Consider the following 70,337-nt stretch of genomic DNA (forward strand, 5'->3'; position numbering starts at 1 on the left):
TTTTATAAAAAAATCCTTTTTTTTTAATATGAAAATATTTGGTTAGTTATGATTAATAATAATAATTGAAAATTTTCATTCATCACTAATCATTTGAATTTTTATTTGTGTTCATTGTAAATAAAAAGTAGCAAAAAGAAGTTACGATAATATTATGCATGTTACTACATTTTTTAAATTATAAAAATAGAAAATTTAAAAATTGATAATTTTATTATTACTATATGATATAATTGGTTTTGTCATATTTGTAATAAGAAAAAATATAGATATAATGAATTGTTATTAATAGATATCATAAATTGTTTTTAAAATATTTTTGTCATTCAATCCAATTTTTTTTAAAAAAAAAGTTAAGTGTGCAAACAATCACTTTTACTTACAAAATAATTACTTCTTATCAAGTTTCTACTAGTATTTTGAAAAACAAGTCAAAATTTGAATATTTAAAAGAGTTTTTAAATAATAATATATATATATATATATATATATATATATAACAAATTATATTTACAATTCAGAAAAAACCATCAAAAGAACCTAATATTTTTTTTATTTTTAACAATTTATCTATTTAAAAATATAATTTAAAAAATGGTTCTTTTAGAGTTTAGTTTATAATTTGATTCTATGAATAAAAAATTGTTAAAGAGATTATATTAAAGAAAATTTTCAAATATAGTAAATTTTACAAAATATTTACATAAATTTTTAAATTTTATAATTGATAGTAACTCATAAACTACAGCATTAGCAGTTAGTTTATACTATTTTTTATAGAATCCAAAATTTTGATATAGTTTGTAAAAAATTTAAATTTTTTTAAAATATTCCTTATATTTATTATCTTCTAAAAGAAAAAAGATAAAATAGTTTATCTAAAAAGAGTTATCTTTTTCAAGAGTAACCGAAGTCCACATTCTTTCAAAGTATATATATATATTTTTTAAAAAAATAATTTTCTTAAAACAGAGGTAAGGAAAACAATCAAACATAAATAGCCTATTTAAGATAATGTTTTTAAGAATTTGAAGGTCAAAATAAAAAGTTAAAAAAAAAATCCAATTTAAATTCATCTAAGATAATTGAAAATATAGCAATTACATCCAAAAAAATTTGATGACATTTTCAAATTTCGTTGATAGACTCTCGTGATGTATCAATAATAGACAATCTCACTCAGATGACAAAATATTAATAGAAAAATAAAAAGATAAATGTAATGGATGACCATTTGAGAAATAATAATTAAGGATACAACAACATTTAAAAAAAATTACAAATATAACAAAACTATCGCTAGCAACATTTAAAAAAAATTACAAATATAACAAAACTATTGCTGATAGACTCGTATGATATATCGATGATAGATCAATTTTTACAACATGGTCTATTAGTGATAGACTCTATAATTAATAAAATTTTAAAAATTTTACTATATTTACAATTTTCTTAAAATGTTAATATATACTTAATTATTTTGAATTTAATTACTAAATTTGTAATTATCCCCAACTAAAATTGCCATGAGAGGAAGTTCGAGCATGCAATGAGGAATCTGGGCTTTGGCATCGGCCCATTGGATTTACGGATCCCAACAGCCCATTATAATATCTTTATTACGTACAAATCCTACCATCTCAAGAGATCAAAAGACCCTAGACAATTTAAACATTTTATTTTATTTTTGGTAAGAGGGCCAATTTTTGTTCTAATTGATTAAACAATGGTACAATTTGAACATTTGAACTCTTAGTTGAGAATTCATATACTGATAATCTATCTTTGTAGGTTGACAAGGGTTGGAATTCCTCTTCCACAACTTGTTAAAACCACACACACACATATATATAACTACACATTGCAGAAAACTAAGCATGAATCATTATACTTTCGATATTGATTTCACTATTTTGCTTTTTTCTATTATTACATTCTTCACTTATGTGCGAAAATTAAATGAGAGAAAAACTTTTATCTATACTCATCAAGTATATATTATTCGTCAGTTGCATCTAATTATTACAACTATACTTCTCTTCTTTTTTTTTCTCCAAATTTTGTTTCGATGTGTATTGGGTTTGTAATATTCTATATATATTTTAGTACCCTTGAAATTTTCATTTTTTTACCAATGGAAAGTTTTAACTAACACGTGGGATTCAAAGTTCAAAGACTTTGTCATTTGAGAAGTAGGGTAAAAGCAATAATACATAATTTTACCCTATATGATAAAAAAGAAGTGACTGTCTTGAGAGAGTTAATTAATATATATATTATATATAGAAATATTTTGTCGTTTCAGACAGAAGGACAGTGTACAAAAAATAATATATAATAAATAAGAGTCAAAGAAGAGGAAAAAACAATATATAAAAAGAAAATGAGGAAATTTGGAAAATAATTTATTTGAGATTGTTGGTAAAGTGTTTTGTTTCAGAAAAGAATTGGTATGGGAGTTTGAGAGAGACACAAGCACATGCAAAACCCACTCCCAACGTGTGGGGAAGTTTCTTGAATTTTAACTTTGAGATCATCAATTTTTCAAATCCCAAACCCTCCAATTTCTTACATTTCATTCTTTTTCTGAAGCAGAAACCTAATTTTTCTCATTTATCATCAACATTATTACTGTATTCGTATTAGTATTAGTTCAAATTCGATAGGAAGAGTAGTTTTATAACATTGATCAAAAGTAGAAAAAATTTAAACCTACCAAAATGAATATAATATTATCGTCATATCAAATTGAAAAAAAGTTTAATTGAGCATAGTTTATATTGCAAATATGAATAACATAGTCTTGCATATATTATGTCTAAAGTGTTACATGATAAGCGGAAAACTTTGTATATGTATGACACCTCTAACTCTATGTCTAAGATCATAAGAAGCATATAATGAGTTTACAATTAAGGTTTCAAGATCATGTGTTTGGTCACTGAAGGCATTCCAACAAATTAAATTGTTGATCTTGAAAAGTTAATATTCATAACTTTATAGAAAATGTTTTTCTAATGCATGCATATACTTTTAATATTCAACGTGATGATCATATTATTTGTTTCTTTTCATTGTCTCTTTTTCTCTGTCTCCCATATGTGGGTTGGAGTTAAAAATCAAATTTGGAATAAAGATTATATAATATAGTTTGGACATAACATAGATAGAAAGAGAAAAGAAAGGAATACTTTATAGGGTTATAAAAAAGAAAAAGGAAAAGAGAGGGTGTTATGATAAAAAAATTGAAGGGATTGTGTGCTTGTTTGAGAGTGGAGTAATGGTGTGTGGGGTTTGTACCCACAACCATGTAAAATGGTTGTCCCCCTGCGCCCTATACCTCTTCCTTTTTTCTCCCTCTTCAAACCCCACACACACTCTTCCCATTTACCAACATCGATACACACATCCACACTACTAAATGTTTGATTACACACATCGTTTGTTGTGTCAAAGTTTAATATTTGGTTTAAAAAGAAAAAAGGGTTCTGTCATGAGTATACCAGAGTGAAAGATGATATCTTCACTGATTAGAATGCTTATACTCAAAATTGATGTAGCAGAAGATTGATTAGAGTTTATTGTCCATGAAAGAGTCATAATGTTGTTGTATGCACAAAGACAAATATTTTATTAGTACGATACGTATTAAATTGATATTTTTCTATGACGTTGAATTCTTATACATCGATGTCGGGTTTATGTTCATTTGGTTGGAGATCAGAGTTAATTTATGGTTCATGAAGATGATTCCAAGATAAATTCCATTATCGTCTCTGAGAATATATTACCATCCTACTACTATTTTATGGTGCAAAAAACCGAAGCTATTCTGTGATTGTGATGGATCTTCCCAGTCACTTTAAATCCAAAGACTTTCCTCTAGCTTCTTTTTTGTGATTCTTTTAGCACCATTTGTTTTCTATTAAAAACAATGTGTCTCTAAGATAAACGTTAGGTTGAATTGTAGACATGGTACTTGAAAATTAGGAGAAGCTCTAAGTATTTAATTAATTGATTATCTAGTTGAACCTGAACTTGAACTTTATTGATTTGTAATGTGGGTATAATACAATTCAATCTCTAATACATATAATTATATATATATATATATATCTCATACATATACTTGGCTCGAGTGCTAGAGGACTTATTCCCAAAGTAAACTTAGTTTATTGATCTTTTATGTTGGATTGGCCTTTTATTTGTTAATTAATATCCGGTTGAATCGAATTTAACAATTGTTATATTTTGATAATTTTTCTTGAGAATAATTTACACCTCATAGAATGAATTCTTAGAAGAAAAAATTCATTATATTTCACATGTAATTTTTTTTTTATCAAATATTATATGTAGACAGTTTTCCTTGAAAAAATATTATTCTTCATGTATTTTGATTTTTTATCCATCAACTTTTTTCCTATTCCTATCATTTTATCATTTTTTATTATTTTCAAATTTAAAATTAAAGGTCAAATATATTTATAAATTCAACTAATGAAAGATATTCACCATAAAATTATGTTTTCCAAAAATTTTCACCTATGTTCAATTTTCTTTGTTGCAAGTTTATATATATATATATATATATATATATTCAATATTCAAATTCTACCATAAAAAGTTAAATTTTAACCACTATGAAGAAATGAAAAAACTAACTACTTTGAAAAGGAAGACGAGAATTAAGTTTAAGGGTTTTGATTTGAAAGAAATCTACTGTACGTATATGATATGATAGTATGGGATTCCACTATCTGATTTCTTCAACATAGAATATTCTCATATTTTCATATTATTGTACCGAACTATATATATTTAAACTTTGTAAACTTTAACAAACAGTATAGTGTTCCATACAAAGACTAAAACTAATTGAGAATGAAAAGAATAGTCCAAAAGTAAGTCATCAAGAGAGAAGTTGGAGTGTCAAAGATAGGTAATTGTGGTGTGTTGGGAATCTTATCATAGGACACGTGAGAGCAGGGTTTGGTTGATGATGATGTGCAGTTGTTGCCTTAAAAACATAAAACTTTTGGGAAGGTGTGTGTTTCCAATATTATTAATAATGTGGCACGTAGAGGTACACACCTTATTATTATTATTTATTAAACTTAGTGTAATGAAACTTCAGACTTGCCTTTTTCAGTGTTAATTGAAAGGGAGGGGGTGTCTTATTGCCTTTTCAAAAGTAATTACGAATTAAACAGAATTTAGGTAGATGTGGCTATCCTTTTTTGTCCTTATCTCAGTACTCTCTGTTTAACATACCCATTCTAATCTTTTTTCTTTATTCAACTTTTATTTTCTTTCTCTACTGCGGTTACGATATTCTGCATTGAATTATATTAATTGAAGGGGAATTGTTAGGAATAAACTCATCAAAGTTTGCAATGTATTACACAAACTTACATAAATTTTGCTCTAATTTATAATAGTAAATATTTTTTATGTTATTTCATTTTCTATATTTTATAAATAATAAAATTAAATTAAAATATTTATGCCGCAACAAAATTTTGAATTATATCAACTATATTCATTTTCTATCCATTTGCTCAAGTTGTTCGAGGTGGTAAACATTTTATCAAATTTGTTATTTTTTATTAAAAGTTTGCTGAATTACTTTTAATAATTTTGTGTTTTAGTTTTTATCATTGCTATAAATTAGTTTTTTATTTATTTGTTTCTCTCTCTCTTCTTTTGGCATTTTTTAATATAATTTTTTAAAAAACTATTTACAAATATAATAAAATTTTATCCATTTTTCTTTACTTTATTTTAGTTTTTTTTTTGTTATATTTGGTAAGAATTTCAAATTATTTTCTATCATATGATTTTTTTATTCTCTACCATTTCTTATTTTTAAGGAAATTGTAAAATTTATATATATATATTTCAAAATATTTAGACTATATAAAATAATTAAGTGTAGTGTATTTTATGTTTTAGTGGTTTTGTTTTAAGTAGGGTAAATAGTTTGTCAATTTTTTTTATATATTTTAACACTTATTTTTTATTCTAATTTTGTTTTTAACTCATTGTTGAGAACATTTTCAAAAATAGAAAAATATTTGAATTATTGACAAAATTCATTAACTCTCTGTAGTATTAAGATTTTTTTCTTCTATATTTTAGACATAGTTTTAATTTTTTTTTGGTTATATATCTAATTTCCCAAATTTCAGTTTGACCTTTTACTTTTAAATATAGAATTAATATTTTTTAAAATAGTTTTAAACTTGGTTTTTTTAGACAGTCATTTATTCAATCCTTAACTTTTTTAAAAAAATTCAATTTTGAATTAGTTACTTTGTTTCTTCAATTCAGTCACTTCTTTTTTGTTTGATTACTTTTTTTACTTTTAAGCGTTAGAATATGCTTTTATTTTAAGATAAGATAGGTTACTTTTGATTTTTGAAGTTTATAATCGATATCTATTATTTAATTCTAGGATTCCAAAAGTGACATTTTAATATACAAAGTTTAAAAAATAGTTCAGAAACGGTTTCAATTATTAAATTGTAGAATAATCATTTTTTTTCGTTATTAGTCGATTACCAATCCAAAATTTAAAGATAAAAAAAAAAGTTTGATATAAATTAATCAAAACCATTTTTAATACGATTACGTGGAGTGTAATAATTTCAACTACAAATTTCATTGTTATTATTATCCTCAAGTGCCAATTGAGTTATGGTTCTTTTGGCAACGTTAATTCAAAACTTCACCGTCCAAAAGTGGTCAAAGTCACTCTTATCATTTTAGAGATCAATTAACATCAATTTTAATCTTAAACTTACCTTCTAAACAAGCATATATTCAAAGTCTAAATATTAAAAACAATAGACTAACTATTAAAAAGATAAGAAAATGATAATTAAATTAATAAATAAAGTATTACCCTAATTCCAGATTGAATCTGGGAAAAAAAGAATATGGATTGGGGAAAATACTAGGTTAAGAAAAATCAAATCTAAAACTCTTTTTAGAATTAAAAAATTAATTCTAACTTTAATTTTAAAATTTGAAATAGAAATGAACTTAGTTATAAAATAAAAAATAAAAAGTGTATATATAATAATTAAGAAAAGGAAGAAGATAAAAAAATAACAAAGGAAAACAGAAAGAAAAACAAAGAGTTAAAAAAACAAATTAGTATACATTTGAAATTAAACATAAAAACAGAATAAAAAATTACTAAATTTTGGTTAAACCAATGTACAATATCCAAACTGTGACAGAGAAAGCAAATAAACAAAAAAAATTAGAAAACAGAACCATTTTCAGAAATAATGTTAGAAAATCGTGTACACTAAAAAATAAAATTTCTGATTTCAATCATGAGATTAAAAAAAACATTATACTAATTAATTCAAAATATTACAAAAAACAAAAATTCAAAAGCATAAAATCAAATTAATCACTAACACTAAACACAATGCAAAGAAAAAAAAGTAACATGATTGACGCAATTCAATATTCAACAAACCAATCACCACAAACCATAGTTTTCTTTAACAGTCTATACAGTACAACAGGATTAATTACATTAAAACATAAAATTGAAATATCATTTTTAGAATTTGGATGATTTTGATCATATATAATTCAAATACAGTTTCTAAAAACAAAATTCAAGTTTTCTGCTGTGTATATATATATTGATTTTAATTTAGTAAATTTAAAAACATAAATCAAAATTTGTAGAACAATAGTGTTATCCAAACGTTGTTTGTTTTGAAAGCCGTTGCCATATAAAATACAAATAAATGTTTTGAATATTGCGAGAACGTTTCAATAATTTCTCTCCCCTTATTTATATTGTTACATTAGTCATTCTAAATTACTCTAATCAATGTGAAACATAAAATCATGCACTAAGTTGGTAAGTTATCATAACTAAGATATAGAAAAGTTCTCCTCGAACTAATAAATTGTTCAATATATATATATATATATATTTCATACCGATAGAATGGATCTCATCATCTAATTTTAACCAAATATCACACAAAAAAACTAGTCTTATAGTAAGTTTAGATCGAACACAGAAAGGTCAAGATAACCAAGATGGATGGGTGGAGGGCCGGTTTTGTAAACAATCTCATGTATAACAAATGATAGCCACCACGGCACCACCAATGATAATCAATATATGACCATTACAATATATAAAATGTTCCATCAATGGCAGTAGCTTTCAGACCCTAAAATTCCAAAATATCAAACTGTGAATTTATAGATATTCTCTTGAGGTCAGAAAACGTTTTCTTAACTATTGATCAAACCTCAAAATAACAACAAAAAGAGAGAACAGCTTTGAAGAAACGTTCATAAACCCCACATTTCCAGTACACAAGGAAAACTCCGATCCTGTGGAGAAATCGAAAACAAATATGAAATCCAGAAGGAACGCACAAATGCAAAAGAGAAAAGAAAAAAACAACAAGGAAAACGGTCATGTCAGATGGAGGAATAAAAGGGAAAAAAGGAAAGAAATTAGAAAGAAGAAAGGAAAAACAGGGACAGAGAAATGAAAGTTAGGGATGGAGAAGAATGGGTAATTGTCGGGGAGGAGAGAAGAAAAGCCATCGAGGACAGAAGTTGAATTTTTAAAAATTTAGCAATTCAACGGTCAAATATTTTTGTAAATATTGCTTTCTTATGCTACCGTTTTGTAATTAGGAGTAGGATTGAATCTTTATTGCCATAACACCAAAATGACCCAATCTCTCATTTAAAGGAGAAAGCCCCGTCATTAAATTATCACGATGACATGGACATGCATGTGTCCACCATCATATATATGTACATGCATGGGATTTCCCACGTGGAAAATATAATACTTATATAATATGATATGATATAATATATATAATATGTGGGTAATGCATGGTGGTGATGATGAATATGACAAACAAACACATGATGTGATTAATTAACGTTGTAATGTAAATAGTTTCCCTTTGAATAATAAATAATACAAATATTTTATAGCCATCAATGGATTCTCAAATCTCGATAACGTCGAATCATTCTTTAAAAAGTGAAAAATGTCCAAATCTTCCTTTTCGAGATTTTTCAAACACACATCAATTCTTTTTTTTTATTTTTATATTATTATTACATTTTCTTTTAGTTCCATCCATTTGGATAAAGTTGAAATCTTGGAATTTTAATTTTTCAAAAAAGGCAAAATTTAATATTTCTAGATTGACTAGTTGAAATTTAATTAGATTAAAGTAAACTTGGAAAGAAACCAGTATATATCAATCAATATTGAATTGTGTTGGTTTGATAAATTAAGATAATTATAAAACAAGTACAGTGCATTTGTGTATGTAGGGGTATATATATACACTACTTTTAGGTTAAATATATTATATATCACACGATTTTAACAAATATTTTTTGATATATAGTTCTTATTTATACTTAGATTTCTGTTACAATTCTAAATCTATTACTCCTTCCCTTATCATAAAATATGATAAATCATATTGCAAAAATTATTCGTAAACTAGGGTAGTAGCCATAATTATACCTTTAGTTTGAATCATCAAACTTATACAAGATTCAAAATTAAAAAAATGAAGTTACGTAATCATAAAAATTGTTACAAATACATATAAGTTCGAAAGTTCAACTTTTGATATTTGAGGTTTAATTTCTACCTGATAAGTTTAACTGTAAATAATATTATATTTTTCAAAATAATATCTATGAGTCAGGTACATGTTGACTAAACATTATATCTATGAGTCAGGTACATGTTGACTAAACAACCAATGTGATTGTGATTGAGTTTTGAGAAAACACAACAAAACTGGGTCTCAGTGGGAACAAACTAATTGAAATTTCTAGTTATAGTTAAGGTTGAAAAGTTCATTTATTAAGAGAATTGAAGAGGAGGATATGTACTGAGATGATCAATTCATTTTTTCTTTTTGATGTGTGGTTTAAAGATAGTGGTGGTTGAATATTCCAAGCTAGGGAAAGCAACAAAACGTTGGGTTCAAAATTCTCACATCCTTCTTCAAAAACATTTATGTATATGCTCAGTGGGCACATGACTTGCCCTACATATCAAAGGCCAAATGTCCCTTTTGGGTATACAAAAGCATTTAAGCGTTATTTGAAAATGGAAAAAGGGAACTATTTCAAGGACCCCTCCTCCAATTTCACCCTCCCTATAATTTTAGTTATATTTTTATTTTTTATTTTGTATTTTCTAATGTTTCTATTATCAAATATGCAACACTATGTGAGAATAATTTAAGTTATTAACAACATTATTCATCCAATTTTTCATGAGTTATTTGTTTTATGCTTAAAAAATAGTAGAAAATTTCAATTTTTATGAGTTACTTTTCTTTTCCATCAAAATAAACTCTAAATTTATACGGAAACAAACATTAACACTTTCAAAAATATCAATAAAACATACAAATTTTAATGAAAAAAGTGTATAGGAACAAACCATTAGAATAAAGTCAAATTTAAGGGCTAAATTATATATACATATATAGCAAAACACCAAGATGAGACACATCTTTTATAACTTTTTAAAAATAGCAATAGAGAAAACAAATTGACATAAAGGGTTTCAAAAGCATGCATGAGATTTAAAATGAAAGTTCTAATCTAATAGTGAAGTGTGTGTAAAAGTTGTTGCTTTTAATTTTTAAATGAATCAATGACCATGCAAGTGACATTATATATTATTTAACTTGTCTACTTGTTGGGATAATGATGTCATGCCATTTAAAAGTTTTTGTTTAATAATGCAATTGATATGAATTAAAACAGTAATTATGATTATTACAAAAAAGAAAAAGAAAACTATATAGCCCATAAGGTGACGACTTTAATTAAACAATTTAATTAAACTCTAACATTGATGGTGTTTTAGACTAAAGTCAATTAAGATTGAATAACAAGACATCATAGAGAAAGAAATATGATGAAAAATTATGCATTATTACTAACTCTGTAATTTAGAAAATTAAAAAGAGTGGAAATGGTAAATGAAAATAATTTAAAACATTTCTTTTTCTTCTTCTTCTTCTTTCCCTAAAATGAGAGGGGAGGGGAAGTGGGTAAGATGTCATAATCATGATGGTTTTGTGTCATTGTTGTTATTCTTTAGGCTACCAAAAATTACAATATAAGAAATAATAGAATTTACTGTTGTGTATGGCCAAAACCACACTATGTGAAAGCTCATTCTTAGCTTACCCAATTAAAAATACATAAATTAATTAAATAACTTAGCCCTTTTCATATACATGGGACCATCTCCTTCCATTTCCATCCCATCTTCTCTTCTTACATCATAATTACATCAAACCCCATTTTAAGGGTTTTGAGTTTTTACTTGGGGTTATGGCAGTGAAAAAAAAACATTAATTTACATGCAAATAATTGGAGCAAAAGGGGTTGGTTATATATGGTTATAGGTAAGTGTCTCAGGGTAGAGTTTAAGTAATATACACATAAATTTCAGTAATCACAATGTTTTTCCAGAAAAACTTTTATAGACTTCATGGAGATCAAGTGGTTATTATATATCTTATTGCATGCAACAATCTAAATAAGTTGATTTGATACACACAAAGTGCAATCAAGTTAACCTAAAAGCAATAGTATGCATTATTCTATGTTATGATCTTCATTTATGCCAATGGTATATCAACCAGGAATATTACTCAGCAATTTTAATATCATATATAACCCCATATATTTTGAAGTTCAAGTTTTTTTATGAAAGCATAGAATAATGTATTCCTTGTAGATTTTAAAGATCATTAACTTAAATATATAAAACTATTTAAGATTTAACTAATTAATTATATTCAATTTAAAATGAGATATCAAACCAATCATTTTAAAGTATATTTAATATTTTTTTTTAATATTTTGAAAATTGGAATTCTATAGTATAATTACGTAAAAGAGGAGGTCACAGATTTTAATTACTCCTAATTAAACTTAACACATAGTGGTAATATTAGTTGTTATTAGTTATATTGAACTTTTCACTTCATCAAATTTTGAGCAATCAATTAGCACAATTCGCTTTAGTTTAAAAATGAAAATTGATATAATGAGAGTTTTGACTTTTAGGGTAAAAATTTGATTTCATTCTAAAAGAAATCAAATTATACTTTCATCCCTAATCAAACTTTGATGGTTGTTCTATTTTGGTTTTTAATTTATAAATTTGTAAAAACTGGTTTTAATTCTTGAATTTTCAAAAGATATTCATTTTAGTTTCTATGGTCGGTTAAAGTTTTGTTAATTTTTAAACATAATCGTGAGGTTAATTTTATTTTTAGATGGATAGGCTACCAAATGCGTTATTCACCCTACCAAAATCTAGGGTTTCAATTTCTAATCAACACATGTGGAAAGCAATTTCGTCCATATGCACACTTTGAGTTTTTCTCTTCTGCCTAATTCTTTTTATAAATCCAATTTTGCGTAACGTTTTTTTTTTAGTTTATTTTCTATATAGGTTGTAATCATTTAATTCTACTCTAATAGACATTTTGGTTGAGCCAGCCACTATTGTGGTAAAAAAATAATGAAAATGTTAATGGTAAGATTTGCGGCCAAGGGATGGCCGGAGAAGGTGGCGCGTGAAGTGGGGAAGATAAAAAGGTAGGCGCGTGATGTGGATAGGTAGAGATATATAGCATCATCTTTGTTCCAAAAAGGGAAGTAGGGATATGGATAATGAAGAAGAATAACTTTTTGGGTGGGAGAATAATCCTTTGAGCTTAGTGATTACATTATTAATATTATTATACTTTCCTTCGTTACTTCTTTCTTTCATAAATTATATCAATTCAATAATTTTTCTTCTCTCCCCTTTTGCATTTATATTTATATTTTTATATATATTTCTCTTATTAGAAAAATATGATAAAAATATATACCTGAAGCATGTCAATTTAAAATATTAAACATTCACAAATAATATTAAAATTCATTTTAAATAATCAAAACTAGTTTAATTATTATTGGTGCAGTGTTTGAGATTGATAGTTAGAGAGGGATGCTAAAAAAAGATTTAATTTGTGCTGTGAACTCAACCTTGAATATTTGAAATTGTTTTTGCAAAAATTAATTTAGAGTTACCCATTAACGATGAAGAAATTTTATGGATAACAAAAGAAAGTTAATAAAATAATGCGAAAAACTTAAATGAGCGGTAAAAAGTCGAATGGATTTTATTATATTTTGTAAATAGTTTCAATATTATTTTTTATTTTATTGTTAAATTCTTATGTGCATGGTTGACATATGTTTACATATAAATATTGGAGAAAAATTTAGAACATATACAATTGTTTGTTTTATCTAACAATTTGATGTGTTCTGATATTTAGAATTAAAAAAATTCACAAATGGTTTATGAACAATAATATTTTACATAATAACCAAATGGATTATTGTGATCACCATTTAATAAAAATCACTTATCACTGAAATTTCTTTCAAATCTTTTTGAAATGATGACAATACATCCTTATTTGAAGAAGGTGATTTTAACTATCTCAAAATCATTATTAAATACAGTTGGAAAATGCTCAAATATTTTGAAGTGTGAGAATATACCATTTTAATTTTATTAAGTGTGTGTAATATGTACTTTGAAAACAATGACCAATGGAAAAAATTGTTGGAATCAAATAGATATCATAGCAACTAGGGGAGGACACTTTTCATTGATACAATTATTGGTTTTTCACCAATGCATATTCTTATTATTGGTTTTTCACCAATACAACTTATTTTTTTAAAAAATACAAGAAACATAGTTATAATTAACAATGAAATTAATAATAAATAACAATGTTTTGAAAACAAAGGCAAACGTAGCAACGTCTAATATATTTTTGCTATATTTATATTTTTTTAAACATTATTATACACCTAATTACTATCCCTACAATTGATATCAAATACCATTATAAAAACAATGTTTTTTTTTCTTAATGATTTGAGAGATGAATAATTTTAAATTTATCACAAAAAAAAAGTATAAATATTTATAAATGACTAACCCACGTGCAAAATTAGAATCGATTTAATTCTAAAAGCTTACAATTTACATTTGAAAGGATATTATTGTTACGAGTAACACGATGGATGTTTTATAATATCTACCAAACGTGATAACATGATCATATATTCATCAACCGTTAGAGTTCTATCATATAGTAAAAATCAAAATGCATAACATTCAAATTTGGTGGAGATAGGAAGAATTTTAGAGATACAAATGCAATAAGGAAGTTGAATATAAATTGTTTAATGTTTTTCTTGAAGAAAAAAAAATAGAGGGGAAAAGGAAAGGGGGGGAAATGGTTTTGATGGTAACACTGTTTTGTAGGAGTAGGCTTGCGCTCTCATACGTCGCTGTCAGTCATAAAGTTTTGAGCCAAAAACCACAACTCTCTCTCTCTCTCTTTCACTCTCTTTCTCTTCCGGAGCGGGAAAAAAAAAACACACACACATTATTGTTATTAATCTATAAAACCAACCCCAACCCAAAAAAAAAAAAGAAAAAAAACTCTCACTCTCTCTCTCCCTTTCACCATTACTACTTCTCACTCTCTTTCTCTCCCTTTCACCAGAGAGAAATCTCTTCACACTTCACTCCTTACTTCATCATCTTTCTCCTCTGTCTCTTCTCCTTTCAATTTGACACCGTTTCCCAATTTTAACCCCAACCCACTTCCCAAAATTTCATCTTTTTTACTTGGGTCTCTCATGGCTGATCCCACCTCCACTTTCTCAATCAGGTGAGTTCACAATGTCTTATCTTACTAATTAAGATATATATGTTAAGAAAAAGGGGAAAAAAATATAGAGAGAGTTCACATCTTGCCAATGATCAAATTTCTCTGCTGTTTATTTATTTATTTTCTTTGTTTGTGGATTATATAACGGTTTTTGTTTAATTTTGGGTAGAGAGTATGCTTTGAATAAAAGAAGCATGGGTTTAACGACAATTAGTTGGCCATTTAGTGAGAAGGTGAAGAAAGAAGTGGCAGAATCTCTACTTCCACCAATGGATGTAAAGAAATTCCGTTGGTGGTCGTCGTTATGGTTGTCATCACAGGAAGAAGAAGAAGGAGAAGAAGGAGAAGAAAAAGAAGTAATTACAGAGAGAATTAAAATGCAGAAGATTTGTCCGGTCTGCGGGGTTTTTGTTGCAGCCACGGTAGCAGCGGTAAATGCACATATTGATACTTGTTTAGCTCAAACAACAAGCAAGGAAATTAGGAGAAAGAACTATTTGAAGGCAAAATCAAGAACCCCAAAAAAGAGATCAATAGCCGAAATATTTGCAGTGGCTCCGCCAGTAAAAACAATGATTGTTGTTAATGATTGTTGTGAAGACGAAGAAGAAAAAAAGGCCGTTGGGAAACAAATTATTCATCACAACAAGAACCTCAAAACGACGTCGTTGGCTACAAGTCTTGTCTCTGCAATCAAGACAATCAAAAACAAAATCGCTACGACAACAGAAGAACCAACAATTCTTGCCAAGAGGAAGAAGAAGAAGAAGAAGAAGAAGAAGAAAAATAAGGTAATTTTAAAATTTTTAATTTAGAGTAGATTTAATAGACTGCAAATATTCTCTCAATTGGGTGTGTGGGGTTTTTTTTTTTGGTAGCTCCTTTCTCTTTCTGCTCATAATTACTGCTGGAAAAAGCTGGTGAAAAGACTGCATTACGTTGGAGAGAAAAAAAAGAGAGAGAGAGAGAGAGAGAGAGAGAGAGAAAGAAAAACAGTACTTGTTTTTTGTGTGATTAAGAGCGGGGAAATAGGCTGATTCACAATTGGAAAACAAAAAAAAGGTCATTACTCACTACAAGACGAGTTTATATCGTTTGTGACGGCTTCATTTGAGGTGATTATGTATATGTATTGGATGTATACATGTATGTATGTATTATAATGCTCCAGCTGGAAGAGTACGGGCTTGCCAGTGAGTGACTTTATTTGGTGGAAGAGTTTTTGTCCTTTGTTTAACAAATTTATGCTACGTTAATGATGCTGTTTTTAACCTGTCAAATTATAATTTCTTACTTGAAACATGATTTTGGATTTGTATAGTAATAGTAAAGACGAGTGTTCCCGATCGTACCTCGTTTGGGGTTTTAGGGTTTATGATTTTAATGAAATAAATGTTGAGGGAGTTCATATATATTTGAGTTTGTTAAAGTGGGTTTCGTTTTACTATTATATATCATCTTCCATTTTGATGTACTTGGATTTTGACAACTTTTTGACCAAATTTGCTACCCACTAACAGTTTTGCAACGCATTATCATATGGGAATTATTTTACAAGTTACGTTTGAGTTTTGCTTAAATGATCAAGTACTGAACCGCAAAACTTCAATCTTATTCTTTTTCTCCAATAATCTTATGAAATGAGAGTTATAATTCGATAGTTTTTGAGTTATTTTATGATGTCTTTCTGCTGATTAATTAGTAGAAGGCATTGAAGATACAATTAGTGGAATGCTGTGAATGAAAGAGAGAGTTGAAAGGGTAATCTCTCTTTTAGGATATAGTACATTTCATTATTATTTAAGTAGTTAGTTTTAGGGGTCCTCCCTTATCTATGACTAGTCTGCCTTTGTTCTTTAACAAATTGTCTTATTTGTTATATATGCCTTTTGTCTTATTGATGTAAGTTTTTGACCATGGAGAATAGAAGAATATATATCTATATATGATGAGGTTTTGTAGGTGAAGATTGCTAGGATAGATGATATCATTATTATATAATAATAACCAAATTAGTAGCAATATTTTCTCTACCATATAGCTAATAGACCATTCTTTATGATAGGATTTGAAATTTTATGTGTTCAAGATTTAGAGGGTTGAGGTGCTGCAATAAGCCACTATAAATTCTCATTTTAAATTAAATAAATTTGATAGCTCTATGATCCATAACGCATAGCTAGCCTTCTTAATTAGTTGACCAATCTTTGGAGTTTAATTCTCTCTCCTATAATGATGCATTATGTAATATATATGTTAGTTCAATAACAAATAAGCTTAATCACTGAAACTGAAATATTTGCATATTTAACATTCAGTTTGGTTAGGTTTTTGAAAGCTGCCTCTTTAAGCAATAATATTTGGCTTGCTTATGCTTTAATTTTTTGTGGTTGTTCTTTTAACTAGGAATATAATTAGATTGTGTAAAAGCTACAACAGGTTATTATTTATCACAAGTATGATGGTGAAAATGACGACAAATACATCACATGCTGTAGTGTTTAGCTAGTTTTGAAAAATTATAATGAATGTTCTTTTTCCCATTTTGCTTATATGTATGTGTACGATCATATTCTCATTCTTAGAGATTAACTTGATCAACGTCTTGTTTCTTCTTTCATTTCATGTATTATAACAAAATCATTTTCAAGTTTAGTATCGAAGCCATTGGCTTCCCATGTCAACTGATTTGATCAGTGTTCCTTTAGCTTCCTTTAAGATATTGATGCTTTATAAACCTAGTTTCACCCTTATATTTGTGTAAGGAAACACACACTCAATAATATCTATGCACGTTTAACGATATTCATCAATATTAAATTGAGACTTGTTTAGATTGACTTTCTAAAATGAGTAAAAACACTTTCGTAAGCACTAAAAACCCAATTCGAACAAATTGTTTGATGTAATATGAAGGACATATATTGCTTGTAATCTTTATATTTACTTCTAATAATTCGTTTCTGAAATAATTTTGTATTGGTTATAGGACTTTTGTCATGGGAAACTTTGCAAGAAGGGAGATATCAGAAATCACAAGGATGTTTCTACTTTTTGTAAGAGACGGCCTTGCTTTAAACGATTGTCTAAACAAAAAAAGAAAAAACTAGCTAAAAAATCCACTGTGGTTGCCAAGCAACAGAGGCCAATGCCTCCACTTAGGAGCATTTTGAAGCATAGTGTAAAAGCAATTTCTGAGACAAACTCTTCATTTATCAATTTAAAAGGCAGCAATCAAGCTTTCAACAATGGCGGTCAAAAGTCCGATAGGCGTGTTAGCTTCTTGGATAAGGATGATGTTCTTGGTCCAAGCACCAGAACCATTTCTGATACATTTGAACAAAATGTTGGCAATCCATTTCAAGCTTCAGAAGTAAGTACTAATTCAGGTGAAAGTAATAAAGAAGTTCCTTCAATGGAGGCCAATTTAAACGATGATGTTGATTGCTTTAACAGTACCCGACACAAAGTCGATAGTCAACATGTCAAAGGAAAGATTCAATTGCCTAATTTTCATAATCAGGTCAATGCTCAAAGTTGGGAAAATCCGAAGCATTCAACCGAGAAGTTGATATTGGAAAGTCGAGATATTCCTCATGATCGAAATGATTTGCATTTGTTTGATCATGTCTATGTAGATGCACATCAGAAGCTGCCACCAGAACATTCTGCTATTCCTGCTCTATTAGCTGCACAAGAAGAAAGGCCATATGGCCATGTAAGAACTCAATGTGGTTTAAATGTTGTCCCACAAGCTCATTCTCTTTATGGAAAATCAGTTGATCATTTGATAAATAATAATAACCATTTCAATGGAGTAGCTGCCTTAGGCTCAGTTACGAGCAGAGTGCCTTCTTCTTCTTTAACTGAAAATCCTGTTAGCAGATTTTTAAATCTGGCTGAATCTTCTGCTAGAGACAGTAATAGATTTCAAATTTCGAATGGGGAACAAGGTGTGGTTACTTACAAAGAGAAAGGGGTAAATGATGGATTTTTCTGTCTGCCATTGAACTCAAGGGGTGAACTGATACAGCTAAATTCAGGTTTGACTGATAGGTTTGATCAAATGAATGAAGCTAATACCACTATAGCCGGTTCTAGCAGGATACCAGTATGCAATTTCGTCGTGCCAAGGAGCAGGGATTATTTCGTCGACAATGAGAAGCTCTTTCTTGACACGAAACTTACAGGAAACCAGTTGACTTTATTTCCATTGCATAGTCATATGCAAGAAAATCAAAATCGATATTTGCCAGCTGGTTTCGACGTCCCCGAGCCTGGAACTTCAGAAACAGCTGATATTAGACTGATGAATTCAGAAAGGGGAACTGAAACTGGAAGGTTTTTTCACCCAAACTTGATGGATTCTCCATTTAACAGATGCAGGTACTACGAAAAGTTTCAGAACCAAAATGTAAGTGCACAGTTTTATCCAGAAAATTCAAGTAGCATGTGTGCGAATCCTGGTCGACAAACAATGCGGTTGATGGGCAAAGATGTAGCTGTTGGTGGAAATGGGAAAGATGTCCAAGAACCTGAAGTTATAAACTTTTGGAAGAACTCACACTTAATTGGGAACTGCCTGACCAATCCTATCCAAGAGACTCACATGAGAAAAAGAAACTTTCTGCAAGATAGGGAGTTGCATTATCCATCAAGAGGAGAAACCTTGTTTTATCATCCTGCAGGCTTTCATGGTAATCAAGTGGCACAAGGCAATTTATTGGCAAATGCTCCACAAGCTGTTAGGTACCCACATCCGTGTACCAATCGAAAAAGCAGTTTATTGTATCCAAGACCTGAATCTGTCATCAACTTAAATGAAAGGTTCAACAACATCCATTCTTTTCCTACCTCGTCGACTGACACGCTTAATATGGCACGAAACTTTCAAGCACCCTTTGTTTCTGGTTTGGAAACACAAAGGTTTTGTTCACAGCCGTCAGCATTTTCTACTTCTCACCACGTGTGTCCAAATAGATATGAAAATTCTTTTGAACTTGGCTTTAACCAGAGTTTACATCCAGCAAAATTAGGAACCTTTAACTTCCCTTTCTTGCAGCCAGATGATGGAAATCATGTCCAGCTCCCTTGGTCTCACACTTCTAAGAGTCTTTCCCCATGGATATTACACGATCACCAACGGGAAGTACCACCAACTGCAAATTCTAAACTCGCTGACGTAAATGGATACTATTGTCCATGTACTCCTGGCACAGATGTTCTCATTAGCCCATCTTCGATTCATCACCAGCTCGAAACTGCCTATCCTTGTAGTACAATGGCATATTCTCACTTACAGACGAAGAACCATATACCTGGCTCGACATCTTTGTTTCAACCAATTCCCATTGCTCCACGAGTACTTCATTCACCAATTGCCAACGCAGGCCATGAAATTAGAATGAGATCTGAGGATAGATTGAAGTTCAACTCTTTGAGTGTCAAGAACTCTGATTTTTCAAGTAAAAAACAACTGGCCGAAGAGTTTGTTGATTCGAGGAAGCGTCAAAAGACATTAAGTTTAGAAACGAACAATTCTGGTGTTGTGCCAGAATGGACAAGAGGAAAATACAGTGATGATCACCTGAAATCTAACCCCGGGACGGTGAAAATTCATGCTAACTGGGACAAAGCTGTTAACTCAGTAGGAAATATCCCAAATATGACTCAAACTACTGATGGAATAGTGATATCTGCCAACAATAATGAAGCTCATAGGGTTGAATGTATGGCAAGATCAGGGCCCATCAAGTTGACAGCAGGAGCAAAACACATCTTGAAACCAAGTCAGAGTATGGATGTAGATAATACTAAGCCTACTTATTCAACAATTCCTTCTGCTGGATTAGTTCATAGTGATAGCTTGGCAGGATCTCAAAAGAAGTCAACTAAAGTATACAGTTTTTAAAAGTAAGTATAATACTTCGTCATGTTCTGTAATTCTTTGCTATATCTAATGCTAATCTAATCATATTGTGCTGATATGATTAAGCAAATGATTTTATCTACATAACAGGAAGGAACTTAGCTCTAATCCATCCATGATGCAATCATCTCATCTTTGTAATCACTGACATGACAGAGTTGTTGTAATTTTAAGATGACCCTGTCATTCACCAAGCAAGTTTTTCGGCATGCGGAGGCATGTTATCTTAAACCGAAACTAATCATGCTGCTACAAGTTTTGACCTTGTTTCTTATTGTAAGTTCTAGATCAAATCTCCACTACAAAATCTCTCGTAGGCGATAAAATTACATAAGTGTTAAGATTCACTGTTTAAAAACGTCTTGTTAGTTCCTGTAATGAATGCCCGAGAGCACGGAGTTGTATTTATTTCCTTGAGGGCTAAGTTTAGTTAATATAGCTAACATTATATGTATTTAACATGATATTCTCCAATAGTGTTTGATATGGTGTTTGGATTTCCACTTGAACCTTATTCTAAATACAATGGTGCAAAAATTTGGATTAATTATTGGAGCTTTCTGGATAATAGAACTAAATATTTATACGATCATCAAACAGAACTTAAATTGTTTCTTTTGTTAGACCCCAAGAAGAGGAGAAAACCGACTGTTCTGGACTAGAGGTTTCACTATCATATACTTCAGGGACCTCTTTCTGAAAATATTTGAATCCGTTAAAGATATGCAATTTATTGAGGGTTAAAATGAGAAACAAAGTTTGATGAAAATGGAAATCAAATATCATTTCTGTCGATTGCATAATTTGTGTATATTTGTTCTTATTACTCACGTGGCTATTTAAATTTTTTCTTAAACAATCTATTGTTATTCTTTTATCAATTATATTCAATGCTTTATCATCTATAGTTAGATGTTTCCTGACCTCTCTCTGTATATAGATATATATACATATGTACGAATTGATATATGTAATATATTACTATAAATATTTTACTACCAATTAACAAAGTTTTAATACATACATGTTACATCACATAAATGAAATGGATTGAATTTTAAGCTAATTTGACAAAGTATAATAAGGGGAGTATAAAAGAAATATTTCATACATTATTTATTTGTATACGTGTATCATATTGCATATATACATTATTGCAAATGCTCTAATTATTTTTATTATTCCTCCTCTCATTCTGCCTTCTGCTTGTGAATTAGTTGCCTCAGTTGCCTGCAAAATTTGTTCAGTAATCATTTTTTTGTCCAAAAATAGAGAAAGATCAAGAAACTAAAGAGATTATATATATATGAAATATATGAACTATAATGTTTTGTGTTTCATGTTACCTTGTAAACCAGCTTTGACAATCTTTTCTAAAGAATCAGCTCCATTTTTTTCAATGTAATCATCCACTAATTTCCAAGCACGAAAGACTTTCTTTTGATCGCCTTTGATCATGTCCTCGTAATCGTCCTCCTCGCTGTCTTCGTCTTCGTCTTCATCATCTTCGTCTTGGTCGTCTTTCTTCTTCATGTCCTCTTTTTGTTTCTTCTTCGTGTCCTCTTTTTCTTTCTTTTCCTCCACGAAATCTCTTTCGGGGTTCTCTTCAATATTTTCAATCTTGATGTATTTCGTTGCAATATTCTCAAAAACATAAGCTGCACCCTTGAAACTTGGCAGCGCCAACCACAAGCAAAACACCAACTTCATATAAGGCCACAGTGGAATCCTACAACAAAATTTTATTCCAATTATATTATATCAGTCCTGGAATACAGTTTGATGGAAAATTTTAAAATAAACAAAACTAAAGGTAAAAGGATGAGATACCTTGTACCATCTTTCTTTATCAATTTGGTTTTGAGATAGAAAATTATGTTCAACGGATATAATATCAAACCATATTTATATAACATCGAAAAGGCAAAAAGATCCCATCATTATTATAAGATGCATGAATGGTTGTACTCGTACTCTTTTCATTATGTCATAATGTCGACTGGTTCTAAGATTGTGGAGGATATTGGGTACGTATTTAGTATAATATAAACTCAAGAAAAGAAAAAAAAAAAAAAAAACAACTTTATCGGTTTATAAAGCTTACAGAAAACAACATTATTATATAATTGAAGTTATTACATACCATGAAATAATGGTGGACAAATAAAGCTCGAAAAGGGTGAGACATGAAAGCAAAACCCAGTATGTCAACCATTGTTGATGTTCTCGAGATGAAGGTTTCTCCATTGCCAATTTCGATTCATACCTGTTTCTTATTCCCATGTGATCAGCAATTTAACAATAATAATTATAGTAACAAAAAAGTAGGGACGGAGCCAAATTAAAAATTTTCGATCAAAATAAAGTATCCTCTTTTCTAATTAAAAGAAAGAAAGAAAGAAAGCTATTTTTAGCTCCAGCCCTTTTGGAGAGAGAAAAAGAGATAGAAAGTTATACAGTGGATAGAGAAGCACAATGGCAGATCTGCAGGTGAAGTAGAACAAAAATAAGTATATATTAGTTAATGATCAGTTAAAACTTTTATACACACACACACACACAATTTTTTAAATTAATATATCTTTAAAAAAATGATGGATGATGAAAGAAACAAAATTTAAAAACGGGTACGTACCCGATTGCTGCATGAAAAAAGTGAACGGTGGCTCTTTCAAAAAACCCCATTTTTGAAAACGAAGAAACTTTACGAGCTAAAAAGATAATTATTATATTTCAACTTATAATAATGATGAATATATTGATATAAGGAAACCATAGAAGAAAGGGTGTAATTTATGGACGAAAAAATGGGAATCAAAGCAAAGAATATCTGTAAAATTTGTTTTTGTGTCCTTACAAAAGTTTATATCTCATATGTTTTTCTTCTTAATTTTCTCTTTCAACAAGAAATGTAAACTGAAGATATTGAAAATATGAGGGGAAAAAGCTTGAAGAATATGATCCAAATCCCAACCTCTTTTGTTACGTACAATGAGAGGTTTATTCAATCTTCAACGCCACAAATATTAAGTTGAGAATATATATATATATTATATATCTAATTAATTAAACCCAGTTTGTTTTAATTTCCATGGTTTGTATGAGAAAAGAAAAATATGCAAATAGATTCTTTGTTTTGAAATGACCATATCAAATAACTTCTCATATATATTCAATGAGAGGTTTTACATATGTGTGTGTGCTTGGTTGGCTCCAATTTCTTTTTTAAAATAGGTTTAAAAGGCTTATTAACTATCTAATCTGACAAAAAAATGAGTAACTTTCAAATTTTAAAAGGTCATGTAATTATTTTAAATAATAATAATTTAAAAAATACTTTAAGTATTTTCTAAACTTATTCTTACACCAAATTTTGGATTAAAAGGTGCCTTTAAAATTTTGTAGATTGAACACATTTTACTACCCATCTAAATTAAAAGGTTGGGTTTAATTGGAATACTTTTTAGTTTCATTCACTATTTTCTTTAATATATATATTCTTTTTTTAAAAAATGCTTTATTTTTGTTGCACTCTGTGAATTGTATTTCTCTCCGTGGAAAAAGGGCCATATTGGAGATAAGTGTTACAAATTACATGATCTTTCACCAGGCTACAGAGCTCAATCGTCAAGGTTCATAGTCCTCATCTCCTGTTAACAATGTCACTGCTGTTAAGAACACCATTGCTTCTACTACTATCACTCTCAGTTGAATTTTTTTCAGCACCCTACCACCAGCTGCCAATACTCTAAACTTATTGAGATGTTATCCACTCATCTTATGTTGCAAAATCTGAGATAGTGATTGCTTTTATTGTTGCTCACACTATATGTATTTGTTCATTACCTTCAGCCTCATTTAACGTGACTAGAAATTCTGGACATGAATTTTGGTGTTGCACGACACATAATATGTTTTTCTCAAACATTAATGCATAATTGGCGATCTATATTTTATATTACTGTGATACTTCTCAATATAATAGTTGTATTCATGTGAATTTTATCAGAGCTGTACAACTTTCAGAATACTTGAAGCTTGTGTGATGTGTTATTCATTCCACAATTTCAATATAATCTAATATCAGTTAGTTGCTTGCTACATGATGGTTCTTTTGTTCTTATACAGTTCTCTAACATTGATTGTGTTATACATAACAATTCAAGTTTGAGAATGATTGGCAGCTGCTGTAATGGATGTTGAATCTGAGTGATATTCTGTCCCCTTCAGTTGGTAAGCTCTTTAATACTATTATTTCTTTTCAAATGCAACATTTTTCATTTAGGACATCTTTCTTTTAAAACTTTGTCCATATTAAAAGATACTTTTACATATTTCTGATTTTCATGATCATTTTCCTCTTGTGATATATGTCCCCTTGCTAAACATAAATGTTTGATTTTCCATTCAAATAATAAAAGTCTCTTTTAATACTTTTGTTCTTGTTCGTTGTGATACTTGTGACCCTCTCAAATTATATATATATCTAAACCTGCTATTTTTTTAAAACTCTGGATGACAATTGCTTTTGTTTCACTTGAGTTTACTTTGCACCATAAATCTGATGCTTTATCCATTGTTCCCAAACTCATACAAAATGATTTAAACACAGTTCTCTAAAACTTAATCATACAACGTTTCTTATCTAATAATGCACCAAAATTGTGAGTCACCAAATTCTTTGTTTCAACAAAATCCTATAGTTGAAACAAAACATCAACATCTTCTTAATATGTTGTTAGAGCCATATACTTTCCATCTCAAATTCCTTTACAATTTTGAGAAGATTATGTTCTGACAACTGCATATATCACCAACAAAATTCCCATGAAACTTTTAAAACCACGAGTCTCATATTCTTTATTCACCAATGAAGTCGATAACATCTTTAAAACTTTTGGTTGCTTGTTTTGTCTCTACGATGGAAACGAATAAATCTAAAGTTTGATCTTCAAAACTTGATAAAATTCTCCACCTAAATCCGAATCAAAATAATTATCGAATTACGCATAAAGAGCTAGTCCTAATGGTAAGTTCAGGACTAGCTCAAGGAGCCATTTCTCAAGATAATATTGTTTCCAGCTACTGTGGAGAGGGGGGAGGTTTGATGGTTTTAATAGCTAAGAAAATAAATTGCATGAAGCAATGAAAATTGGATAAATCAACGTGCTTGGGTCAAAATACTCTTCACTATATGCACAAAATTTGGTCATTGATTTATCGTTGCTTAACTCTACCTAACGATTTCACTTAACCAAGTTAGTGAAACTAACTAAATTGTCCCATATTTCTAATTATTCCAATTCAATAAGATGACAAGTAAATTGTCCCATATTTCTAATTATTCCAATTCAATAAGATGAAAAGCATGCATGCTTGATTTTTTTTTAATTGTATTAAGTTCTAGAGATCTTTAGATGAAACGACCAATTTTGATGCATCTAACTGGACATTTTTTAGGTACAATTCTAAGTTGGGTTAGAATAATGCTCATCTAAATAGATTACAAACTATTCTAACTTATTCCTTCTAGCTTAGACTTATGATTAAAATCACGTCATAAATCTAATTGAAAGCAAACGTTATACATTACCCGTGCATCAAAAAATATAACAAACATTCATTGACTAAAAAAATTGAAACCAATGATATTAAAGAGTTAAATTCTAACCTACAATGAAACATAGAAGAACTCCTATGGACCCAAGATAGAACAGATACCTTAGCCTCTCATCCACATGTCAGATGATCATGATCAGAGAATGTTCATAAACATAAACAAGCAAAAGAAACTAAAAGAATTGGGAGAAAATAGTGTAAAAACGACATGAATTCGAGAGAGATTATTAGATTATCATCAATAAACTACGATAGACTACTATATTTCTTTATCTGAGACACATATAGTGATATATCAGAGACACATACAATAGTTTATTACGGTCAATCATAAATAGACAGTAAAATTTAGCTAAACTTAATAAGATTTGTTAACAAATATCTAATATTTTCCAAGAAATTTATAACAAACTTGCCAATTATTGTTGTTTCACTATTATTGTTGTTTCATTTTGTCTCATAATTTGCTAGGCTCCAAAAATCAATGACTTCGTCACCTTCAACAAATAAAGGTTCACAAAGTCCAAGTACAAGTACCAACTCCAAAGTCCAACCCTACACTCAACTCCACTTTAAAACCCAATTTCAACTTCATGCTCTTCAATTGATGACAATTTGATTGTTGATTATTATGTTGTTCTTGGTGAAAGTATTGGAAGGATCTTTAAAGAAGATATTGACATTGGTTGTTTTGAGATCACCCCCAAGTTGTAAACTCGGGGTAAAGTTCCTTCAAGATCGGGACAACTTTGTTATGAGTTTCAAAATTAGGATGATACATTTTGGTTTAATAGCAAATGTCTTACCTCACAAGTATCATGCAATTACGATAAAACTCAATAGCAACCATAAACAAAAGATCAATAGAAAAATCAAAAGTACTCAAATTCACTTGGAAAATGCATAGGCAAACAAAAAGACCCTACACACCATCAAAGTTTAAAATCTCACATTTCATTTTTCATTCTCTTTTTCTCAAAGCTTCAGCTCATAGCCATGAAATCTCCCTTGGCCTTGATTTTCTAATTCGAATGAATAAATATCAATTAAAAACCAACCAAATGTTTCATTGAAGCATTTCATCAAATACATTGTAAGCTACCAAAATGTTTCATCAAATAGCCAACCATAAAGAAAAATGTAAATTTAAATTATAAAAATGATCGTAAACAAAAATGTTAAATATGATGGTAGACAAAACAAATAAATATCTCCTATAAAAGCAAAACTATGAGAGATGTTTTTCATAAAAAGAACCATCAATATATCACATTATGGGTAAAATGAAAGCATTTGAAGTTAATATACTGTATAAATACAAATAATAGAAATAATTGTTAAGATTCACCAGGAGGTGTTGGGTGGTGGCGTCGACTGAAGGAGAGAAGGAGGGAGATTTCAGACGTCATTGACGAAAAGTCTCTATCGTTCCCGACGTGTGAGAGAGGGAGAGAGATGGTTAGCGGAATGGAGGAAAAATCGAGAAGGATGGACGACACGTGAATCTTCCACAAAGAAGAAGAAAAAAAGAAGAAGAAGAAGAGGAGATAGAGGAAAGAGTTTTAAAGATGTTTTATTTTAATAAATAAATTATTTAATGTTTTTAGAATTAGAATATGATTTTAATAAACTTTTTATTTTAAAAAAAATTTATTTTAATAAATTAAATAAATGATTTTTTGTGTCTTTTATGACACCAAATAACTGTCGCGGAAGGTGAAATCCAAAAAATTCATTCTTTTTCTGCCAAAAATTCGGTTTTTTAACTTTTGTGACAATTTTTTCTTTTCCCCTCTCAATTTGAGATGTATACAACTGTCATAGTAGGTAATTTTTCTTGTAATGTAACATATTAAAACTTTTTAAGAGTATTGGTAAGGTATGGTTATTCCAACTCCATATCAATTTTAACTTTTAACTTTTTATGTGTGTATCAATTTATATCATCCACAACATCTTATTTAGATAAATTTCATTTGAGCTTTGTGATTTCAACAATTAAACCGTAAGTTAATAGTACACGTTGTTAATTCAAATTAATTCAAAATTTTAAAAAGACACCCACATATAAAAAATGGTCTTAGATGTTATTAATAAATGATTTAAATTGATTGACTTGTATTGATTCACTTAATAAATAATATAAAAAGTATAATTGAAACATTTGTGAATTTCATGTGGAAATATGTGTAAATTGATACAATGGTTCATACTTTTAAGAAAGACACCCACAAAAAAAAAAAGTTGAAGGTATAAATTGATTTTGTTTTTATTAAAAATAAATCAATTTTTGTAAGGTTAACTTTTATAAATATAACAAAAAAGAATATATGGTAATTTTTTTAAGGTTAACTTTTATAAATATAAAAAAAGAATATTTACCATGTTACAAAATGAAAAAGTCTATAGAATTTACCATTTTTCTAAAAAAATTTAGGTTTGCTCTTCCTCATCTTCGGCTTTCTTTTACCTTCTTTTTTCCTTCCGTCATATTTTTCTCTTCTTCTACCATTTTTCTTCTCATTTCCTTCGTCTTTTATTTTTTATGTATTTTTTTTCCTTTTCATCGTTATTTTCTTTCTTTGGTAATTTTTTTTCAAGTTGTTTATTTGATGCTATTTTTTTTCAAACGGTTATTTTCTCTCAATTTTTTAAGCAAATATTTCAATTTGTCCTTCTTTTCATATTCTTTCTTATGCCATTTTTCTTTTCTCTTCTTCTGTAGCTTTTTTCTTTTTCTTTTCTCTTCTTCTGTAACTTTTTTCTTTTTCTTTTCATCATCCTTTATTTCTTGGGTAATTTTTTTATATTTTTTTCAAATTATTATTTGGTTTTTTAGGATCGTGTACTAAATATAAAAGATAGTGAAAAAAATGTTTGGAATATTGGATTATCCAATGTAAACGATCGTCTATAAAATTAGACAAATCTAATAAATTAAAAAACCTTGAAAAAAATTCATTTAAAAAATGACTATCCAAATCTAAACGACGAAAGAATAGTCAAACTTAAATGATGAAAAAATAGTCAAACATAAACGATCATATTTGATATTTGGAAGAATAACCAAATATAAACTCGTTTTCCAAATATATTAGGTGCGCTAGATGCCAAGTAACGATGTGGCTGTGAGCTTTTTTTCCATTTTTGAAATTATTGTATAAATATTTTATCGATTTATTATATATTTAAAAATACCCTTAAAATAACAAATTTACTAACTATTCACCATGGAGAGCACAAATGAAAAAATTTATAGTATATATTTGGTGAGATGTTTTATTTTTTGAAATTTCACTTTTTTTTTAATCCTAAAAAACGGCAAGGGTATAATTGTAGTTTTGGTAATATAGCTTCGTTACTACTTCCTCTGCCCTCCGTTGCGCGCGTTCTCTCTTCTCTTCACAAATCACAATCAATCGCTTCCCTTATCGATGTTGTAACGCTACAACACACCGCCACTTTTCCCTCTCTTCCTTCTCACTCTCCCATTTTCTCTCCGGCAATTCATTTTGACCCCCCTTCCTCCTCCGTCGCCGTAAAGCTTTCCCCACTCCAGCCAGCCCAGGCTATCCGTTCACTGTATGCTCCCAAACTTTCTTCTCAATTTTCTCTCCTTCAAATTGATTATTCTTTAAATTTTGGTTTTTTAAAAATCTCATGGAGCGGAACCCTAACTCTTGCTCCGGGTCCGACTCGGCTCGTTGTCCATTTATTTCAAAATATCTATCCGTGATCCATAGGTTTTGAATCGGTCTTGTCGACCCGGTCAGTTTTTGATCTATTCGGGTCGGATACGTTCCGGGTCGCGGCGGGAAATCTCCAATACAGATCCGGTGAGCCTGTATTGCGTTTTTCCTCGTAAAAATTGACTCCAATGAAGGACCGACCCGCTAATCCTGGGGTATATTTAACACTTCTGGGTCTTGTTTATGTGAATATATCAACTTATCCTCTTGATACTTATAATAATTCATGGATGTTTTGCATGTTGAGTTTGATCATGCTCTGGGAATGCCCGATGGGGAATCGTTTGTTTGTTATCACTGTTATCTCTGTGAATGTCATGCAGTTTTCTCTTCTTAAAGATAATGGTTTTTCTTTACTTTTAGCCTAGGGATAGTGGGATTTCCTTATTATCGTTCAAGGTCTTGTGTATCGGTTTTGAAAAAGAGAACTCTGGTGAAGGACGTTGTAGAACTGTTATGATTTCTTCTTTTTTCTGTAATCTATTTTGGTTTTGTACTCAATGGTTGAGAGGTTTTTTTTTTTCCTTTTTTCTTTTTTGAAAAGTGCAGTTGAGAGGTTGTAGATGTTTAAAAGTGTCATCCTCCTTCTAGGTTTTATGGTGTTTGAGCTATTCTGAGGTTGGGATAGGTCTACTTTTGTCGTTTTGTTTCTAGCATGAACACGTTTATTTTTAATTAGTCTAGATTGAAACAAATTATATCATATATAGTCTTGATTTTTCTTTTCTCAAATCTTTTTAATCGAGAAGTCCCCTTCTAATAATTATATGTGTTTTACATGCAGCTTTTGGTGGAAAGTCAGGGTGATGAAATGGATATGTCGGAGGCAGTTATAGTCAAATCTAGCAGATTGAAATCCGTTGTGTGGAACGATTTTGATAGAATAAAAAAGGGTGATACGTTTGTTGCTGTATGTAGGCATTGTAAGAAGAAACTCAGTGGATCAAGTACCAGTGGGACTTCTCATTTGAGGAATCACTTAATTAGGTGTCAGAGAAGATCTAATCATGGTATATCTCAATTTATTACATCTAGAGAAAAGAAAAAGGAAGCAACACTGGCTATCACTAATTATGTTGATCAGGGGCAGAAAAAGGATGATGTTTTGAATCTTGTTAATATTAGATTTGATCCAGAGCAAGTGAAAGAAGAAACAAATAATACCTTGAGTTACAATTTTGATCAGCGACGAAGTCGATTTGATCTTGCACGTATGATTATCTTGCATGGTTATCCATTGGCCATGGTTGAGCATGTTGGGTTCAGAGTATTTGTGAAGAATCTGCATCCCTTGTTTGAACTTGTGACTTGCAACAGAGTTGAGACCGATTGTTTGGAGATATATGTCAAAGAGAAACAAAAAGTGAATGAGTTATTGGATAAATTGCCTGGTAAAATCAGCCTCAGCGCTGATATGTGGAGTGCCACAGATCATTTGGAATCTTCATACCTGTGTCTCACAGCCCACTACATTGACGAGTCCTGGCAGTTAAATAAGAAGGTTTTGAATTTCATGTTTGTTGATCCTTCTCACACTGAAGATTTGCATGCAGAAACTATCATGTCATGTCTGATGGATTGGGATATTGATCGTAAGTTATTTTCAATGACATTTGATTGTTCTTCTACCAGTGACTATATCTCATTACAAATCAGAGACAGACTATCACAGAACAGGTTCCTTTATTGTAATGGTCAATTATTTGATGTCAGCTGTGCAATCGATCTTCTTAATTTGATGGCTCAGGATGCCTTGGAAGCATTATGCAACATTCTCCCTAAAATTCGTGAGAGTATTCAACATATCAAACAGTCTCGAGAAGGGCAAGCTAAGTTTAATGAGATAGCCGAACAAGTTAAAGTTCAAAGCCAAAAACTTCTGTCTCTGGATAATCCATCTATGTGGAACTCAACTTATGTGATGCTTGGTGCTGCTATAGAATATCGAGAAGCATTCTCCCTTTTGCGGGAAAATGATCTTGGCTACACAGCATGCCCAACTGAAGAAGAATGGGGTAGGACTTGTACCATTACTGGCTATCTGAAGTTTCTTTTTGAAGTGACTAATGTTTTAACGAAGGCCAACTTTTCGACTGCAAATATTTTCTTCCCTGAGCTCTGTGATCTACACTTGCAGTTGATGGAATGGTCCAAAAATTCAGATGATTATATCAAGTCATTGGCATTCAAGATGCGAACCAAGTTTGAAGAATATTGGGATAAATCAGGATTGGCTCTAGCAGTTTCTGCCATGTTAGATCCTCGGTTCAAAATGAAACTAGTAGAATACTATTATCCACAAATATATGGTGTTGTTGCTCTACAAAGGATTGACGATGTTCTGAACTGTGTGAAGGCGCTTTACAACGAACATTCGATTTGCTCGCCGTTAGCTTCGATTGATCAAGGCCTTGCCTGGCAAGTTGGTAGTAGTTCTGGCTCTTTGCCCGGTTCTGGAAAGGATGCCAGAGATAGGTTAATGGGTTTTGACAAATTTCTTCATGAATCTTCTCAGAGTGAAGGGAGTAAGTCGGATTTGGACAAGTACCTTGAGGAACCTTTGTTTCCTCGTAATGTTGATTTCAATGTGTTGAACTGGTGGAAAGTTCATACTCCTAGATATCCAATTTTGTCCATGATGGCTCGTAATGTGTTGGGAATTCCCATGTCAAAAGTTGCACCAGATTCTGCATTTAAAACGGGAAGAAAAGTGCTTGATCGAGATTGGAGTTCATTGAAACCAGCTACAATTGAAGCTCTAGTATGTTCACAGGATTGGATACGTAGTGAATTAGAGAGCTAATTCGGCCACATTACAAGTCTGTCAATATTTATTCATTTTTGTCAATTTCTCTTACTATTTCCTTTGTTTCAATCTTTGTACTTTTATGTGGCCACAGCCCCTCTTATGCTGTTTCTTTTTAACTGTCAATTCTTTTTGCAGCTTTGCATTGGGTAAATTATACTGCCTAACTTGTATCACACCTGCAAGTAATACTTCCATCACAATTTTAGAACTTTTCAAAAGAAATAATCTATGGTCTGTAATATATACTAAAAAATATTGAATTATTTTGGTTTTGGTTAAATGAGATGATTTCAATGTTAAACCTTCCAGTACTCCAAATGGAATCATACAATTAGATAAATTGATTGAGATTACTGTGATATACTAGGAATCTCTTTCTTGATGATTTTATACCATTATACATTTTATAGGTTCAATATATAGTGATCGTTGTCTTAGAAATTAATTTTTTAGGAGGTTTTTTGACATTCAAACATTGCATGATCACATAGGTTGTCCCTAACCTGGTCCGGACACTTTTGATTCAAATTATTTAATATAAAAATATTAAATTCAAATTATTTAATATAAAAATATTAAATATGGATTCAAATTCAATCTCAAAAACTAATATGAAGAAGGTAAAATCTAATCACAAGAAGTGTAAATGTGTATTTTTTTTTAAACCAATCAATAATTTGTAAATGAGTATTTTTAAACCAATCAATAATCTTTAATGCACTCTTATATGAAGGTTAAATGAGTATTTTTTAAAGTTGGTTATTTGATTCTAGTTTCTCTTTAGTAATTTAATTTTTGTTGGGTTTAAAATTAAAATTTTGATAAAGCTCTTGTTTTTATTTTCTATTCTTATTGTTGGTTTTTTTAAAAACTGATTTGTTTGATAATGATTCTTTTTTCTTGTTCTAAAATTTGAGAACATTCCTACCAATGAAAATTATCTAAAATTGAAAAACTAAAGAAGACTTCAAGAATAGGCTTTTTTTTTTAATTTAATTTTATTCTATATTATTTAGTAAATTAAGGAAGTGTAGACTGGGTTATGGGTAGGTTACACATTACACTGCTCAACTTGGTGGATTTGATGACAATGATTATTTCTTTCTTTTACTTAATGTTTATATACATTTAATTTTTGAATTTTGAAATATTTAGATTTACATCCTTTTCATTTTCAAATTTCAAATTTTCATTTAGGTGGCGGACAACCCAAAATATTCACAAATATATCGAATTTAAATTTGAATTTTTAAATATTTAAATTTATATGTTATTTTGATTTTAAAATTTTCAACGACAATGTTTTTAATATAAAAAAATAAACTAAAATATTTACAAATAATACTAAAATATCACACTGTTATGATATTTTACTATTATTTATAGATTTTTGTAGCAATTTTGTTATTTAAAACCACTTTTTTCATTTAGTATGCATAAATGTTGAAATTTTAAATTTTGCCATTATTTTTATTTTTCTTAAGGATGAAATTACTTATAATTTTACGATTTTACAACCATAATATTTAAATAATAATATAATTAAGTTAGTTTCGATTCTAAATTATTTAAAATTTAAAACAAATGATTACGAAATAACATTGTAAATCAAATTTTGGCAACATAGAAACAATTATGTTATTATAACTAAATAGTATTGACTTAGTAATATAGTTGTATGACTTATTCATGTTATATATTTTTTATTCTATATAATTAGATTATATTTAAACTATAAGATATGAAAAAAAAAACAAAGGAAAAAAAATACCAGAAACAAAAAATGGCTATCACACATCTTTATCTTTACTCTTCTCTTTTTTTTTGCTTTCAATAAACAATAAATATTAATAATTATCAAACGTATTACAGGTTTATTTTAAAGAGTAAATAAAATCTTATCAAACAAGAACTCAACTTTACAGTTTTTTAAAAATTTCTGATAACATACCTACAAAATATACAACTGAAAAAGCATAGGGTCAAGAGTGTTTATTAAGTTTAATTTTAAAAAGTTAAGAAAATATCATGTATTCAATGTTATCATTTTCTTAACAAAATGAGTTTATATTATCAATTTCCACCACAAACATTTGATTTCTCTATTCCATGTGATTTATTCCAGAAAAAAAACATATAGTTATAAAAGTTATTTTCAGATTTTGTGTTAAAATTCCTAATTTGACACCTACCATAAAAATACAAGAAATAATTGCAAATATAAGGGTTAGATTAAGAAAATATAAATTATAGCAAAATCTATAAATAAATAAATATATATATATATATCAACATTTATTTAAAATATTGCAATATACTTTAATATTATTCTTAAAATTGGTGCGTAGTGAAAGGCGGAAAGGCCATGAGAAGATAGGATGAAAGCCGAGCTCAAGTAGGCCCATTAACTTTTCACAAGCATGTTTGCCAGGAAAATTGACATTGGCGGGTACGGAGTTCGTCACTCCTTACAATCTATGGACTTTTCCGAGAATGATTCCAGTTCCACGAATCTCTTCCGGTACGTTCAAATTATGAATTGGAAAGTTCTTAGTTAGTGTAACAAGAAAGGGAAACAATTCAACAACTAATCATCTGTGTTCTCTGTTACTCCATTCTATCAATCGTTTTAAGTTTTGTGTCTTAAGAGTTGATTAGTTCCGATGGAGAGTAATGAGATTTAACGTTTTGGTATATGAGAAATGACTTCAAGCGCAAGATTTAGCGTGGAGCCAATTGGATCAATACTTCTTGTTTCTTTAGGAGCTTCAGTTAAAGAAAATAAATTGTATACAGTATTAGGACCAGGATCGTGGTACAAAGAAAGGAAATGAGTTTTATATTGTTATGACTTTGCCATGTTGATCTTAATTGTCAATTACTCCTGATTGTGAGTTGGACGTCGTAGTCTATTTTGTATTTGATATGTAGCTCAAAAGTCAGGAAAATGATGTGCGATACCGACGTTCCAGTTACAGCCTACAGAATGTATAATTTCTAAATGTGACCAATTTTGTCTTCACACTGGACGTGGAAGGTGCTGGAAAACTTGTCTACCTATAAATGATAATAATCATGATGATAATAATCGAGAACAGAGAATGCTAAGTAGTTCCAGTTCGTGTCTTGACTGGGTATGCTGTTAAATCAATAAATGCACGTGTAATATTTTTGCAAATTTGCATCTTATTTGGGTAATTGATGCGATTTCCATTTTAGAATCTAAGTACTGTGTAAAGCCGTTAATCAATTTGATATTACTTCTCTCCTGTAAACTCCGTATCTTAAACAAAAATGGAATCAGTTTTTCTTCCGGAAAAGTGACATGCATGAACGCTAGTTGATATAGAGGGGGCTTCATGAGGACGAAAATACTTTCCTTTCTCTTCTCTTGTAATTATTTGTACCATGAATCTCGTTTGTGGAGTTATTTTAAAATGCATGGTAAGTAGGCTTAAATTGATCGATCAACAGTGATTTCTTAAAAAAAAAACTAACGCTCGAGCAAAGCATCGAAATGTAACATATGATATCCATCGCAGTGTAGCACTAGTGAATAAAATAAGGGGCACACGAAGGAAATGTAATATACTTGACAACATAAACAAACTGTGGGGCTTGCTACCCTAAACATAATGCACTCACAAGTATGGTAAATTTATTCTGCTTCAGGTTCTAGGCTTGAATCTACCCTCGTTAGCCATCTGGAAAACCTGGGCCTGTGCTGCTGCTGCTTTGTTTGAGCTTAATGCCGATACAAAACTTTCACGGACTTGATTGGTTGTGAAGGGGTACCTGTTGTTGACCATGGAGTTCAGGAAAGCCGCAGCTCCTTCTCGGTAAAGTGATCCTAGGCCATCAGTTCGTGTGTTTGAGAGTGCTTGTGGTAAGCTGAGAGTAGCTCCGAAGCCTGGAGCGTTTGTTATACCAAAAGCACTGCCCATTGTTCCCCACCAGCCTAACAAACCCCATATTATTCCTGGATGCGTCCTCCAATAGCTGAAAACACAATACACGATGATAGAAGGTTTTCTTATTAACAATATTGGAAATGTGAAGGAATGTCCTTTCTCTTTCACTAACACTAAAAAAAGTACACAGTATTGCTCATACAATTATGTAATTACTTACTTGCATGTGCCAGTGAAGGGAGAATTGGGATCAGGAACAAAAGGTGGGGCTGATGTGGTTGGTGGGGTCCCATAGAATGGTGTACCACCTGAAGGAGGAGTTGATGGTGTTGGATCAAAAGTTGGAGGGCTATTGTATCCACCACCGCCTGATGGAGGAGTTGATGGAGTAGGATCATAAGTTGGTGGGCTATAATATCCACCTCCACCTGAAGGAGTTGATGGGGTTGGAGTAGGATCATAAGTTGGAGGGCTAGAGTATCCACCACCACCGGAAGGAGTTGATGGGGTTGGAGTAGGATCATAAGTTGGAGGGCTAGAGTATCCACCACCACCGGAAGGAGTCGATGGAGTCGATGGTGACGTTGGAGTGGGATCATATGTTGGAGGGCTGTAGTATCCACCACCCGATGGGGTAGAGGGAGTTGATGGTGTCGGAGTTGATGGAGTTGGAGTGGGATCATTAGTTGGAGGGCTGTAGTATCCACCACCTGAAGGAGTAGATGGAGTTGATGGCGTTGGAGTAGATGGAGTTGGAGTGGGATCATGAGATGGAGGGCTGTAGTATCCACCACCTGAAGGAGTAGATGGAGTTGATGGCGTTGGAGTAGATGGAGTTGGAGTGGGATCATGAGATGGAGGGCTGTAGTATCCACCACCTGAAGGAGTAGATGGAGTTGATGGCGTTGGAGTAGATGGAGTTGGAGTGGGATCGTTAGATGGAGGGCTGTAGTATCCACCTCCTGAAGGAGTTGATGGCGTTGGAGTAGATGGAGTTGGAGTGGGATCATGAGATGGAGGGCTGTTGTATCCACCACCCCCAGTGGGTGGGTTGTGATGTCCACCACCACCGGAAGGAGGCTTCGATGGAGTTGATGGGGTTGGATCGTGTGTAGGAGGTTTTGACGGAGTAGGAGTGTATGGTGGGTTGCCGCAGTTCCCTGGTTTTGGCTTGTGTTTCTTACCACCATGCCCATGAGAGGGTGGTTTTCCTCCATGGCTTCCTCCCGAACCATGAGGTGGTGGAGATCCATAAGGTGGATTCCCATGTGAATCTACAAAAAAGAAAATACTGGATGAGTATAAAAAAAAGGTAAGCATTCGTCATTGATTTGAATAGTTCTTGCCACTTTTTGACACCAACCACGTAGTTTAGAATCCATCTAACATTCGTTTTCTTTTTCCGAAAGAAACAGCATTCAACAAACTTAAGATTTACAAATTTCAATGTAGGTGATCGTCAGGAATATCTTAACACTAAAAAATAATTTGGAACTACGAAATGCGAGGGAATGTGTGTGTATATGTCGTGGTTGGTAGAGAAACCTGTGGGCGGGCTTCCTGCATGTGGGTCTGGAGTGTAATAAGTTTTCTGATCTTCGTTGCCTGCAGACGTCAAAGGGATAGCTATGTTTTGAGAAACCAACCCAAGAATTAGAGTCCATAGAAGGAGAGAAGCTAGTTTTCTTTCCATTGTGCTATGTATGTTTTACTGAGAAGGAAGGAAAGGAAGACGATGGATTATATATTGTTGATGAAAATGCATGAGAAGACTAAACGATACATATAAAAGACGGACTGAGGTAGAGAGTGAAGTAAATATTTGCAGGTAGAAGGTTATGTGGTTAGTTGATATGTTGCAGGTGCATTTATTCGCTTATTTACTTCTTGCATCGTTTGCAATAATGTTTGAACATTGGAGTCGACAACGCATATGAATTCAAATAAATTTTTCTGACACTCGCAAGGTAAACTCTCCCTCTCAATACCTCTCTCCCAATCCCCCCGCCACCATAAAACGCGGGACACGTTAACGTATGTCATTAGCCCAGTAGGATATGTTTTTATTTTTTATATGTACAACATGTAAAGTGAAAATTTCAAACTTCAAACTGCTTAGTCGAAAATGCATGCCTTATTGGTTGTGTCATTCTCATCCTTATTGCTTAGTAGCAATTAATTCCATGGATCACATTTTCCCTTTTAATTGCATCTTATATGATTATGACTTGATTCATGAAGTAATGCAAATGCAACATCTAGAGTCTGCGCCATGCATCCCACGCAGGGAATGCCCATGGAGATGTTATGAGCTCGTGATCTGATGAAGAGCAAGTACTCTTAGTTGCCGGTGCTGCCTTATTGAATATTCAGGGCAGCGCAATAGATATTTTTCATTGGTAAGTTGTGAATTAAAAAAACCCATGTGTACATGCATGCCTTTCTGGCTATTTAGGTCCCACTGCTCTAACAATACCATTATTTTTTCTCCCTCCTTATCTTATTACTACATTTACTTAATTGTCGCCAATGATAGCTGGAATCCTGTGAAACTATGGAGTACCGGGCTGGAATAATGACTTATTTAACCTATATTAATGAAGGAGCTGATTCCATCCTGCCGTCCATATCTCAAGCTTTGAGCAAGCTGCTCAAATTATAGTTCTCCTTGGCCTTATTTCCTTGCCTCCTTAAAAGGTATGACATGTTTAGGTTTTCTTCATGAAGTATTGTCGGTAGGGAAAAAGAAAACTCTCTTTCATACTGGAAAAGAGAGCATTTGTTTACATAGTGGGGTCTACTTATTTATGTAATGTAAACAAAAACATAGAAATTGGCTATATGATTAGGAGTTTATTAGTCAAGAGGATTTCCATTTTGATAATGTCTCTTTTAAATATCAGTAAATATAGTCTAAGGAGTCTAAGGTTTTTTTGTTGGGGAGCATGCCTTAATTGGTTAAGCCTTTAAGATTGTTATTAGCGGTTATGTGTAGTTAAAGAAAAGTTTGCCATATCTTTTCCGATTGCTACTAGTTGACCTAGATGGATGAAGTAGATCTTAATTAACGAGGGATGGGACCGCAAAATTGAGTTCATTATTTGGTTTCCCAGCGCCACATTTAGACATGCATTACATTCATTATCAATCTTCATTTCGGTCGTTGATTCTTTTCCATTATGGTTCAGATCAATTATGAAACAATAACAAGATTGTGCAGGTACGTGTGGAATCCAAATTGGGCGTAGGACTCGATCAATTATTGTCCGATTTGATGGTTCCCTGGCTTGATTACCATATAAAGCGTAAGATTTCTTACCCATTTACATTTTCTTTATCAGCCCTTAATTGTTAAAAGACCAAACTATAGCCTAGAACCAATTAAATAGATCAAGACTTGGAAGTTATACTTATGCGTTATGTGTCTAAATGTGGGAGTGATTTCTTAGTTAAGAATTACTGTAGAACTTAGCCTTGACACCAGGGATCTATTGTGGCGAGTAGAAGTGGACGTGTCCACTAAAATTTATTACCCCACAAAGATTTAGGTGAGAGCCGCTCGATTATGATAGGAGAGAAGTAAAGAAGCGGGTAGACCTGAGTTGTCATTATTATGATTCTGAGAAATATTAATCCATTTTCAGGCCTGTATTTGACTTGTTTTCTGGGCATAGGAAGGAGGAGGAGGGCTCTAGGGAAAAATACCGATTAAAAATTGAAGGTTAATAGCTGTCGATAAGAACTAAGAAAAGAGAGTATAAATACATTATTGTGTTCTACAGCTTGGCATTGATGGTGGATTCATTTATAAAAAGTTTTATTACACTACTTTTGAAAGTTTAGAGACTAAATAAGCACAAACTTCAAAAAAAGAAAATCTAAAACTTGTAATTTGACAATGTGAAAACCAATAAAGTAAAAAACAAAGAAACTAAAACTTCTAATTTGACAACGTGAAAACCAATAAAGTAATGTGATATGAAATTCATCCTACTTAATTTTATTTTATTTTTCAAGGAAAAAGTGTTATTCTTCGTTTCCCTCAAAGCATTTGGTCTTCAACGACTATATGCGAGAGAGAGACTATATTGCACATCATCAATTCTCAACTGTTTATACACAAAATCAATCTTAGAATAATGAAAACAATTCTTTTGTGGTTGAACTCTGATTTGAATAGTAGAGATAAACATGCTGAAAGAGTAGATGCAAGAGAAAATATGTTGAACTAAGTTGTATTATGTATTTGTAACTTGTATTCTTGGGAGTGATGTTAAAGTTGTTAAATTCACTCTCGTCAAACTCAAAATTATTCTAAAACATGTCTTTAATCACTAAAATTTAATTTAAATACAAATATCATATCTTCAACTTTGATTTTGATAGATTAAAATCATGTTTTGAAGTTAATTTAAAAACGTAAAAATGATTTTAACCATTTTAATATCATTTTCAAACATGTCACAGCTGTCTCTTTCGTGTACTAGTTACATTAATGGTTGCACCATGCTTGGCCCTCTTCCTCTTGTTATGGTGTTGGACTAAGTTAGGTTTTCGAGGTTGGATGACTGTCATGAAGTTGGTTGGTGTGAGAAGAGAAGCTTGATGGTTTGGTGGTTAACTACTTGTAGCGGCAGAGCTCAAAATCTTTCACAAAGAGGTACAAATTTTTGGGTTTTAACTTTTCATATACATGAAATGAATATAGTATTTCAATTCTGAAATTTTAAGTGAAGGAAATCAAATTAGATATATATGTTAGTTATAATTTTGTTTAAGAATTATCCATAGATTTACTCTAATCATTTATTACTTATTATGAATGATTTTTAAAGTTAATCGTAACGTTGATTTATAAAAATTTAAAAGTTTAATTAATTCAATTTATAAATTAACACGATATTGGTTGAACGAGATTTAAAAAATGTGTAAATTGATACACTGACGTAGGTTCAAAATTTAAATGGACTAGTTATTAAATTAAGTTTTAAAGGACACAATCACCAAAGTTTAAGGTATAATTAATTAATATTTGCCTTACATATTTACTTGAAATAAGCTCAATAGGATAGATAACGAGGTGTTACCACCTTCACAACCTTCATCTTTTTGTCCCTATGTTGTAATAAGGCAGCGTGAATGGGCAATTGCCTTCTTCCTTTTCAGCTCTAAGAAATTATTAGAGAATGTTGCTACCATGTGATAGGACAATTTTATATCTTTGAATGAAGGAGGGTCTACGAAAGTAATTTGAATCTATATCCCTTTGGAGATATGTAAATTTTGTACATATATGGCTATGTCGTGTGGGAATTGATCTGTAATAAATTTTTCTTGGCTGAACATTTGATTCACCCACCTACCTTAGCTAGTGGTGAGTTGTTAAACTATATGCATGCTACTTCCCATTGAACAATTCTAAAAATCTAAAAGATACTTTATACGAGTTAAATGAATTTAGTGTTTTATTGTTATTGAACTTAAATGTGAAGTTTTCTCATTAACGAGAAATGTGAGGAGCGGAGAGAATTTTCTTCCTGTCGGTTAAATGAAGGTGGAAACGAGAATTATATTCTCAAACCTTAACTTGCTTTCTTTATTTTTTTAAAAAATTCTGTACATATTAGGAATAAAAACTTCATATCATTTCCCATCTTCTCGTGTGTGTATTGTATATACATATTGCACAAGGAAATTGTAAAGAACAATAAATTTGACAAAATGTTTACAATATAAAACAAATTTTTTTAGATTTTATCAATAAATGACTTTGGTAGATAGTGATATAAGTCTATCAATGACAATCATGAATAGATTCTAAAATTTTACTATAGTTCGTAAATATTTTAATTTATTTTGTTATTTTTAAAAAATATTCCTATTACATGTATTTCTGTAGTGTTTGTCTTTGTCAGGAATAAAAGGAAGCAAACCAAGTCAGAAAGACCAACACACTCAGCATATCCACGGGTACAATCAAGTCTAGCAAGCAGCTCCACGTCAGCCAAAGAAGAGAATTATATATTGGAAATAAAATCTTGAAAATTGTCCAAAAGCTGTACATTATCACCCCAATTTTTGGACGAGTAATACATTAATATATGTATATATCTACAATGCCAGAGGAGACAAATTACAAGGTCAAAAGGTTGCTATAAGATAAGATAAAGAGTTGGTTGGTAGAAAACTAATTTTTTTTTTTCTTTTGGACCAATAGAAAACTGAAGTTAATATCACAGAATCCAAAATATATTCATTTTCGAATAATATGATATATCTATTCCTTGTGCAATAGAAAATCAAAATCTACCGAACCCAATATGCAAGAGTATATAGTTATGCTATTTCAGTTGTTTTAATTTGTTTTGTCCAACAAATCCTTCTCAAAGTCAAATTTTTTAAAAAACTAACTGGGCTAACTGCAAGATGTAAAGTAGAATAATTGTCTAATATGTTAATTTAAGAAAATGTTGAATAGGTTCACTTGCTCGGATGTGTTGGACTCGTACTTAAAATTAAACCTAGCCGTAAATACTACATTCATATTCATCTTTTTTCTTGTGTTACCTACATCCTACTCATGGTTTAAAAAACCAAATCAAAATTTGAAACCTAAAAATTATAACTATCAAAAAGTTGTTTTTACTTTTGGATTTTGACTCATAATTTAACCATTATATTTAAGGAAGATGCAAACCATTATAAGAAAAATAGGAAGAGGTAGACTTAATTTTCAAGTAGGACGTGGATTTGACATATAATTTAAAATTAGAAGGCACCAAAATCAATATATGGTTGTTTGTGTTACATGCCTTTAGCTAGATCTTCTTTATATTATACTTGTACCACACAAATGTATACATAAGATATGGACATGTTGAAGATATAAGTGCCCATTGTATATATGCCTACATGGTGTGTAAAGTCCATTTTATAACAAACTTGGTATAAGGGTCTTCTCTAGCATGATCTATTATAGGTTTAAACTTTTAGTATATATCATCCTCATTCAAAATCATAATACTTCAACCATTTAAGTTGAAATTGTCAATATGTATGATTACATCATTCTTAAAAGTAACTCGCTTATTCACTTAGAAAATGACTTTTATCTTATTTATTATTATTATTTTGAGTTTAAGATGTAAATGATTGAAGGTACGTCTTTTAATTTGAATACACCTTCTCTAAGTCAAGAACATACATGTTAACATTCTTTTTCATTTTGCAAACAAGAGTTTTCTTTAGAATGTAGTATGTTGTGTAGAAAACTCACACATATACTACTTTACGCACTTGTTTGTTTCACTACTTTTGAATATATACATCGTTGTATCTAGTTTGCACAAAAGTACTTGTATCGATGTTGTGCCGAGTCTATTAAACTATGATGTCTAAGTTAGTATACAAAATATCTAGCTCAGCTAAGTATAGAGATAATTGCTTGCCCTTTGAGATGATTAGTGTGAATAAGGTTTGTCCTCAATTCTGAAGTTCTAACTTTCGCTTGGGGATATATGCAAATATGGATAATGCCGAAGCAAGCTTCCACGATTTAAGGATTTGACTTTCTTTTGGGGACGTGTAAACCCTTACTTAGGTTTCAAAATTGCTTTGAAATTGAACCTTACCCTTAGGCTTGAGTCTTGCCTTAGGCAACCCTCAACATATATAGCAGTAGAATAATTAGGGAGGAAATTCAAACAACTGATTATGGTTACGAGTTTGAATTGTATATCTCATTCATACGCTTTTTTATTTGAGGGATATGTATTTTTCTAGAGAAAAATAATGTAAGTACGTTATTATTTGCAGTCTACTTTATTAGTTCAATCTTATCATCACTTTGTGATAAACTCTTTTGTTTTTCTTTTTATTAAGATTAACATTGATACAATTCAAGATGCATTCAAGTATCGATCTTTCTATTAATTCATAAGATACATATTCTACAAAAGTATGGGTGATTCTATTAATTTATAGGATACCTGTTATATTATTCTAGATATGCACATGCAAACCCCACGATTTTAGCTTTACCATAACTTAAGTGATTACGAAAGTGATGTTTGTTCGTCAACTTCAATCAAAAGATTTTGACCATTTATTAAAATACAAACAAAAACAGCAATGCTGATTAGTTGACTTCCTACACCAATCATATCATCTCCTCTTAAAATGTGATTTCCATCTCTTCCGAACACATAAATTTCTCTCTCAAGAAATTTATTTGCTTATTCACAATAACAATGCTCTCTTTTTTAGCTGCAATACTGTTAATAATATCGATTGCTTTTGTGTTGAGAAGCACTAAGAGAAGCAGAAATGTCCCACCAGGGGCAATGGGTCTACCTTGGATTGGAGAAACAATGGTTTTTTACAGAGCTCAAAGTAAAAACAGATTGTTTGAAGACTTTGTTGAGCCAAGAGTTGCAAAATATGGAAAAATCTTCAAAACAAACTTAATGGGATCTCCAACAGTGGTTGTTAATGGAGCTGAAGCCAATAGATTTTTCTTGTCAAATGAGTTTAAGTTAGTGGTAAGTTCATGGCCATCGAGCTCTGTTCAGTTGATGGGTGAAGAATGTATTATGCAGAAGGAAGGTGAAAAGCATAGATGTGTTCGTGGTCTTATAGCTGCAACTCTTTCTACTTCGAGTCTTGACGTTATGATGCCTAAACTGTGCAATACAATTCAAGTTTATTTGGATACTAAATGGGTTGGTTGTGACACAATTGGTCTCTTTCACTCGGCTAAAGTATTGACATTTACAATTGTGTTTGAGTGTTTATTGGGTATTCAAGTGGAGCCACGTGTGTTGACGATGTTCGAGAGGGTTTTGGAAGGTGTTTTTGCACCACCATTCAGGTAGTTCAAAGTTATAAGCTGATTGGTTATGTTCAAGTTAATTGCATTATCATTTTCCTTTTGCACCACCAAGTTTTTATAAACTTAATTTTCAACGATAAAATAGTTATCAAACGAGACTTATCTCCTTTAACTTTTAAAACTTTGATTGATTTGTAAATACATTGGTGGAACTTGAATAACCTGGTAAAAATAGTTATTATAAGTTCTATTTCAAAAAATGAAAAACTAAAAGAAAATTGTTATCACATATTCTTAACACAGGTTTCCAGGAACAAGATTTTCAAGAGCCAAGAAAGCAAGACTGGAGATAGAGACAACGCTAAGGGAAGTGGTGAGAGAAAAGAGGAGAAAAATAGAAGGAAAGCTAGAAGAAGAAGAATGTGGGTCATTGCTTTCAAGGATGGTGAGAGCAATGATAGGAGGGGAAATCAGTGAAATGGAAGTCATAGACAATATTGTTTTGCTTGTTTTTGCAGCTCATGATACAACCTCCTTTGCCATTGCCATGACTTTCAAAATGTTGTCTCAGCACACAAATTGCTACACACTTCTTCTCCAGGGTAATCTTTCCTTTTTTTCAATCTTTTGAAGTAATACTCTAAGATCATAATAAACCAAAAATGGCTATTCTGATGGTTGACAAAATATCATTTTGCTGATTTAAACGGGTTCTAAAATGTTTTACTTTTAAAACAGAACACACTGACATAATAAGAAGCAAGGGGCCAGGCCAGAATTTGACAATGGAAGACATAAAGAAGATGAAATATACTTGGCAGGTAGCTCGTGAGAGCATTAGGTTGTTTCCCCCTATATTTGGTTCTTTCAGGAAAGCCATTTCAGACATTGAATATGAGAGCTTTCTCATTCCCAAAGGATGGAAGGTGAAAATTTCAATCCTTACATCTGCAGTCTAATTCTTATCCAGAAATGACCCTGATTTTACCTCGAATCATTTTGGTTTCATGGCAGGTCTTGTGGACGACGTACGGAACACATTACGGAGAAGAGTACTTTGAGGATCCATTGAGTTTCAAGCCAAGCAGATTTGAGGAACCTGTTTCACAGTATGTTTATGTTCCATTTGGAGGAGGGCCAAGAGCTTGTGCAGGCTACCAACTAGCGAAATTGAACATACTCATTTTTGTACACTCGGTTGTAACTCGTTATGATTGGAGTTTAGTTCATCCAGATGAGCCAATCATAATGGATCCTCTCCCTGTCCCTTATCATGGAATGCCTATTAAAATTTCCCCAAAATCACAAGTTTGTTCCAACGTTCACCAAATGTAAGCTCGTTTATATCTCTATGACAAAAAAAGAGAAGTTACAAAGAAGATGCATTCATCAGTAGAACCAGAGGGCATCCTCAAAGAAAGCTCATCCTTTGAAGCATCATAATCTGATTATGTACAAAGAAGATGCACTTCCTTGAAACTGAAGTGGATGCAAAACCTCTAAATATCAGAATATATAGTTTACATAATTATGATCTTCCGAACAGCAAACATCAAGATGTTATAATAGGAAACCCTTCTACATTTCACTATTTGTTGCCTATCCAAAAATACAAAGTTTACCAATGTATTATATTTAACTCAGGTGCTAATACCATAAGCTAATGAATGGCTAGTGGACAAAAATACTGTTTCTTTTCAGTAGTTCATGAATATCTACAGGGCAAAATTTTAAAAAATACTACAGAGGTTACAGATCTTTAATGCACTGTTTAGTGTCTGGCAATAGGCGATGACTAATAGGTCTTACTCCTTGCTTAAGCCAACGGTTCAAGAGGAACATTTCTAATTTCCTTACCTGCGATCACAAAAAATCACAGAATAGAGGGAACAATTATCAGCATCTCCAATGGTCATGAATTAATATGAATGCATACTGATAAAGTAGAGGAACCACGGTCATATTTGAGCATCTATTATTCTTGGATATCAAAAACCATACATGGGATGCTGAAAGATGAGTATTACGTCTATTCAAGTAAACTGGAAACTCGGACAAATTGAACCCAACACAAACCCCAAGTGTTGAAATGGGTCAGATGAACTTTTGTTTTCGATTTGGGTCAAATTTTACTCTGATTCCTTTCCACACCCCTAATACTATGTTATTTCTCAACCCCAAATATCCCATAACAAAGTGCACACCCAGCGAGTCATAAGAAGTGTCTCTTCTCAAACAAAACACTTTATCCTGACTACTTACAAAGGCTTTGTTGCCGGAATTACTGATGCTAGGTTTTCTCACACTTTACGCTTACTACTTACAAAGGCTCAAGAACTAATACTTATAAAGGAACATAAATTGTTGACAAATATCCCACATCTCTACACCAATTCTTTAGTTAGAGAAATTATAAAGGAACATAAATTGTTGACAAATATCCCACATCTCTACACCAACCTGAAACCCAACTCGATCCAATCGAAAAATATAGGGGTAGTGTTGAGAGTTGCATGCGGTTCATTTGGGTAGGTGAACTAAACACTCTAAACTTTTATGTGAGTCAACAAAATATGCCTAAACTGATCAAGACCATGTCGTATACACTACTAGTAGACATGTAGGTATCAAAGGTTGGGACAACTATTTCCACAGTCCTGTCAATGAGCACACCATTTTCAGTCCCACCTAGGCTTATAACCTTCTTAGAGCAACTTTTGAGTGTCAATGATGATACAGTAACAATGATAGAAACTTAATTGAGGCAGTAAAAAGATTAATAGTGTCTGATTCTTCTTTTTCCCTCGGATGATTTTCAACCAATACAATCCCTTCATTCCCTACATATACTGAAATAAATTATAAGGAAAAGATAGAGAAGGAAAACCCAACCTGCCTAACAACAAATGTTTCCCCAGAAACGCTCAAGGGTTCAGTTAAAATAGTGAGGAAACCATTACGATTCCCAAAAACCACATCTGTGAATGGTCGATCACCAACCTGAGAAAAGATGGATCTTCATTTTTTAATTATATAAACAACCCAAAAGACCAAAGTAATCAAGCAGTTCACCTGATTCTTACCATAATAAGTTGTGAAGAAGTAAAACCAAAGTGTTTCTCGATTTCTTCAGCTGTACCGGCAGGTTTCTTCACCCCTAGGACAAAATACATAGCAACATTTTATATGTGCTATGCAGAAAGAAAGCAAAAACCTTCTATACGCAATAAAAGTAACAACATAGCCTACAGACCGTGGGATCCATTATTTGCATTGACCCTGACATTAGTTCATCATGTAAAAACCAAAAGATCTTCTAAACGATATTTTATCCATAAAATGGAATGAGATGACAAAACCTCAAAGTCCAAATTCTCTACTTCTACAACGGGGTGGTTATGACGTTCACCCACTAAGCTACAGTCCACAACAACAGCTACAAATTTCGCCATGCGTACACGTACATGTTACAGAAGTGGGAGTAAGGATGGAAAATTCACTCACTATGCCTTATAACTTTAATTCCAATCGACCTCTCCATCGCTTTAGCTTTTGAGCCATCATGGTCATACTCATAAAGCCCTACAGAAGTGAAGGTAAGTGTTCACATTGAGAGAAAAGAAAACAAACCATTAATGCTATAAAAGCAAGCACATTGCTAATGAAATTTAACTGATATTACCAGCAGAGTTGCTGAACACCGCTACATTATGGCCAAAGACAGATTTGCACTGTTCAAGTGAAGATTTAAGAGGTGCCCAAATTGTCAAACAGTAAGGAGCTGTAATTGTATTGTCCTTGTCAAATACAACACCCTTAAATCCCCTCCTTTGCAGTTCACCCCAATCAATGTACCTCACATCAGGCACAACGACATGTGGAAGCGCCAAATGCCGGTCCTTAGTAATAACAGCTGCAGAAGAAACAATGCCTTCTATGTTTAATCTCTGGCCTATCGCTGATTTAAGGTTCACCCACCACATGTTTGTGAAAGGTCCCTTAGATTTTTTGACGCCCCTGTTCTGATCCTCTTGGCCCAGATCTTCTTTCTGATTTTCAGTTGATGGGTTTTGATCAGGGACGTTGTTGGAGTTGATAGACAAGTAGAACTGCTGAAAAAGCCTCTGGTTTCGACTCGGGTCCGTGTCGGCGTTGTTGGAGTTGTGGTTTTTGCTGCAACTGGTTGCTGGAGTTGGTGTAAAAGAGTAGACGCATAAATCATTAAATTGAGAACAATTTGTGATGAGGGAAATGGGAGAAAAGGATTTATGTTTTCTTGAGAAATGAGTTTGGTGGAATGGAATCGAACGGGAAGGAGAGCAACTGGGCAGGGAAACTGCACAAATGGAATGCGTTATCATGTTAAATTCTTCTCCCTTCTGATTTAAAATTACAATGTGGAATATAAAATTTCTTTGTGGGCCTCAGATGTAGATTTGGGCCGATTTATCACTTACCTAAAGCCCAAATAAAAATTATTTTGGATCTCCGAGAGTTTGGTCCATTAGAAGGAACCCATTAAGCAATGGCTGAAAAGGAGGGAAAATACAAAGAATAAATCTGTAGGAAAAAGACAAAAGCATGGAGTTGTGTAAAAAATATCCATAAACGTTAAAAAGTTACGAAAATATCCATAGACGTTCAAAAGTTCTCCAACTTTTTCACCAAAAAAAAAGAAAGATATAAACTAAAACCATAGTTTTAAATTTATTTGACTACTAACAAACCGGTGATAGATAACAAACACAACAAATCTAGATAATTATTGTTCTAATCAACACATATAGTTAATTGTCAAATAAAAAAATGTATTTGATTTATGTGTGTGAGATTTTTTTATTTAACTTATTATTGTTTTAGTATGTCTTAAGGAAATTTTTTAATTTGAAATTTTGTGAGATGTCGTACAATTTTATGTTTTAGACAATGTTTAAAATATCAATGTGGATAGATATATTGAAGTCTTCTTTTTACATAAATTTTGATGAAAATATGGATGAATACTTCTAGAACATAATGATATATTCCATATCCTTTTGAAATTTATACACTTTAATCCCTATATGTTCTATCAAAGTCTAAACTTCATTTTTAATTATATTAACGACAACTTACAAACATAGTTGATCTCTCTACTTGATTTGTCAACTACGTGGATAAACAATATCAATTAATCTTAACTATATTTTTTAAGACAGAGAGACAGATACTACAACTACATTACAAATTTTGAATCACATAAATATAAAATTGAGAAGATATAGACCAAATCAATTAACCTAATCATTGCAGAATTATAAATATATTTAATGACTTACTCACTTTAAGATATTTTTTTAATGGGGAGAGAAGTGGTGAAAAAAACTAAATATATGTATTGTAATTATTGTTGATATTGATACATTGAGTTGAATTTTAAAATGAATGTCGTGCTTTTACTAGGTTTTGCATGAATCAATTAAAGTGGTAAAACTATCGAGCAAGTGATTAGTGTTTGATTAATTAATGACAAAACTTGTAATATTGTTACTTGTGACAATGTCTTTGAGCATTTTAGTTTCTTCATAAAAAATTTACCAAATGTGATTATTAGTTTATGGCACTTGTTCTTTGAAACTATTGAATAGTTTTTTTTTGTAAAAACGTTGTAAGCTTTATTCTCTATGGCTTTGTTAATGAACTTTGTTGGAAGTATCTTTATTTTTTGTCTTTTTTATTCCGTCGAATAATTTTATTTTTTTTAGGTAAATATTTTCTCTATTTTTTTCTTATAATTATGGTGCATGCATGTATTTACTTTAATTTCAATGTTTTCTTGGTATAAATGCAAAGTTTTAAACTCATAAAAAGAAAAAGGAGTTTTTGTCAAGAATAAGAAAATTTTCACTCAAAGTACTCAAAATTAAGTGAATTTTTGGGGAAGACATCCTTTCATAGTTAAACTCATATTCAAAATTTCACTCCTTTTAAGTATTCAAAATTCATTACGCTTCACGAGTTTTATTTCAACTTATCTATCTGAGTTCATGAAACACTTACAAGCCAAATAATTGTAGCTGGCTAGGGAAAGAAAAAGGGAAAGGCGCCCAATAAAAAAGGTAAGGAAAAGAATTAACTTTTTGTGGAGAAGACGTCAAATTTGGTAGCTGTTTTCAAATTTTCTATTGATTAAATACTTACATGAGTTTAACTTGAGAGAAAAAGAAAAAGTGAAGAACTCAACGGTAAGAAAGTAGGAAAAGGAAAACCATAGAAAGAAACAGAAAGGAGAGAGTGGCAAAGAGGGCAGTGGGTATGTTGAGATGGAGATGGGTTTTGACAGCAAGAAGCCAGCCACCCTGACGCGGACTCCAAGCTCCTCGTGACTCACACAACCCCACTCCTGACTCCCTCATCTTTTATCACCACATCTTCTCTTCATCTACTTCTCACACCTATACTCTATTTGAATACTTAATTGTATTCTCTCTCTCTCTATATATATAAAGAACTAAAATCAAAATTAATTTTTTTTTTTTCTCTTCTCTTCTCTATAGGATTGATTTCCCATATTCACCTATTTCCTAGATTTACCAGAAAGGGTAATAGTTACAAACGTGTCTTTCTGTAATCTAAAAAGAAATGCTAATTATGAGATTAGGGAAAACTGTAGGAGATTGTTAAACAAAACTAGTATAGTATTGTTTATGAATTTATGAAGCTATATATATTAATATATATATTATATGTGTAGCAAATCCCCAAAAGAAAAAAAGTCACGAGATTTGTGCTGGTGTAATTAGAAACAAAAATAAAGTGAAGGGTTATTGTAGGCATTGATTGTGAATATGTATATATAAATCCATTATGAACAGCAGTGGGTGAATGGGTGGTGTTGGCTGTTGCGGCAACTTGGGGGAAGGTATAAATAATTGAAATTTGGTAATCCTAAATTCCCAATTCTATCCCTTAAATGCCTTTCTATTTGCCTCCTCCTCCTCCCACCTTCACCGGATCTTGTCCCTTCCTCCTTTTCTCTTTTTCGGATTAGGCTTTTTCTCATAGTTTACAACTATTTTCAAACCTACTCAAACTAATCCAAATATTTTTAAAATATTAGAATGAGTATACCTATTATATGATATGGTATAGATTTAGAGAGGTAGAACTAAATTTTGATAGATTTATAAATTATTTTGGATTGAGTTGTATATACTCATTTTTAGTTTTTGATTGCTTTATGATGTTAAAAGCATAAGAACAAGATTCTCAATTTCCTTTTTTCAAATTATAAGAATTTATTCTAGCTTTTTTTTTTTTTTCCAAATGGTAAAGGTGAAATATACCATTTAATTTATGGGTATGTTAGAAATAAGATCAAATGCAAAAATATTTGTACAATATATATGAAATAATAAAAATATATGCGATTAATCGACCACACGAACTCGAAACAACGATATTGTACTTAATCGATCATGTACTCAATCTAAACAATTTTGTACCTTTGTATCTATTTAAATCATCTTGTATAAAAATTTGAATAATCTTGGTACTCGATTTTCTTTGGTACCTAGTCTAAATGATATTGTACACTTGTATTCAATTTAGATGATATTGTATCAAATCTATATAATCGTTTAAATATATCACTTTTCTATTAGTGATAATGGTCTATATATGTGTATTTGGAATAAACGATCGATCGTTTAGACGTTGGTAAATGGCCTTGTAGTAAAATAAAATAAAAAAGGACACAAAAAAATAAAAGAAAATATTATCTTCACAGAAGACGATGAAAAAAGAATAAATTTTGGAAAAACCTATCCAAAATTTGTGGAAAAATTAACTCAAAGTTATATGGACTTCGTAACCTTTTATTTTTATTTTGTTACGAAAGATTTTGAATTTTGTTCTACACGGAAATTAATATTTAAATTATTATTAATAATATTTGATTGGTTGACAATTAGTTTAATTTATTATTATTATTTCATTTGGTTAAGAATTAATGTTTAATTTTGTTGTACACGTAAATTTAAAATAAATTGAATTATGGGCTCCTTTCCAGCTGCATCATCATAGTTGACAAGATTTGCCAGCTTTCAATTCTCTGGCATTTCTCCTCACGGTCAATCACTAGTCCTTTATAAAACCCTTCTCATCTTCCAACTTCAACACCATTCTCCCTCATCTGATCTCTTCTCACTCCTCTTCCCTCCTCCCTCTTTCTATTCTACTTACCTAAACCATAACACACAATGCGTCTGCTTCTACTTTGTGCTTTCTTGGCTTCTCTAGTGGCTGCCACAGCCGCCAACTTTCTCCGAGATGTCGACATTACGTGGGGCGGCCCGCGTGCCAAAATTCTTGATGGAGGCCGACATCTCAGCCTTTCTCTTGACAAAGATTCAGGCTCTGGTTTCCAATCTAAGAAACAGTTTCTATTTGGAAGGTTTGATGTCCAAATGATGCTTGTCCCTGGAAACTCTGCTGGCACTGTTACCACCTTTTATGTAAGTTCTGATTATCTTTTTCTCCTTACTACTTGTCTTCTTAGTGTTTGATTTTCCCATAAAAGAGAAGTTGTTCTGACTTGGTATTTGTTCTCGTGTGTAGTTGTCTTCTGAAGGAACGAGTCATGATGAGATTGACTTTGAATTCTTAGGCAATTTATCGGGAGATCCATACACACTCCACACCAATGTGTACTCCCAAGGAAAAGGAGACAGAGAACAACAATTTCATCTCTGGTTTGATCCCACAAAGGCCTTCCACACTTACTCCATTGACTGGTCTCCACAAAGTATCATGTAATTCTCCATTCTCGTCAAACTTTTGAGTTGGATTGATGATTTGGCTTGATAAAAAGGTCCTATGTTTGAACTCCAATTAAAACTAATCAAACCTTTTCCATTTCCTTTTTCATCAGGTTTCTAGTGGATAACATTCCCATAAGGGTGTTCCACAACTGGGAAAAGATTGGTGTTTCATACCCAAAGAGCCAACCAATGAAAGTATATTCAAGCCTATGGAATGCAGATGATTGGGCAACCAGAGGAGGGCGAGTGAAGACAGATTGGACAAAGGCTCCTTTCACAGCATCTTACAGAAACTTTAATGCCAATGGATGCGTTGCATCAACTGGATCATCATCATCTTGCAGCTCCAAATATGCCAATACTCAGCAAGGTGGAACAAAAAACAATCAAGGATTGGACGCCAAGAGTAGGAATAGATTGAGATGGGTGCAATCCAAGTTCATGGTTTATAATTACTGCACTGACCGTCAAAGATTTCCTCAAGGCATCCCAGCTGAATGTAGGCGCTCAAGGTTTCTATGAGAAAAAACATGAAAACGTATTGATTATTTGATTTGTTAATTAGTTCCTGCATTCGGATATGGTTTCATGTAATTTTTTTAAATTCTTTTTTTGCATATAAATTTGTATCCAAAATTGTCTTATCTTTACCTCTCGACCACATGTTCATTTTAAATAATCACTTTTCTTCTAAGTCTCTATATGAATGACGAAATAGATATAAAGGAAACCTTAAAAGCACATGGCATATAGTCACTAACATATATATAAATAAATGCAATTAATTAAATTGTAACAAAACATGGTAAAGTATAGGCAAAAATCATTATTGACTTATGAAATAATGGAAATGATGATCAATAATCTTTAGCTATATCTTATGCAATTAACTACGAGAATAGTTAAAAAAACTTAAAGAATAAATAAACAGAAGTCTTTGGTAACTCACTTCAATAAATACCATTTACGTTTGAAAAACTTATTGACTTAGATAAAAAATATTATTAAGATTAACTTATCACTACAAGCAATTCTTTTAAATTATAACATAAACTTAAATAACTACATACTCCTTAAATATGTGGTTAAATCTTTTTTAAGAGTAGTTACTCCTTAAATATGTGGTTAAATCTTTTTTAAGATAAAATTAGGTTTTCCTCAATTTATTGATGACAGTTACAACTATTTCAAATTTTTTCATATTTCTTGTCACTTGACACACAAACAAAATAACCAATATATAGTTCTTCAATAATTTTTCATATCGCATACCTTCAAAAAACTTTTTCAACAAAGATTATCTTTCGAATAATTAGTTCAGTTCGTCAATGAATGCTTACAGAATGCTTCATGAATTTTTAAAGAACATCCAAGATCTTTCCAATCTTATTTACAAAGATATAGATACAAATTCTTAATAAAAAGTAATAATTTATCTTCATCAAAATAATAAAAATCTTTATTGACAAAAAAAAAGAAAAGCCAACAACTTATGTAACATTATGTTGCACATATATGGTTGAAATTAGAATCAGACACAGCTGGACTAAATAAAATGCCTATGTGCTAAGCTAGCATGCATGTCATTCTTCTTCTTAAAGCACCATACACAAAATCTTTTTTGGATATGGTTTATTAATTATAATGTCATGCCATGCCCAACTCAACCAAGATCGCAAGCATATGTCATGTAGCTTTGCTTATAAGTGTCACACGTGTTAACAACAGTAAACTATATTAAATCTTATTTTCTACCCAACATTATTATTTATCATAGAAAATTTAACACAATGCATGCAATATAATGGTGATCAGCCCAATCAACAACTATGATAACAATCTTTGTTCAGAAAACAAGTAACGCAAAAGTATATGTAATCTGTTAATGTGATTTGTTACTTTGTTAGGTTGTTAAGGGTTATCGATACTACTGTACTTAAGAAATAAAGATTACAACCAAGATTGTTTCCACATAATCAAGTCACTAATTACTTGGACACCATTACCAGAATTGTTCTTAATTAAAAATTAGACCTGAAATCAAACTACCAATGCCATCGAAGATGGCATGCATGGGAATTGATAATAGAGTTATAAATTATTAGAGCTATACATAATGGTTGGATTTGAATTAAAATAAGGATACAACGTCAACCTTAATTTGAATTCAAACTTCTGGTTAAGGATTTAATTAAATCAACCCAGCGGCATTCAGTAGGTGTCAATATAGGATAGGAACGCGTCGTTCCAAATAAAATATTAGGATGAGGGTCGTTCGGTCGCTTTGCTACAAAAGATCATTCCAGCATCCCTAACATTACGACGAGCTGCCGCGCGGATTCAGAAGGTAATAGGTCTAATTATCAGAGGTGGGGTTGTAGTTTAATAATTTAAAGGATTCCTAAGCTAATACCCTATTTAAATAGGTTTAATTACATTGTTAGCCTAAATCCACTAGTTTATTCTCCAACAGTCTAAAAAAGTTGAGATATTACATTATAAAATCATGCCTAAATGACATTTACAACTCTCCCTAATTCTATTTTTTAAAATATATACTTATTAAAAAAAGAACCATATTAGATTATGTTTTATGTTTTCTTATCAACAAATTTTGAAAACAATTTCTGTATGTTAGTTCTAAATCATATGGATTAATTGATGGGTTGATTTGACGAAAATTTTAGATATGAATTATATTCATGAAAAATTAATAATAGTTTATTGTCAACTAAATGTAATGATGAAATAATACTAGTTTTATGTTTTATAAATATACAATATCATGTATTGAAAATATAATTGTTTATACATTCCTAGTTTTTATATTCTCTATCAAACAGGTCTGGTAACTTTATTGAAAACAAAATAAGTAAGTACAATAGAACCAGGAAAGGCAAAAGAAGAACTTCTAATTGAGAGGAGAGCTATAGAAGTATGAAAATTACAACTCAATCCAATTTCTTTATTGACCAACTCAAATTGGTTTCCCAACCTGATCGGTTTATTTAAAGAGAGCTATCAAACCTGATTCTAAACCTTATAAATCAAAATTCAATTGACATAGAAAAAAGTTCATAAGCTTCTAATTTAAAAGAAAAATACAGAATTGTATTAGATAGCTGTTTTGACATTTGAGAGTTGACGCTGAACATATAAAGCCTAATTCTGAATTTGATGAACACATGTTAATTCAAAATGACCTAATGTTTATGATATACAAATGTCTGCCTGATAGATGCCAGCTAAAACGAATCTGGTTGGCAAGCCATCCCACTCTCAAACACACCCGGCAGGTCAACTTGCCACCATACCAAGCATCAACTTTCAAGGACATGCAATACTCAGAAGCTTCACAATTCAGAAATAAACAACTCCTTATCCCTGTTTCCTCAGAATTCTTCTCCTTGATGTTATTAAATCAAAAATAAATAGAAAAACATAAACACACTAGGAAAAAGATGTGAACTAACTCTAATGTGGTTGAAAAAAATGAAAACGGATGTCTAATCTCCCTTTTTAAAATGCAGATGTTACCGACATTAAAGCTGCTATGGTTCATTTTTAAAAAAAAATTAAAAGTAACATTAAACCTCGTTTATTTTTCCCATCTCACCATTTCTTTCCCACCTCTCACTTTACTCTATCAGGTCTTTGTTCAATGATAGATCTTATCGAATTCACTTATAAATATTTATACACAATGAACACATAGATCTTAGAGTTCACCAATGGCACTTTAACTACGTTAGAGAACATTTTTATTAACAAAAAGAATATAAGACTCCAAATTATAGACAAACATTTAGAATTGGAGAGTTTACGTAGTTCACTTCTCTAAACTCTAGGATTGAATTCGTAAATAAAATAATTACGAGTACCATTTAAGTTTCAAGGATAAGTTCTTCATTAGCTAATCAATCAAGGAGAACTCACATATGATCATTCATACATTCAAACATTCAAAGCACCAAATATATATTCAACGTAACACCTTCTGTGGCACTTGAATAAGCCCATCACACACATATCCCACCTCAACAAAGGGCTAATTTATAAATTTCGCCAACTGATCAAAATCACTTTTTTTTAGTAGAGAGTTAACCTTAGGTGAATTTCTTATATAACGTCCCATATCTTCTTCAACATTGCCATTGATCTCCCTATATATAGATCCTGTTATAACGGAGATTTTATGGAAATAGTTAAATTAGATTGGGTTGAAGATCCTATTTGAGTTACTCATTTGACCCAAAAAAATTGGGGTTTGGTTTAAAAAAAAATTATAACCTAACCCAACTCAACCCAATACATTTACACCCCATAATGTACCTAAGTATCTTTCTAGATTATATATAAATCAGAATGAAGAAAAATTAAGTTCAAACTAGTGGTTGCACTAGAAGTTTTAGATTGTTTCGGCCCTTAATTTCATATGTGTGGAGTAGACTATTATAACTCATTTCATATTTGAAGATTAAACTACAATAGTAGTAGTTGGTGTCTACAACTATTATAACCTATAATTAATTATAATAATACTATTTTACTAATGTAAATCTTTTTATTCTTTTTGCTATGATGTGAATATTTGTCACAATGTTTCCTATTTCCTATTCTCCTTTTGTTCTTTTTGTGCCTTACAGTGTTTATAACTAATTTCTATACTGATTAAAATAGTCTATTCCAAACAAAAACAACTATAACTAATATTACAATAATTTGTAATACAAATTTATTTTAACTTTAAACTATAATAACTTAAATATTGTAAGACCTATCAACTATAGTAACCAACAAAATGCTACAAATATTACAGATGCTCATAAAGCCGAAATAGAATTTCAACCCAGACTTTATGGTTTACGAGAAAAAAAACATAAAGTGAACGCAATAGATATTGCAGAGGAAGGAATGATTGCAAGCTAAAGCAATCTCATTTGAGAAAAATGCCTGCCAGCTTAAATGGATCTTGTCCGTTGCGCCTATCTCTTTTTTCCCTAGTCTGCAACGGCTATGATATCCGTGGGACAATACTTATTATTACATACAACTTCACCTCCATGCATCATTTAGATGTTTGACTATTAAAATATTTTGTTTGTTGACAATAATACATAAGGTTCACATTATTAAGGAGGATTTTAAGGATTATAAGAATTAAATGATTTGTAACTTTCGGTTTTTATATTAAATTGTGTCTATTGAGTTATTTGGAAGTTTTTGAAAGTTATGATTGTTAAAATATTTATGTTATTATATTTTGTAAACCTGTTTAGTTGAATAAAAAATTACTTTCTCCACCCATCTTCCAACAACTTTTATGTGGCTTTCCTACGCTCTTCCTCCCCCAATGATTTGGGCCCCTCTCCAGCTCTCACCATGGTTGACACGGTTTGCCAGATCGGCAATAATTAGAGTGAATTATAGCATTTTGGCAATCTCTTACCACTCATCACCTATATAAATGTTTCTCGATCGAACCCAACTTCGACACCAAGCTTTGTATTCTTCACATCTATCCTATTTGAACACCGTCACTTTGTTATAGTCTCTCTCGCGGAAGCCAACAAAAAAAAAAAAGATAAAAGCATTCTCCTCACAAAGGTCCAACAACAATGCTTCTACTGTTTGTGTTCATGGCTTCTGTAATGACCGCCACCGCTGGCAACTTTCTCCAAGATGTTGACATTACTTGGGGTGGTCCACGTGCCAAGATACTAGATGGAGGCAGGCATCTCTCGCTCTCTCTCGACAAAGACTCGGGATCAGGTTTCCAATCTAAGCAAGAGTTTCTATTTGGTAGATTTGATGTCCAAATGAAGCTTGTCCCTGGAAACTCTGCTGGCACTGTCACCACTTTTTATGTAAGTTCCAACATAAAATTATAATCCAATATGAACTCTTTTTTTCCATATAGAGTTCTTTTAGATTTAACTCGCAATATGTTATCTTGCAGTTGTCTTCTCAAGGAGGATCACACGATGAGATTGACTTCGAATTCTTGGGCAACTCGTCTGGAGATCCATACACACTCCATACCAACGTTTACTCACAAGGAAAAGGAAATAGGGAACAACAATTTCACCTTTGGTTTGATCCCACCAAGGGATTTCACACCTATTCTATCGATTGGTCTCCAGAAAGTATCAAGTAAGATGGTTTTGCTATTATGCACTAATCTTCCTACATACTATTTAACTTCTTCCCAAATTACTAAAACACGCTTTACCTTTTCAGGTTTCTAGTGGATAACATTCCTATAAGGGTATTCCGTAACTGGGAAAATATTGGAGTGTCTTACCCGAAGAGCCAACCCATGAGAGTTTATTCAAGTTTGTGGAATGCAGATGATTGGGCAACTAGAGGGGGATTGGTGAAGACTGATTGGACACAAGCCCCTTTCACAGCATCATACAGAAACTTTAACGCCAATGGGTGTGTTGCATCATCTGGGTCATCATCGTGTGGCTCGAAGTTTTCGAGTACTCTCCAAGGTGGAGCACAAAGTGGATTAGATGCCAAGAGTAGAAATAGATTGAGATGGGTGCAGTCCAAGTTCATGGTTTACAATTACTGCACTGACCATAAAAGATTTCCTCAAGGCATTCCAGCTGAATGCAAGCGCCCAAGGTTCTAGTGAGAAAGCTAGCTTATGCCGAGCTCCAAACCTAAAGTCATACTGTATACAACTCAAGAGATTGAACTTCCCCTGTATCTCCTATAATTATTTGGTTTCATGCAATTATTTTATTCTTTTTTGCATATAAATTTGTTTTCATTATTAATCTTATTTAACCTCTCTCGCCATACTTGCCATTCTAAATAGATAACTTTTTTTCTTTTTGTAATTTTGTAATTTTCTAATAATCAACTTTTTTTTCTTTTCGTAATTTTTTAATAATCAACTTACTTTTTTTAAAAAAAAATAGAAACATAGAAAGAAAATGAAATAGATATAAGGCAAGCATTATAGCCCGTGACATATTCAACGAAATTAAAAAAAAAAATATTGTGAAAGCTAGGATACTTGAAAAATATTTGACAACAATTTAGTGGCTTTATTAATTGTGTGTCTGTTAATCAAATCACATCTCTAAATTTTGAAATGTGATTACATTAATGCAATTATTACTTCAATAGTTTCAATTGATAATAGAGGGTGTAAACTGATACACTTACAAAAGATCAATCCTATTAAAGGCATGTATGAGCATTGGAAATAATACCTCTACCTATGGTTGGAATTGAATTGTATTATTCAATTTAATTGAGATAGTTTGGATTAAATAAGTATGCAACTCCAACCTTAATTTGGATTCAAACTTCAACAAAAGATTTCAACATCCCCACCATTATGACAATCTGCCGCGTATTAGGAAAAGTACTATGAGAGATGGGGTTTAAACATAGAGAATATTTTAGTCCTAAACTTCTTGGTTGGTGTTAAATAGATGGAGGCATGGTGTACACACAGGACACAGCTGGTTGGGTTGAATCAGGCTAGGAATATTTTTTTTGGCCAACTTTTCTTTCTAAAGGATATTCTTAGGTTTGTTGATAGAAAACAAAATAAGTACAGTAGAGTTAAAAGTTAGCGGAGAGTCTATAGAAAAGCCTTCCAATTGAGAATGGTAGAAGTATCACACTTCAATCCTATTTCTTTCTTAACCAAATAGAATGGGTTCTCCAACTTGATCAACCTATTGAAAAGAGTAATCCAACCCCAACTCAATCTTTATATTTTTATGTATGACGAGAGGAGAAAGATGAAACGTAAACTTGAATTTTGTATCTAGAAATAATTCTAAATCAATTATTTCTCTCCAAATTTATGAGGGGCCATGAAAGAACCAAATTCACAACTAAATAGGAGGGATTCTAGTGATATAAAGGTGTAGTTTATAAATCTTAAAGAATTTAAAGCCGTGACCTATATCAACATAATGTACCTACCTTTTTGGTGGTCTAATGATAGAAACGTCAAAGTTAAGTAGAATGTCATTGCCATGTCGAAAAGGAATGTGAAAAACATCTAATGTTGAATCTCCAAATTTCTTTTTTTAAAAAAACAAGAACCTACTAAAAAGAATATTTTATGTGTTGAGAGTAGTCCAAGGTATGCTCAAAACTAATAAGTAGTCCAAAGCCTAAAGAGAAATCATGAAAGAGCATAAAGGGTGTGTGCATCCCAAAACGGAATGCCAACGTCTCACGGTTGGGCAAATTAGCTAAGCTAGAAAACATATAGCAATGAAAAGAAAAAATAAATGAGCTAATGCCAAAAGGGTAGCTGCCGGATTCGATTTTTGAACCATGGATCAAATCTTAAGCTTGAGGCGTTACAAATTCTACTTCTCTGCTAAAAAATCTATATTTTATATATAATTAGAGTTCTCTATGACAAGATCCAAAATCTATGGACAGGCCCAAGTCCAAAGAGAATCGAGAAAAAGCATAAACGAGTGTGTCTCAAAAGGTAAATAATAGTGCTTGAGGTTGGATCAATTAGCCAAGTCCATAAATATATATTAATAAAAAATAAATAAGCCAAAGTCAATTGACACCCAAAACATTCTGACACTCCTACCATCACACAAAGGCATGAGTGTGTGTATGATAGTTGATTTATAAATAGTCTCATTCAACCATTATAAAAAATGGTAAGTAACCTTCAAGAGAAAGGTAATCTTCAATGGAGAAATTAGACCTCACATTTTTTTGTGCTTAACTAAATTAGTCACTCCTTATATTAACCTAAGCACTAAAGTGCAATAAAATCGACATCTCATCGTTGTAAGATTATCTTAAATCAACTTAGACCAGATCGAGATTAGACTAAAGGAAAACAAGTTGAAGGCAAAAGCCACAACATTAAGGTCCAACCCATATGAGATCTAGATATCAATAATATGTAATAGATCATTTAAATTTAAAGAAAGTTAACTATGACATATATCTATTCAATATAAAATTAAAAATATAGAACTATTATACACTCCTAAACTTAAATAACCTATTAAAAAATTTGATATCCCAATTTTATCTAGATTTTTCGAAACTCCAAAAGATTACACTTTAGAGTTTGAAATAAATAGCTAAATTGGCCATAAGTTGAGTTTAAAAAAGAGACTTGATAGTATAACAAATTTTGATGACTTAAAAATATTTATTGAATTCACATCTTTAGAAAGTATCCACCACTCGTTTCCTTTTCTCTCTTTTCACTTTTACTCTCTGGATAGATAAGTGTAATTCAAGATGGACCAATTATTTTTCTAAACTAAATTATTATATATAGATTAAAAGTGAATTAAAAATTCAGTTTAATATGCGAGAGTGATAAATTCACTTGTGACGTTTCTAGGCTGAAGTTATACACCTCGACGTGTTAACAAGTCATAGAGGTGAAAATAGAATTTGAGAAAATGCTTGCCAGCCTAAATAGATTTTGGCTGTAGTGCCTCTCTCTTTTCCCCAGTCCGCACCGGCTATGAGATCTGTGGGACAATACTTATTATTAAATCCAGCTTCACATTCATGCATAATTTAGATGTTTCACTATTTAAATATGACTTTTTGTGGCTTTCCTATGCTCTTCTTCACCAAATGATTTGGGCCTCTGTCCAGCTCCCACCATGGTTGACACGTTTGCCAGCTCTGCAATTAGAGTGAATTATAGTTTTTTCGCTTTCTCTTAACACTCACCACCTATATAAAGGTTTCTCAAACTCAACTTCAACGCCAAGCTTTGTCATCTTCACATCTATCCTATTTCAACACCGTCACTTCGTTATAGTCTCTCTTGCGGAAGCAAAAAAATGCATTCTCCTCACAAAGGTTTGGCAATAATGCTTCTACTGTGTGTGCTTATGGCTTCCATATTGACCACCAGTGCCGGCAACTTTCTCCAAGACGTCGACATTACATGGGGAGGTCCACGTGCCAAGATACTAGACAGTGGCCGGCATCTCTCGCTCTCTCTTGACAAAGACTCAGGATCAGGTTTCCAATCTAAGCAGGAGTTTCTATTTGGTAGATTCGATGTGCAAATGCAGCTCGTCCCGGGAAACTCTGCTGGCACAGTCACCACTTTTTATGTAAGTTCCAACATAAAATTCTAATCCAATATGGACTCTCTTTTTTTCATGTAGAGTTCTTTTAGATTTAACTAGCAATGTGTTATCTTGCAGTTGTCTTCTCAAGGAGGATCACATGATGAGATTGACTTTGAATTCTTAGGCAACTCGTCTGGAGATCCATACACGCTTCATACCAACGTTTACTCACAAGGAAAAGGAAATAGGGAACAACAATTTCATCTTTGGTTTGATCCCACCAAGGGATTTCACACCTATTCTATCGATTGGTCTCCAGAAAGTATCAAGTAAGATGGTTTTGCCATATACGCAATAATCCTCCTACATACTATTTAACTTCTTCCAAATTACTAAACCACACTTTACTTTTTCAGGTTTTTAGTGGATAACATTCCTATAAGGGTATTCCATAACTGGGAAAATATTGGAGTGTCTTACCCGAAGAGCCAACCCATGAGAGTTTATTCAAGTTTGTGGAATGCAGATGATTGGGCAACTAGAGGGGGGTTGGTGAAGACTGATTGGACGCAAGCCCCTTTCACAGCATCATACAGAAACTTTAACGCCAACGGGTGTGTTGCATCATCTGGGTCATCATCTTGTGGCTCTAAGTTTTCGAGTACTTTACAAGGTGGAGCACAAAGTGGACTAGATGCCAAGAGTAGAAATAGATTGAGATGGGTGCAGTCCAAGTTCATGATTTACAATTACTGCACTGACCATAAAAGATTTCCTCAAGGCATTCCAGCTGAATGCAGGCGTCCAAGGTTCCTGTGAGAGATCTTACATACCAAGCTCCAAAGCTAACTCATACTATCTACAACTCAAGACATTCAAATGCCTCTGTCTCCTATAATTATTTGATTGATGTGCTTATTACTATTCTTTTTGCATATAAAATTTGTTGTTATTTATCTTATTTCTTTTCTCTCTACGTAGTTGTCATTCAGAACAATAATTTTTTTAATTTTGTAAGATTTGTTCTTTTAAAAACATAATATAGAATAAAATGTTTCTTAGTAATCAACTCAGAAATGAATAAATAAAAATGAAATAGGTAGAAAGAATACATTTAAACCCATGGGATATTCAATGAAAATCATAAAATATTGTGAAACATAGGACACTTGAAAAGAATAGATTACAATTTAATGTCAATTTGGTTTTCAACTCTTTAAAAAGTATAAAAAAGTCAAATTGAATTACTAAATTTTGAATTGTGATTATGTGCAGCACTTAAACAAATTAGTTATAGTATAGGATGTCTATTAGACAAACATTGATATAACTCAAAATGTGACAAATGAATGGTTAAGAGTGAACAATGGACAAAATACAGCGTCATCTGCCACATGTTTTCTTGTTTAAAAATCACATTTCAAAACAGTAATATGATTTGTCGATCACATCGTGCCAAATAAACAAATATTTCTTCAGAAAAAACATGTCATATCAGTATTTAGTCAATAGAATTATGATTAGAAATTATACAAAATTACAATATAAAAAATTAGGACTATTATCTAGGTTCTTTGAAATTTCGGGACTACATTCAATACAATTATTGAACTTTGCAAACTAAACTATAGAGTAACTTGAACAAATACAAAAAAAAATTAAAATCCTTGGAAGAATTGTCATTTTTCATTCACCAAAAACTAGCCTGTTTAATTCAATTAACTTTAAACAACTAAATTAATGGATAAAATATTTGATGCATCCAAGGTTGCATCTATCTTTGTCTAATTTACTTCATTCACTTAGTAAAAGGGTATTTTTTTTTGTTATACCCATCAAATATAACTTTAGTTGAAAAAGTTTTGGGGTTTAGATCAATCGTATTTAAACTTTAACTAGTTTGGCTTGATTTGCTCAATCAAGTTAGATTAGACTCAAACTCGCATGGACAATCATTGGCTCAACCTGCCAAAATAACCAAATCATGACTCTCACTCATTTCATCAGGTAATCTCCAACGTTGCTCGACAAGTTAACAAGTCTTTCAAAAGGTGTTAAGCGACCCCTTCCATGTCTATTGTTAACATGATCAACCAACCAAGAATATTAACCAACTACCTTGGTTAGCTTTGTGGTTCAAGCTATGGTGACAACTAAAAAGCCTTGAGAAAATGGCTTAACATTAAAATTTAATATTTCACAAGTTTTATGATAACTAATATTGTGGGTAGATTCTAATTAAGCCCAAGGGCAAAAATAAAATGAGGAAGAAAGAAGACAAGAAAGAGAAGAACAAAGTAGCCCAAGAGTGCCTTGTCGAGGTCGAGCCTACCAAGGTGGCCCGAGATGTCTTGCCAAGACCGGTAGATCCTTAAGGTAAAAGGATTCGACCCATGAAGGCCAAGCTAGATCAGTTACTCTCAGACCGAGTCGAACCGAGCTATTTTGAAATCAAACTCCTTGAGAACCCTGATCTAACAAGAAAAAGGAAAAAATCCAAAAAGAAAGAGGAACACAACGTATAGCTATAACTAAGAGACAAGGTAAGCACCAAGGAGAAAATTCTCCCATCCATATCTAATATATCTAATACACTTTTCTACTTTTAGCCTTCTGATTTAAGCATCTAACTAGCTGTGACTTACACCACTTCAGTGTCCCCTTTTCCTCTTTACTTGTAGGCTTGATTTCTCTCCAAATTAGAAATCTACTGTGTTGCTTCGGTGGAGATCAGCTACGTTTAGCTTGGTCAAAAAATTTGATATCTAACAACTAAATAGCAATTTTAATCTCTATTTAATTCACCGAAAGCTATTAAAGTGAATGATACACCATGGACAAATTATGAATTAGAAATGCTTGAAACTTCGACTATTAATTTTGGAATCAAACTTCTCCATCTAATTCAAATCAAACCCACTAACAATCCCTCGGGATGATGGTCTCTTTACAAGAAAAGAATTCCAGCATCTCGATTCCTGTGAGCTGCAGCTTGGGAAGGTTTTATTAGAGAGGAAGGATATTGAAATTAAAATGTAAACGCGTATAGTGCTCGTATTTAAGTTTGTGCCAAGCAAATGCTTGAGATGCCAGCTAAGACGAATCTAATTGACAAACCCTCTCTGCTGTCACGCGTGTAGGAAGAGATTTCTTTATCTCGTTTGTCTTTTCTTGGCTTTGACGACCATAAGTGCATGTGATTGAGGCTACCTGATTCTAGCGCCAAATTTCAACTTTAAAAATCATGCAATAGGCGGAAGCTTCACAATTCAGAATTTTTTTTATAAAAAAAAAACTTTTTATGGTTTCCTCTGCTCCTTCTATGACTCTGTGTACTCCATGATGGCTAATAAATTCTGCCAGCTTAAAAGGCTCTGGAAATTTTTAGTAGAATTAGTCATGGCTGAATTTTCTTATATAAAGGCTTTATAACTTCAATTCCAGCATCACCATTCACTATTTTTCCTTCATCTTTACTGACATAGCAAAGAACGTTTTCGTCTCACAAAGCTTCAACAATGCTTGTACTTTCTTTATTCATGGCTTCAGTACTAACCACAGCAGCCGGAAAATTTCTCCAAGTGGTCGACATCACTTGCGGGAGTCCACGAGTCACTATAGACGATGGGAGGCAGACACCTCACCCTCTCACTTGATAAAGATTCAGGGTCTGGTTTCCAATCCAAGGAGTACCTATTTGGAAGGTTTGACATGAAAATCAAGTTAGTGCCCAAAACTCTGCTGGTACTGTTACAACCTTTTAGGTAAGCTTCAACGTGAACTCCCACACTTTGCAGTTCATTCTCAATTTATAATATTTAATTTTCCCTGGAATACCTATCTAACTCAATCTTCTCTCATGTAGTTGTCTTCTCAAGGCCCAGGACATGATGAGATTGACTTCGAATTCTTAGGCAAATCATCTCGAGATCCGTACACACTTCCCAGTAATGTGTGTTCACAGGGAAAAGGAAATAGGGAACGACGATTTCACCTTTGGTTTGATCCTACAAAGAGGTTTCATACATACTCCATCAATTGAAGCCTACAAAGCATCAAGTAAGTGTTAGTTCAAGTCTTAATGATAAGTTCTATATAACTTGGTTTCCTGTTGAGTAACAAAAACTTAGGTTTTTGGTAGATAACACTCCCATAGGGTGTTCCGTAATTAGAAACAATTGGCATTCCATACCCAAAAAGGCAACCCATGAGAGTAATTTATTCAGGACTATGAAATGTAGATGATTGGGCAACAAGAGGACTAGTGAAAACCGATTGGACGCAAGCCCCATTCACTGCATCGTATCATAATATCAATATCAATGCACGTGTGTCATCTAGACCGTCACTTGTGGCTCCCATTTTACCAATTCCATGCAAAGTGGACAGAATGATCAAGGACTAGATGCTAAGAGTACAAATAGGATGTGATGGGTGCAGTCGAAATACATGATTTACAATCACTGTGCTCACTTTAAAAGATTCTCTCAAGATGTCGCTGCTGAATGAAAACGCTCAAGGTTTCTGTGAGAGATTGCAAGCCATCTCGAGACATTATATAATTGTTTTCTTATTCCTATTTCTTGTATCATCAATTTTGTGTTCCTTCATGTAATTCTTTATTTTTTATATTTTGTTAATTTTTGCATAATAATGATTTCCAAATAAAATCTATTTATTGTCTTTACCTCTCGTTTTTTATGAGTACCAATTCCTCCTCAATCCATGCGCAACCAATGAATTCTCTCTCTGGCTCTTTTTCAGACACAAGCAACCAACTATGATTCTAATACCCGCTAATTTGCAGGCTAATAAAAGACCTGATCCCTCTAGTCCATATGTGACTTTAAGGACTTGCAAATGCTCAAGAGTTAAGACAGGGATCTCCCTACTCTTGGCTTTGGAAGGGGTCCAAAAGAGTGATAGAAATTTGAACACCAGCGATAACAATCAGTACAAGTAATCAAACTATCTAAACTAAAGAACTAAGCCTACATCTGTTCGTTGGCGAAATCTCCCCGGAGGGCGGAGCTCACGCTTCAATTATGTATTAATTGAGGACTCTTTGGTGCATTGGCGTGGTTGGCCTGAGATTTTATAACTCTAGAAGAAACTAAACAATCGCACTGAACCTAAGAATTGACTTGAAGTAGTTATTTTCCAATTCACTTATATTCATTAACTGGCTAATTAGGAGACTCAATTCTGTTCAAAGTGAAAGAACAGATTCAAGCAAGTCATTGAACTTTCAGAAGATATAAAATTGTTCTAAAATCCTCGATGTCATCCTCCTTTCTTCCTTTCTCAAACACCTTAGACCAGGTAATTACAGGATATCAGACTAGATATTCAAACGGACAGAAAGATGAACAAGAACTTGCAATGCTCATAGTTTTAGTTAAAAGCAGAAGCTATAAGCATATTTGACAGTGTAACGGTCAGCTCATCTCATGGATGTTAGATCAAATAATCAAAAGGAAAAGATAAACAATAACTAGAGATGCTCAAAATTTTATAAGACTATAAGCATATTTGATAGTGTAAAAAATATCTCATGAAGAAGCGTACCTACAGAGCTCCTCGAAGTTCATCCAGCCTAATAAGTCGCTTTCAACTTTTTACTTCTTCATCTTCACTGTTTGTTCCACTCCATTCTTGCTTCTTTCCTGAAAGTTTTCCATCATTTGCTTGATGTCATCCTCGTTACTCTTTTGGAGATAACTTGACATTTTATTTTCTTTCAGACTTGCCTTGTTCTTCACATTAGCCGAATTCTTCCGTCGCTTCTCGATATTCAACTTTCTTCTCA

General features: G+C 31.8%; 9 protein-coding genes, 1 long non-coding RNA gene and 1 pseudogene across 21 annotated transcripts; 8 read left to right on the forward strand and 3 right to left on the reverse strand.

Moving 5' to 3' along the window:
- Positions 1-14,554: 14,554 nt before the first annotated feature.
- LOC105435872 lies at positions 14,555-21,298 on the forward strand. Its single transcript, XM_011659257.2, has 4 exons — positions 14,555-14,822; positions 14,992-15,613; positions 17,812-20,735; positions 20,842-21,298. Exons 1-3 carry the CDS (start codon positions 14,791-14,793, stop codon positions 20,731-20,733), a joined length of 3,576 nt encoding a protein of 1,191 aa, XP_011657559.1. The 5' UTR covers positions 14,555-14,790; the 3' UTR covers positions 20,734-20,735; positions 20,842-21,298.
- A 420-nt stretch (positions 21,299-21,718) lies between these two features.
- On the reverse strand, positions 21,719-23,535 carry LOC101213584 (HVA22-like protein f). The gene is made up of 5 exons (XM_004140092.3): positions 23,387-23,535; positions 23,209-23,235; positions 22,895-23,017; positions 22,098-22,480; positions 21,719-21,981 (listed from the first exon to the last, which is right to left on the reverse strand). The coding sequence occupies exons 1-5, from the start codon at positions 23,434-23,436 to the stop codon at positions 21,974-21,976; spliced, it is 591 nt and encodes a 196-aa protein (XP_004140140.1). The 5' UTR covers positions 23,437-23,535; the 3' UTR covers positions 21,719-21,973.
- A 6,182-nt stretch (positions 23,536-29,717) lies between these two features.
- Positions 29,718-33,150, forward strand: LOC105435873 (zinc finger BED domain-containing protein RICESLEEPER 2). 6 transcript variants are annotated; one of them, XM_011659258.2, is made up of 3 exons: positions 29,718-29,952; positions 30,114-30,274; positions 30,904-33,150. In XM_011659258.2, exons 2-3 carry the CDS (start codon positions 30,248-30,250, stop codon positions 32,920-32,922), a joined length of 2,046 nt encoding a protein of 681 aa, XP_011657560.1. In that variant the 5' UTR covers positions 29,718-29,952; positions 30,114-30,247; the 3' UTR covers positions 32,923-33,150. The 6 variants fall into 6 exon arrangements, with proteins under 6 accessions (XP_011657560.1, XP_011657561.1, XP_031743686.1 ...); XM_011659259.2 differs by having other exon boundaries at positions 30,114-30,206; XM_031887826.1 differs by having other exon boundaries at positions 29,718-30,274.
- A 3,237-nt stretch (positions 33,151-36,387) lies between these two features.
- On the reverse strand, positions 36,388-38,567 carry LOC101219879 (protodermal factor 1). 2 transcript variants are annotated; one of them, XM_031887229.1, is made up of 4 exons: positions 38,385-38,567; positions 37,391-38,113; positions 37,060-37,327; positions 36,388-36,927 (listed from the first exon to the last, which is right to left on the reverse strand). In XM_031887229.1, the coding sequence occupies exons 1-4, from the start codon at positions 38,530-38,532 to the stop codon at positions 36,597-36,599; spliced, it is 1,470 nt and encodes a 489-aa protein (XP_031743089.1). In that variant the 5' UTR covers positions 38,533-38,567; the 3' UTR covers positions 36,388-36,596. The 2 variants fall into 2 exon arrangements, with proteins under 2 accessions (XP_031743089.1, XP_011657562.2); XM_011659260.2 differs by having other exon boundaries at positions 37,060-38,113.
- On the forward strand, positions 38,010-43,106 carry LOC105435874. 6 transcript variants are annotated; one of them, XR_004217396.1, is made up of 7 exons: positions 38,010-38,151; positions 38,292-38,806; positions 39,081-39,238; positions 39,376-39,536; positions 40,060-40,144; positions 41,307-41,499; positions 42,739-43,106. It is a non-coding gene; the product is annotated as an uncharacterized LOC105435874 (long non-coding RNA). The 6 variants fall into 6 exon arrangements; XR_004217397.1 differs by having other exon boundaries at positions 39,102-39,238; XR_004217394.1 differs by having other exon boundaries at positions 38,292-39,238; positions 40,028-40,144.
- A 1,968-nt stretch (positions 43,107-45,074) lies between these two features.
- On the forward strand, positions 45,075-47,354 carry LOC101220115 (taxadiene 5-alpha hydroxylase). Its single transcript, XM_004140201.3, has 4 exons — positions 45,075-45,708; positions 45,973-46,271; positions 46,408-46,595; positions 46,684-47,354. The coding sequence occupies exons 1-4, from the start codon at positions 45,089-45,091 to the stop codon at positions 47,002-47,004; spliced, it is 1,428 nt and encodes a 475-aa protein (XP_004140249.1). The 5' UTR covers positions 45,075-45,088; the 3' UTR covers positions 47,005-47,354.
- Positions 47,174-50,054, reverse strand: LOC101213822. The gene is made up of 5 exons (XM_004140093.3): positions 49,352-50,054; positions 49,174-49,251; positions 48,753-48,826; positions 48,562-48,669; positions 47,174-47,526 (listed from the first exon to the last, which is right to left on the reverse strand). Exons 1-5 carry the CDS (start codon positions 50,028-50,030, stop codon positions 47,419-47,421), a joined length of 1,047 nt encoding a protein of 348 aa, XP_004140141.1. The 5' UTR covers positions 50,031-50,054; the 3' UTR covers positions 47,174-47,418.
- A 3,751-nt stretch (positions 50,055-53,805) lies between these two features.
- Positions 53,806-55,164, forward strand: LOC101220354 (xyloglucan endotransglucosylase/hydrolase 2). Its single transcript, XM_004140202.3, has 3 exons — positions 53,806-54,164; positions 54,268-54,461; positions 54,581-55,164. The coding sequence occupies exons 1-3, from the start codon at positions 53,910-53,912 to the stop codon at positions 54,990-54,992; spliced, it is 861 nt and encodes a 286-aa protein (XP_004140250.2). The 5' UTR covers positions 53,806-53,909; the 3' UTR covers positions 54,993-55,164.
- A 4,779-nt stretch (positions 55,165-59,943) lies between these two features.
- LOC101220583 (xyloglucan endotransglucosylase/hydrolase 2) lies at positions 59,944-61,321 on the forward strand. The gene is made up of 3 exons (XM_011659261.2): positions 59,944-60,337; positions 60,430-60,623; positions 60,711-61,321. Exons 1-3 carry the CDS (start codon positions 60,089-60,091, stop codon positions 61,108-61,110), a joined length of 843 nt encoding a protein of 280 aa, XP_011657563.1. The 5' UTR covers positions 59,944-60,088; the 3' UTR covers positions 61,111-61,321.
- A 2,800-nt stretch (positions 61,322-64,121) lies between these two features.
- LOC101220823 (xyloglucan endotransglucosylase/hydrolase 2) lies at positions 64,122-65,597 on the forward strand. The gene is made up of 3 exons (XM_004140204.3): positions 64,122-64,570; positions 64,664-64,857; positions 64,945-65,597. Exons 1-3 carry the CDS (start codon positions 64,292-64,294, stop codon positions 65,345-65,347), a joined length of 876 nt encoding a protein of 291 aa, XP_004140252.3. The 5' UTR covers positions 64,122-64,291; the 3' UTR covers positions 65,348-65,597.
- Positions 65,598-67,482: 1,885 nt separating this feature from the next.
- LOC101221057 lies at positions 67,483-69,814 on the forward strand (annotated as a pseudogene).
- Positions 69,815-70,337: the final 523 nt, after the last annotated feature.

This window comes from Cucumis sativus, chromosome 6 (assembly GCF_000004075.3).
Source record: "Cucumis sativus cultivar 9930 chromosome 6, Cucumber_9930_V3, whole genome shotgun sequence".
Taxonomy (NCBI): Eukaryota; Viridiplantae; Streptophyta; class Magnoliopsida; order Cucurbitales; family Cucurbitaceae; genus Cucumis; species Cucumis sativus.

Coding starts and splice junctions, on each gene's coding strand:
- LOC101219879 (XM_011659260.2), bottom strand. CDS start 38,532: ATGGAAAGAAAACTAGCTTCTCTCCTTCTATGGACTCTAATTCTTGGG. Junction 38,114..38,384: donor TGCAGGAAGCCCGCCCACAG/GTTTCTCTACCA, acceptor TCTTTTTTGTAG/ATTCACATGGGAATCCACCT. Junction 36,928..37,059: donor CCCTTCACTGGCACATGCAA/GTAAGTAATTAC, acceptor TTGTGTTTTCAG/CTATTGGAGGACGCATCCAG.
- LOC101220823 (XM_004140204.3), top strand. CDS start 64,292: ATGCATTCTCCTCACAAAGGTTTGGCAATAATGCTTCTACTGTGTGTG. Junction 64,571..64,663: donor GCACAGTCACCACTTTTTAT/GTAAGTTCCAAC, acceptor GTTATCTTGCAG/TTGTCTTCTCAAGGAGGATC. Junction 64,858..64,944: donor TGGTCTCCAGAAAGTATCAA/GTAAGATGGTTT, acceptor TTACTTTTTCAG/GTTTTTAGTGGATAACATTC.
- LOC101213584 (XM_004140092.3), bottom strand. CDS start 23,436: ATGGGGTTTTTTGAAAGAGCCACCGTTCACTTTTTTCATGCAGCAATC. Junction 23,236..23,386: donor TTTTTTCATGCAGCAATCGG/GTACGTACCCGT, acceptor CTTCACCTGCAG/ATCTGCCATTGTGCTTCTCT. Junction 22,481..22,894: donor TTGTCCACCATTATTTCATG/GTATGTAATAAC, acceptor ATTTTGTTGTAG/GATTCCACTGTGGCCTTATA.
- LOC105435873 (XM_031887826.1), top strand. CDS start 30,248: ATGAAGGACCGACCCGCTAATCCTGGG. Junction 30,275..30,903: donor ACCGACCCGCTAATCCTGGG/GTATATTTAACA, acceptor TTTTACATGCAG/CTTTTGGTGGAAAGTCAGGG.
- LOC101220115 (XM_004140201.3), top strand. CDS start 45,089: ATGCTCTCTTTTTTAGCTGCAATACTGTTAATAATATCGATTGCTTTT. Junction 45,709..45,972: donor GTTTTTGCACCACCATTCAG/GTAGTTCAAAGT, acceptor TTCTTAACACAG/GTTTCCAGGAACAAGATTTT. Junction 46,272..46,407: donor CTACACACTTCTTCTCCAGG/GTAATCTTTCCT, acceptor CTTTTAAAACAG/AACACACTGACATAATAAGA.
- LOC105435872 (XM_011659257.2), top strand. CDS start 14,791: ATGGCTGATCCCACCTCCACTTTCTCAATCAG. Junction 14,823..14,991: donor ACCTCCACTTTCTCAATCAG/GTGAGTTCACAA, acceptor AATTTTGGGTAG/AGAGTATGCTTTGAATAAAA. Junction 15,614..17,811: donor AGAAGAAGAAGAAAAATAAG/GTAATTTTAAAA, acceptor TATTGGTTATAG/GACTTTTGTCATGGGAAACT.
- LOC101220354 (XM_004140202.3), top strand. CDS start 53,910: ATGCGTCTGCTTCTACTTTGTGCTTTCTTGGCTTCTCTAGTGGCTGCC. Junction 54,165..54,267: donor GCACTGTTACCACCTTTTAT/GTAAGTTCTGAT, acceptor TCTCGTGTGTAG/TTGTCTTCTGAAGGAACGAG. Junction 54,462..54,580: donor TGGTCTCCACAAAGTATCAT/GTAATTCTCCAT, acceptor CTTTTTCATCAG/GTTTCTAGTGGATAACATTC.
- LOC101220583 (XM_011659261.2), top strand. CDS start 60,089: ATGCTTCTACTGTTTGTGTTCATGGCTTCTGTAATGACCGCCACCGCT. Junction 60,338..60,429: donor GCACTGTCACCACTTTTTAT/GTAAGTTCCAAC, acceptor GTTATCTTGCAG/TTGTCTTCTCAAGGAGGATC. Junction 60,624..60,710: donor TGGTCTCCAGAAAGTATCAA/GTAAGATGGTTT, acceptor TTACCTTTTCAG/GTTTCTAGTGGATAACATTC.
- LOC101213822 (XM_004140093.3), bottom strand. CDS start 50,030: ATGATAACGCATTCCATTTGTGCAGTTTCCCTGCCCAGTTGCTCTCCT. Junction 48,827..49,173: donor AATTAAAGTTATAAGGCATA/GTGAGTGAATTT, acceptor ATTTTGTCCTAG/GGGTGAAGAAACCTGCCGGT. Junction 47,527..48,561: donor AAACATTTGTTGTTAGGCAG/GTTGGGTTTTCC, acceptor TTGTGATCGCAG/GTAAGGAAATTAGAAATGTT.